General features: G+C 40.8%; 2 non-coding genes across 2 annotated transcripts; both read right to left on the bottom strand.

The window, feature by feature from the left end:
- Window positions 1-1606: 1606 nt before the first annotated feature.
- LOC148297666 (small nucleolar RNA R71) lies at window positions 1607-1713 on the bottom strand. Its single transcript, XR_015833236.1, has one exon. It is a non-coding gene; the product is annotated as a small nucleolar RNA R71 (small nucleolar RNA).
- A 56432-nt stretch (window positions 1714-58145) lies between these two features.
- Window positions 58146-58252, bottom strand: LOC148297665 (small nucleolar RNA R71). Its single transcript, XR_015833201.1, has one exon. It is a non-coding gene; the product is annotated as a small nucleolar RNA R71 (small nucleolar RNA).
- Between the last annotated feature and the right edge of the window lie 13837 nt (window positions 58253-72089).

Genomic DNA, 72089 nt, shown 5'->3' with positions numbered 1-72089 from the left:
AGAAGCACTTGGAGAAGCCTTGGACACCACAAGAACTTCAGAAAAAGGGTTTTTCTACTCTTATTGCATTCATTATGTTTTCTCATTTCTGTTCAAGTCTCTTTTCCATTATGAGTAGCTAAATCCATAACTAGGGCTTCGATGTAACCTAACATGAATATTCTGGGTTTATAAGTTTGGAGTTTCAAGTTTGATTCATGATTCATGTTCTTATTCATTATGCTTATAAGTTAACATGCTTGTTTGAATGATTGATCACCATTAGAACTTGTTTGTTAACTATCTTGGTTTGAATTAAGAGTATACACCATGCTTTAATTCGAATTGAACTATGAATAGGAAGAGTATGTATGGACATTCGACAACAGGGATTAGATACATACTTGGTTGTTTAAAATGTTCTTCTATGCTTAATGGGTTCCTAATGCTTAATTTTAGGTTAGACAACAAATGATCAAATTAGGGAATTAGGAACACAAGGTTAGGACCAAACACCATGGCCTAATCATACTTTAGCTAGAATCAATCTTTGAATCTGAATTAGACTTGTTACTTGAATCTTTATAACCCAGAATTGAATTGTTATGGTGATTCGAATGCCCTAGTCTCAAAATCTGTTTTCCAACTCTTAAAACCACTCTTTCTTACATTTGTTTACTTGTTTTTGTTTGCAATTTCATTTTGCTTCTTTTGTTCAACAATCACAACCACTCTTGTTTTAAATTCTGTTTTAGACATAACCTCCTACTTTCTTGAATTTGGTAATCTAAGTACATAACTAGTTTTAACTTCTCAGTCTTCGTGGGTACGACCTCGTACTTGTCTTGCTATACTACTAATTGCCCCGTACAATTGCGAGTTAACATAATATTAACAACAAATTTTGGCGCCGTTGCCGGGGACTGAACGAAAGTTCTTCCCTGGTTATGTGCCCAAGGTTACCCTATTCTTTTTAGTGTTTCTAATTAATCTAATTTTCTGTTTCAGGTAGTTTATGTCTAAAAATCCATTACTTGAACAAGTGAGGTCTTCGTTCCAACGTTCTAGATCTTTGAACGCAGGACCATCATTGCAACCCAGACGAGTGACCTCTGAAATTCAGAATCGTCTAGAAAGGGAGTTGTCAACTGCAAAAGAGCAAGCTCTTGCTACATTTACAAGTCTTGCTCTCCACACTGAACTTCCCGGTTCTTCACTTTCAAATTCGGAAGCAAGTTCAGACCAAGAAGAAGAAGAAATGATGGCTGCCATTGAGTTCATGGGAGAACTTGATATCCCAACAATTCCAGCATCTCCTTCAAGCATTTTGCTGCCCACTGTAGCTCGAAATTATGAGCTTAAATCTTCTCATCTTAATATGCTGCCTTCCTTTTATGGTTTACCTAATGAAGATCCATTGACTCATATAAAGGATATTTTTAATGTTGTGAGTTCTTTTCCCTTGACAGGTGTGACAGAAGATCAACTTCGAATGAGAGTGTTTCCATACACTTTAAAGGATAAGGCGAAGTATTGGTTGAATTCTTTGAAGCCTGGTTCACTCACTACATGGTCTGCCATTCAAAAGAAGTTCCTGGAAAAATACTTCTCCACGCAAAAGACCGACATGCTTAGGGACAAGATCTTGTTATTTGCACAGCAAGATGATGAATCGTTTTGTGAAGCATGGGAGAAATTCAATGGGTTGCTCAACCAATGTCCTCATCATGGGATTCCATTGAAGCTTTAAATGCGTATGTTTTATAAAGGACTAACCCCTTCTAGTCATAATATAGTCACCAATTTTGCAGGTGGTTCTTTTAAAACCAAAACTCCAGAAGAAACGTACGAACTCTTTGAGGAGATAGCAATGGAGACCCAACATACGGATACAAGAGGTAAACGTGTTATTAGTGGTTCTAATGATGCTTCTAGTGTGCAGATTTCAAAACTGGAACAAAAGCTAGATGCTCTTCTTGCATTAAACTCAAGAAGCCCTCCGAAGGAAGTGTGTAGCATTTGTGAATCTCATGACCATGATACCACAGCTTGTCCACTTGGGGCTGGATATCCAGAATTTGTGCAAGAGCAAGCTAAGTTGGTAAATTCCTACAACCAAGGTCCAAGAAATGATCCATACTCTCAAAGTTATAATCCAGGTTGGAGGAATCATCCAAACTTTTCATGGAGAAATACCCAGAATCAAGCAAATCCCCCTTCATTCCAAAGGCCACAACAATCATCATCATCATTGGAAGATATAGTGAAGCAGATGGCAATCAACCAATCCAATTTTCAGCAAACTACACAAGCTGCCATCTCCAAATTGGAAGTCCAATTAGGCCAAATAGCTGCTGAAATAACTCAAAGAGTGCCTGGGAAATGGCCAAGCCAAACTGAGATCAATCCAAAGAACCCAGAAGCCAAGGCCATTCATGTGCTCAGATCAGGTAAGATCATTGATAATAAAGATGATTCTAATCTTTCAAATGATGTTGTGATTGTAGAAAATGAAGAGGAGGAGACCATGGCCACGGAAGGAGAACAACTCAAAACTTCTCAATCTGCTCCTAAGGCCAAATCAGATTCTCAGAAATCCGATCAATTCCAATTGCATAAAAGGGATGACAAATTTGTGCCACCACATCTTCAAGAAGATAGATACGTGCCAACCGCTCCATATGTTCCACAGATTCCATTTCCAGGCCGTCTTAAGAAAGCAAAGCAAGATAAGGCTTTTAAAGAGATTTATGATATTTTGAGTAAAGTTAATATCAATTTGCCTTTGCTTGATCTTATTGAACAGATTCCTGCATATGGAAAATTCATCAAGGACTTGAAAACTCACAAGCTCAATTTCGCTCCAAATGAAGGAGTAAAGCTCGACCAGAATGTAAGTGCTGTATTGCAAAGGAAGCTTCCACCAAAACTAGATGATCCTGGCAGCTTTGACATTCCCATTAACATTGGAGGCAAGAAGGTTGGAAGAGCCATGTTGGACTTGGGAGCAAGCATCAATGTTTTGCCATATTCAGTTTATCAAGAGCTTGGCTTAGAAGGGATGAAGAAGACTTCAATGCGACTTGAACTAGCTGATCATTCTATAAAATATCCAAAAGGTATTGTAGAAGATATTCTAGTTCAAGTTAATACACTAATTCTCCCTGCTGATTTTGTAGTGATGGACATGGAAGACAATCCAAATGGAGATCGTGTTGATCCCATTCTCCTAGGCAGGCCATTCATGGCCACTGCAGACACAATCATCAAAGTGAAAGATAGCACTCTCTCCATGACTGTTTTGGGTGAAACTGTTGAATTTAAAATGCTTAATGCTCTATCTCAACCTTCTATCTCTCTTGATTCTTGCTTTTCAATTGATGTTGTGGATCATGAGGTTTCTTCCAAAATTTTGCAGAGAAAGTCTAATGATGCTCTAGAAGCTGTCTTAACACAAGAAGAGGAAGATCTTTGTGAACCGGAGTTCCAAGAAGTGGTGGCTGCCTTAGAAGTGTTTCCGCCATACCCACCATCCTTTAGGCCACCAATCGAGCCTCTTGGACCATCATCCACGAAATTGGAGCCATCCATTGTCATCCCACCAAAGCTAGAACTTAAACCTCTTCCCAATAATCTTAAATATACATATTTGGGTGCTAACGAAACTCTCCCTGTTATAATTGCTGCAGGTCTCTCCTCACATGAAGAAGAGAGCTTAATTAAAGTTCTAAAAGAGCATAAAACAGCCATTGGGTGGACCATAGCAGACATCAAAGGAATTAGTCCAAGCATGTGCATGCACCGGATTTTAATGGAAGAAGACAGCAAACCATCTCGTGATGCCCAAAGGAGGCTAAATCCCAACATGAAAGAGGTGGTTAGAGCTGAAGTTTTAAAGCTACTCGATGTAGGAATCATCTACCCAATTTCAGATTCTAAGTGGGTGAGCCCTGTGCAAGTTGTTCCAAAGAAGTCCGGAATCACCGTTGTGAAGAATGAGAAGAATGAGCTAGTTCCTACACGAACTGTCACTGGTTGGAGAGTTTGCATTGATTACAGGAAGTTGAACACATCCACTAGAAAAGATCATTTCCCCTTACCTTTTATTGATCAAATGCTTGAACGTTTATCTGGCCATGCTTACTATTGTTTTCTTGATGGTTTTTCAGGTTATAATCAAATTCCCATTGCTCCGGAAGACCAAGAGAAAACCACATTCACATGCCCATTTGGTACGTTTGCTTATAGAAGGATGCCATTCGGTTTATGCAATGCCCCAGCAACTTTCCAAAGATGCATGATGTCAATCTTTTCAGATATGGTGGAACGATTCATTGAGGTATTTATGGATGATTTTTCAGTTTTTGGTTCCTCTTTTGATAATTGTCTTCACCACTTGTCTCTAGTGCTTAAAAGATGCCAGGAAACAAATCTGATTTTGAATTGGGAGAAGTGTCACTTCATGGTGAGACAAGGCATTGTACTAGGCCATGTGATTTCAAGCAAGGGAATCGAAGTGGATAAAGCCAAGATCGACCTCATCTCAAATCTTCCACCCCCTACCTCTGTTAAAGGAATTAGAAGCTTTCTAGGTCATGCTGGATTCTATAGAAGGTTCATCAAAAATTTCTCAAGCATTACAAGGCCATTGTGTAATCTCCTTGCTAAGGATGCTGTTTTTGAGTTTAATGAAGCTTGCATGGAAGCTTTTTCTACCTTGAAGAGGGAGCTAACTTCAGCCCCTATTATCATAGCTCCGGATTGGTCTTTACCATTTGAAATAATGTGTGATGCCTCTGACTTTGCTATTGGTGCAGTTTTAGGTCAAAAGAAGAACAAGCTGCCCCATGTGATTCATTATGCTAGCCGGACCTTGAATGATGCTCAAATCAACTACTCCACAACAGAGAAGGAGTTGCTTGCTGTGGTTTTTGCTTTAGAAAAATTTCGTTCTTACCTTGTTGGTTCTAAAGTAATTGTTTATTCTGACCATGCAGCCCTTAGATACTTGCTCACTAAGAAGGATGCCAAACCACGCTTGATTAGATGGATTCTCTTGCTGCAAGAATTCGATTTGGAGATTCGAGATAAGAAGGGATGTGAGAATGTGGTAGCTGATCATTTGAGCAGAATTGTGGTTGAAGAAAAAGGAGGAGCTGTGCTACCCTTGAATGAGACTTTCCCTGATGAACAACTATATGCTGCCCAAGTCAAAGAGCCATGGTATGCTGATTTTGTTAATTATCTTGCTTGTGGTGTTCTTAGAAATGATCTAACTTCTCAGGATAAGAAGAAGTTCTTTTCCATGGTGAAACATTATGTATGGGATGAACCTTTCTTATTCAAGCATTGCCCGGATCAACTCATCAGAAGATGTGTTCCAGAAGAAGAGCAAGAAAGCATACTTAGGCATAGCCACGAATTGGCCTGTGGAGGTCACTTTGGAGCTAAGAAAACAGCACTTAAAATTCTGCAATCTGGTTTCTTTTGGCCCACTCTATTTAAAGATGCATTTAATTTTTGTGTTAAGTGTGATAGGTGCCAAAGGATGGGGAACATAAGTCGCAGGAATGAAATGCCATTGAATAACATACTTGTTGTGGAGCTCTTCGATGTGTGGGGTATTGATTTCATGGGACCATTCCCATCTTCCTTTGGTTATACTTACATACTTGTTGCTGTTGATTATGTGTCTAAATGGGTGGAAGCCATAGCCACCAAAACCAATGATTATAAGGTGGTGCTGAAGTTCTTGAAGGATAATATTTTCACAAGGTTTGGTACTCCAAGGGCTGTCATTAGTGATGGAGGCAGCCACTTCTGTAACAAGCCATTCGAAGCACTCATGAAGAAGTACAACATCACCCATCGAGTCTCTACACCATATCATCCGCAAACTTCTGGTCAAGTGGAAATAAGCAATAGAGAAATTAAGCACATCCTGGAGAAGGTGGTGAACAATACAAGGAAAGATTGGGCAGCCAAGCTCAATGATGCATTATGGGCTTATAGGACAGCATATAAGACTCCCATTGGAATGAGCCCTTATCGTCTTGTGTTTGGGAAAGCTTGTCACCTGCCAATGGAGCTTGAACACAATGCTTTTTGGGCCATCAAGAAGTTAAATTTTGATCTAGACAAGGCAGGCCATGCAAGAAAGTTTCAGCTGAATGAATTGGAAGAAATTAGACATGAGTCTTATGAGAATGCAAAGCTTTACAAAGAACGAACCAAGAGTTACCATGACAGAAACATTCAACGGAAAGAGTTCTCCAAAGGTATGTCAGTTCTTTTGTTTAACTCACGTTTGCGTCTCTTTCCAGGAAAATTGAAGTCTAGATGGCAAGGCCCATTCACCGTGGTCAATGTTTCTCCCTATGGAGCTGTGGAGATTCAAAACCCTAAAGATGGCTCGACTTTCAAAGTAAATGGACAACGTTTAAAGCCATTCTATGAGGGAGTTTCAGCTGGCATCCAAACTGGCCATGTGGTAGATCAACTTCCCTTCGTACCATCAACTTAGCTGATTGCACAATGTCTTGCCAAGACAGTAACTAAGGCGCTTCTTGGGAGGCAACCCATGTGTTCAAGAAGAATGTGCTTGGTAGCAATCGACCTAATCGCATCAAGGGGGAGCATTTCAATCCTTTCTCTTTACTTGTTATTATTTTAAATTTCTGTTTTTTTTTTTTTTTATTTATTTATTTTATAAAAATTTAAAAAAAAAAATAAAAAAATATAAAAATTTAAAAAGATTTTTCATATGAGCTAACTTATGGTAACTCCAGTGAGCACTTCCGTCAATACAGTGTCTAGGAGTTCTTTAGGCGACACCTTCGGTGTCTAAGAAGTTTGGGTTTTAAGCGGGACCATTGTGACCCCTCCAACCTTCCCGGATCCCCTGGCTGTGTTTTCTGAGGCCCTTAACTGGTCATCCATGAGTTGCTTATATATTCATTTTTTTTATTTTTTATTTTTCCTAAACCTTCTTCTAAACTTTTCCCTTTATCATTTGTTTGTTCTCAATCATCTTTTGTATGCTTTCACATTGAGGACAATGTTCAATTCAGGTCTGAGGGAAGGTTTTCAATTTCAATTTTCTTATCCATTTGTGTTTTCAATTTTCGTTCTCTTGTCACAATTTTTTTTTATTTTTTTATTTTTTTATTTTTTATTTTTATTTTTTTTAAAGAATGTCATACAATCAATGCTATGGAGCTGCTATTTGAGGTTTTCATATCAGAATTTTGCACTTCACAAAGCTTTTGCTCTTAGAATTCTGGTGGCTAAAGTACCACGCTCAAATTCTTGAAGGAAAATAGTGGAGACTACCCTAGTGAGCTATATCGAGCCTAATTGCTTTCTTGAGAGGGTTTAAAGTGTTCTATTTCTCATCCATACTTATTTTCTTCAATTCACTCTAATTGATCTCATTATTCCATTTTGATTGAATACTAAGGATGATTCTCTTTTGCAGATATCATGTGCTTGCTCTCATTCATGAATGAACTCATTGAAGTGATGCTAGGCTATGTGTGCATAACCATTCTATGTGCTTTCTTTTCACCCTACCTATATGTGTGTTCCATCAACCCTCTTGAAGCCAAACACTTAAAGCCTTTTATTCTATCACCCTCATCATTTCCCTACCTTTGTATCTCAATCTGAGATACTTGACCTATTGTAGCCATACCCTATAGCTTAGAAATATACCAAGGTGTGCCAAGATAAAGTTTGAAGCAAGGAAGTTGCAGCCATGTACCTAAATAAAGATGATGTGAATCTGTGCAATGAAGTTAATGAAGATGCAGATCAAATCAACGAAGATGAAAGTGTTTCGATTTGATCTAAGTGTGAAAAATAAAGTCTATGCCAGGAGATACCATGAAGTTTGCTGCCATGCCAATCTAAATCAATGATGCCTTGCAGATTAATGAAGCATGCAACCTTGGTATGTTCTTAAGTTATTTGTTTTTCCTTCCAATTCTTCCATTTCCCCTAAACCTTAGCCTTTCATTACAACATTGTGAAAGACCTAGCTGATCTTTGAGGATGTATTCATGGGTGCTGGTAAGTATGTGTGTATCTCTATTCTTAGTATTTAATTCCTTTCATGAGATCTAACCAAATTTGTGCTTCTATTTCATACACTCACTTATGCTTTCTTGAGAGAATTAAAACATAGGTTCTGAGTGATTGAGTGTTATCTGTGAGAATTAGAGTCGAAGCATGTTCTCTATTCAAGGTTTGAGTGTGCTTGCTTTGAAACTGTGTGCCTTTGAGCTATAGCTTCCACTTGTACACACTGATTGATGACCTATCTTGGCAACTCTATGGTGTTGGAGGTATGACTAAAACTTTCTTTCATTTTCATTAGTTGATTTCAAAGTTGTTTTTCTAACCATTTTGTTTTGTAGAGTTAGAAAAACGTTTGTGGGTATCGTATCTGTTAAACCCTCAGGAGACACAACTCCTCCTACTAGGGATGCCTAGAGGTTTAAAGGCTTGTTGCATACGCTCAATGCAATCGAGTTACCTACGAAAGTGGTCTAGTTAACTTCTTGTTTTGTTTTTATCTTTGTTTCTCTTTTGTTTTGCTCGAGGACTAGCAAAATCTAAGTTTGGGGGTGTGTTAAGCTCATAATTTCATACATATACATGCCCAATTTACTTACTTCTTTTGCTTAGTTCCTATAATTCTAAGTTATTTCCCTCCCTTTGTGTGTTTTGTAGGCCAATAGAGCAAGAGAGCATAATTCATGCAATTCAAGCATGTTAAGGCCTAATTTGGATGAATGGAAGAAGAGCTTAAAAGACAAACTCATTTTGGCTACAGCCCCCTGCCAGTCCAGTTCCGTAGGTCATATTTCAAGCTTTGTTTCAGCAACCTACACAGCTCGGATGAGGCAGCATTCTTCATGAAAGTTGTTCCAATGGGTGTGTACTATAACATATCCAAAATTCATCCCCATTGGATAAATATGGAGTCTGTTACCTAGCAAACACAGAGCCATGCTCAGGATGGATTTTATCAGCGCGCAAAATGAGTTAGCAATTTGTTTTGGCCTTAACTTCCTCCTCCGACCTTGGATTGGCCCAAATGACATATGGCTGGAAAGAAGACATTCTGAACTTCAATTTCGAGTGCTTAAAGTCCTAATTTGATTAAGAGAAGCCCAAGTTGTAAGCCCTTGAAGTTGCTGGTTATGCTGACCTCAGCATGTGCTGGTTGGATGCTTGGTCATGGTGAGCTAGGTATGAGCTATCATTTCTGGTTGGAAGCTTGGTCATGGTGACATGAAGATGAGCTAGGGCTGCTGGTGGGATCTATTGGTGAAGTGCATCAACCAATTCAGATTTTATAATGCAAGTGTTGTATGCATTAGTGAAGTGCATCAACCAATTCATCTTTTATAATGCAAGTGTTGTATGCATTAGCCATATTGAATTCAGATTTGTCACTCCCCTCTCCCTATAAATACCACATCCATTCCACATTCAAGACACAACAAATCCTGAGATTCACAACCCCCACAATTCACTCCAACCATCCTCAAACACTCTCAAAATCCCAAACACTCCAACAATCACCAAAACAACTCCAGCAAACCTCTCTTCCATTTCCCTACGAATTTCATCTTCCTTAGCCATCACCACTCACTCAAACTCATCCCAAATCACCTCCATATCCTTCATACATCTTTCTAGAAGTGGGGAAGCTCTTGGAGAAGCATTAGAAGTGGAGAAGCACTTGGAGAAGCCTTGGACACCACAAGAACTTCAGAAAAAGGGTTTTTCTACTCTTATTGCATTCATTATGTTTTCTCATTTCTGTTCAAGTCTCTTTTCCATTATGAGTAGCTAAATCCATAACTAGGGCTTCGATGTAACCTAACATGAATATTCTGGGTTTATAAGTTTGGAGTTTCAAGTTTGATTCATGATTCATGTTCTTATTCATTATGCTTATAAGTTAACATGCTTGTTTGAATGATTGATCACCATTAGAACTTGTTTGTTAACTATCTTGGTTTGAATTAAGAGTATACACCATGCTTTAATTCGAATTGAACTATGAATAGGAAGAGTATGTATGGACATTCGACAACAGGGATTAGATACATACTTGGTTGTTTAAAATGTTCTTCTATGCTTAATGGGTTCCTAATGCTTAATTTTAGGTTAGACAACAAATGATCAAATTAGGGAATTAGGAACACAAGGTTAGGACCAAACACCATGGCCTAATCATACTTTAGCTAGAATCAATCTTTGAATCTGAATTAGACTTGTTACTTGAATCTTTATAACCCAGAATTGAATTGTTATGGTGATTCGAATGCCCTAGTCTCAAAATCTGTTTTCCAACTCTTAAAACCACTCTTTCTTACATTTGTTTACTTGTTTTTGTTTGCAATTTCATTTTGCTTCTTTTGTTCAACAATCACAACCACTCTTGTTTTAAATTCTGTTTTAGACATAACCTCCTACTTTCTTGAATTTGGTAATCTAAGTACATAACTAGTTTTAACTTCTCAGTCTTCGTGGGTACGACCTCGTACTTGTCTTGCTATACTACTAATTGCCCCGTACAATTGCGAGTTAACATAATATTAACAACATATCTACCCATTCATTCACTAATCAGTCCAAGAGTCATATGGTGTTTATGTAAACTTGAACAAGATATTTAATTAAGAGCAAGTGAATGAAACCATAAACTAGAAATAATCAACATGCTACTTGAACCTTTTTTTTGTGTTGTGTAAGCTGGGACTCAAACCCAGTTCTCTTGCTTGTCAGGCAATTGTCCTTGTCCGTTGGACTACAAACACAACTTATCAATTAACATCATTAACTTTAAAACATGAAACTGTCCAGTTAAGAAAAAGATAAAAATAAATAAAAAGTAGGAAAACCAAATAGAATCAAACAATGTTACCGATCCCCGGCAACGGCGCCAAAAACTTGTTGCGTAGATTCAGCTGCACCAAAATGGGTTCAACTGCATCCTCAACTTGTGATACTCGCAAGTGCACGAACCGTTGATAGTTTAGCGTATGTAAGTGCGAGGTCGATTCCACAGGGATTGGTGATTGAATGATCCAATTCAGTTTTCCTACACAAAACATAAATAAAAACAAAAGAAACAAAACAAGAAGAAAGAATGTACATTACAAGAAAAATAAATTACAACTACGAAAACATTAAGGAAATTAAGAGAACTTTGAGGAAGAGAAGAAAGTGTTGAGAACTTTGAGAGGGAGAAGAAAGTATTGAGAACTTGGAGGATTTTGGAAGAACATGTGTTTGAGAGCTTTGAGGATTTTGGAAAGGTTGAGACATGTGTTTAAGAGATTTGGAGACTTTTGGAAGAGAGGAGAGATGTGTTTGAGAAAGAGAAGGGAGGAGTGTTTGGGAACATTGAGAATTTGATGAAGGAATGGGAGAAGTGTTTGGAGAGTGTTTGAGAATATGTAGGCTTTTTGGAGAAGAAAGGAAAGTGGTGTTTGGGAACTTTGTGGATTTTGGAAACTTGGAAAATTTGAGAACGTAGAGACGGGAGGAGAAAGTGTTTGAGAAGTTTGGAGAATGTTTATGAACTTGGAGAATTTGAGAACTTAGGGAAGGGAGAGAAGGGTGTTTGAGAAGTTTAGAGAATTTGATGAAGGAATGGGAGAAGTGTTTGAGAACATGGGGAATTTGGAAGAGAATGGGAATTGTGTTTGGGAACTTTGTGGATTTTGGAAGAGAGAGTGTTTGGAAAATTGGAGAACTTTGAGAACTTTGGAAGGGAAGAGACATGTGTTTGAGGAATTGGAGAATGCTTGGAAGAGAATAGAGAAGTGTTTGGGAAGTGTTTGAAGATTTAGTAAAAGGATCATATTACAACAATTGAGAACTACAAAGGGAAATTAAGAGAATTTGAGGGAGATAAGGGAAGGGAGCTCTAGAGAAGTGCTTGAGAGCTCCCCCCCCTTGGGGTGTTATTACAAGCTTAGAGAACTTCCCTATTTATAGGCCTAGGGGAAGTGAAAATCAGAATTCAATAAGACTAATGCATACAACACTTGAATTATAAAATCTGAAATGGTTGATGCACTTGTATTAGAAAATCTGAAATGGGTGATGCACTTGTATTAGAAAATCTTGAATTGGTTGATGCACTTCACCACTAAATCCCACCAGCAGCCCTAGCTCATCTTCATGTCACCATGACCAAGCTTCCAACCAGAAATGATAGCTCATACCTAGCTCACCATGACCAAGCATCCAACCAGCACATGCTGAGGTCAGCATGACCAGCAACTTCAAGGGCTTACAACTTGGGCTTCTATTAATCAAATTAGGACTTTAAGCACTCTAAATTGAAGTTCAGAATGTCTTCTTTCCAGCCATATGTTATTTGGGCCAATCCAAGGTCGGAGGAAGAAGTTAAGGCCGAAACAAATTGCTAACTCATTTTCCGCGCTGATAAGATCCATCCTGAGCATGGTTCTGTGTTTGCTAGGTAACGGACTCCGGATTTATCCAATGGGGCTGAACTTTGGATATGTTATAGTACACACCAATTGGAGCAACTTTCATGAAGAATGTGGCCTCATCCGAGCTATGTAGATTGCTGAAACAAAGCTTGCAATATGACCTACGGAATTGGACTGGCAGGGGGCTGTAGCCATAATGAATTTGTCTTTAAGCTCTTCATCAATTCATCCAAATTAGGCCTTAACATGCTTGAATTGCATGAATTATATACAATTATGAACCGATCAGGAGTCATTTGGTGAGTTTTGAGTGAAATCCAATTGTTTGAAGTATGGAATACACCAACCACTCCAATTAGGAACGAACTGCCGTTGAACTTGAATTGTCCAATTTCTCACACCTATTGATTTCAGATCGAGCCCAAAACTTGGGCAACATCATAATATGGTGGGAGAAGTCATTTCGTTAGTTTTGAGTGAAATCCAATCACTAGAAGGATGGAATACACTAACCACTCCAATTAGGAACGAACTGCCGTTGAACTTGAATTGTCCAATTTGGAACACCTATTGATTTCGGATCGAGCCCAAAACTTGGGCAACATCATAATATGGTGGGAGGAGTCATTTGGTGAACTTTGAGTGAAATCCAATCGCTAGAAGTATGGAATACACCAACCACTCCAATTAGGAACAAACTGCCGTTGAACTTGAATTGTCCAATTTCTCACACCTATTGATTTCAGATCGAGCCTAGAACTTGGGCAACATCATAATATGGTGGGAGTAGTCATTTGGTTAGTTTTCAGTGAAATCCAATCGCAAGAAGTATGGAATACCCCAATCACTCCAATTAGGAACGAACTGCCGTTGAACTTGAATTGTCCAATTTCTCACACCTATTGATTTCAGATCGAGCCCAAAACTTGGGCAACATCATAATATGGTGGGAGAAGTCATTTCGTTAGTTTTGAGTGAAATCCAATCACTAGAAGGATGGAATACACCAACCACTCCAATTAGGAACGAACTGCCGTTCAACTTCAATTGCTCAATTTGGAACACCTATTGGTTTCGGATCGAGCCCAAAACTTGGGCAACATCATATTATGGCGGGAGGAGTCATTTGGTGAGTTTTTAGTGAAATCCAATCGCAAGAAGTATGGAATACCCCAATCACTCCAATTAGGAACGAACTGCCGTTGAACTTAAATTGTCCAATTTGGAACACCTATTGATTTCGGATCGAGCCCAAAACTTGGGTAACGTCATAATATGGTGGGAGGAGTCATTTGGTGAGTTTTGAGTGAAATCCAATCGCTAGAAGTATGGAATTCACCAACCACTCCAATTAGGAACGAACTGCCGTTGAACTTGAATTGCCCGATTTTGAACACCTATTGATTTCGGATCGAGCCCAAAACGTGGGCAACAACATAATATCGTGGGAGGAATCATTTGGTGAGTTTTGAGTGAAATCCAATCGCTAGAAGTATGGAATACACCAACCACTCCAATTAGGAACGAACTGCCGTTGAACTTGAATTGTCCAATTTCTCACACCTATTGATTTCGGATCGAGCCCCAAACTTGGGCAACATCATAATATGGTGGGAGAAGTCATTTGGTTAGTTTTGAGTGAAATCCAAACGCTAGAAGTATGGAATACACCAACCACTCCAATTAGGAACGAACTGCTGTTGAACTTGAATTGTCCAATTTGGAACACCTATTGATTTCGGATCGAGCCCAAAACCTGGGTAACGTCATAATATGGTGGGAGGAGTAATTAGGTGAGTTTTGAGTGAAATCCAATCGCTAGAAGTATGGAATACACCAACCACTCCAATTAGGAACGAACTGCCGTTGAACTTGAATTGTCCAATTTCTCAAACCTATTGATTTCGGATCGAGCCCCAAACTTGGGCAACATCATAATATGGTGGGAGGAGTCATTTGGTGAGTTTTGAGTGAAATCCAATCGCTAGAAGTATGGAATACAACAACCACTCCAATTAGGAACGAACTGCCGTTGAACTGGAATTGTCCAATTTCTCACACCTATTGATTTCAGTTCGAACCCAAAGTTATGGCAACATCATAATATGGTGGGAGGAGTCATTTCGTTAGTTTTGAGTGAAATCCAATCAGTAGAAGGATGGAATACACCAACCATTCCAATTAGGAACGAACTGCCGTTGAACTTGAATTGCCCAATTTGGAACACCTATTGATTTCGGATCGAGCCCAAAACTTGGGCAACATGATAATATGGTGGGAGGAGTCATTTGGTGAGTTTTGAGTGAAATCCAATCGCTAGAAGTTTGGAATACACCAACCACTCCAATTAGAAACGAACAGCCGTTGAACTTGAATTGTCCAATTTGGAACACCTATTGATTTCGGTTCGAGCCCAAAACTTGGGCAACATCATTATATGGTGGGAGGAGTCATTTGGTGGGTTTTTAGTGAAATCCAATCGCTAGAAGTATGGAATACACCAACCACTCCAATTAGGAACGACATGCCGTTGAACTTGAATTGTCCAATTTGGAACACCTATTGATTTCGGATCGAGCCCAAATCTTGGGCAACATCATAATATGGTGGGAGGAATCTTTTGGTGAGTTTTGAGTGAAATCCAAACGCTAGAAGTATGTAATACACCAACCACTCCAATTAGGAACGAACTGCCGTTGAACTTGAATTGTCCAATTTCGCACACCTATTGATTTCGGATCGAGACCAAAACATGGGCAACGTCATAATATGGTGGGAGGAGTCATTTGGTGAGTCTTCAGTGAAATCCAATCGCTAGAAGTATGGAATTCACCAACCACTCCAATTAGGAACGAACTGTCGTTGAACTTGAATTGTCCAATTTTGTAGACCTATTGATTTCGGATCGAGCCCAAAACTTGGGCAACATCATAATATGGTGGGAGGAGTCATTTGGTGAGTTTTGAGTGAAATCCAATAGCTAGAAGTATGGAATACACCAACAACTCCAATTAGGAACGAATTGCCGTTGAACTTGAATTGTCCAATTTGGAACACCTATTGATTTCGGATCGAGCCCAAAACTTGGGCAACATCATGATATGGTGGGAGGAGTCATTTGGTGAGTTTTGAGTGAAATCCAATCGCTAGAAGTATGGAATACACCAACCACTCCAATTAGGAACGAACTGCCGTTGAACTTGAATTGTCCAATTTGGAACACCTATTGATTTCGGATCGAGCCCAAAACTTGGGCAACAACATAATATGGTGGGAGGAGTCATTTGGTGAGTTTTGAGTGAAATCCAATCGCTAGAAGTATGGATTACACCAACCACTCCAATTAGGAACGAACTGCCGTTGAACTGGAATTGTCCAATTTCCCACACCTATTGATTTCAGATCGAGCCCAAAACTTGGGCAACATCATAATATGGTGGGAGGAGTCATTTCGTTAGTTTTGAGTGAAATCCAATCACTAGAAGGATGGAATACACCAACCACTCCAATTAGGAACGAACTGCCGTTGAACTTGAATTGCCCAATTTGGAACAACTATTGATTTCGGATCGAGCCCAAAACTTGGGCAGCATCATAATATGGTGGGAGTAGTCATTTGGTGAGTTTTGAGTGAAATCCAATCGCTAGAAGTATGGAATACACCAACCACTCCAATTAGGAACGAACTGCCATTGAACTTGAATTGTCCAATTTCCCACACCTATTGATTTCGGCTCGAGCCCAAAAGTTGGGCAACATGATAATATGGTGGGAGGAGTCATTTGGTGAGTTTTGAGTGAAATCCAATCGCTAGAAGTATGGAATACACCAACCACTCCAATTAGGAACGAACAGCCGTTGAACTTGAATTGTCCAATTTGGAACACCTATTGATTTCGGTTCGAGCCCAAAACTTGGGCAACATGATAATATGGTGGGAGGAGTCATTTGGTGAGTTTTGGGTGAAATCGAATCGCTAGAAGTATGGAATACACCAACCACTCCAATGAGGAACGAACTGCCGTTGAACTTGAATTGTCCAATTTGAAACACCTATTGATTTCGGATCGAGCCCAAATCTTGGGCAACATCATAATATGGAGGGAGGAATCATTTGGTGAGTTTTGAGTGAAATCCAATCGCTCGAAGTATGGAATACACCAACCACTCCAATTAGGAATAAACTGCCATTGAACTTGAATTGTCCAATTTCTCACACCTATTGATTTCGGCTCGAGCCCAAAAGTTGGGCAACATGATAATATAGTGGGAGGAGTCATTTGGTGAGTTTTGAGTGAAATCCAATCGGTAGAAGTATGGAATACACCAACCACTCCAATTAGGAACGAACTGCCGTCGAACTTGAGTTGTCGAATTTCTCACACGTATTGATTTCGGATCGAGCCCAAATCTTGGGCAACATCATAATATGGTGGGAGGAATCATTTGGTGAGTTTTGAGTGAAATCCAATCGCTAGAATTATGGAATACACCAACCACTCCAATTAGGAACGAACTGCCGTTCAACTTGAATTGTCCAATTTCTCACACCTATTGATTTCAGATCGAGCCCAAAACTTGGGCAACTTAATAATATGGTGGGAGGAGTCATTTGGTTAGTTTTGAGTGAAATCCAATCACTAGAAGTATGGAATACACCAACCAATCCAATTAGAAACGAACTGCCGTTGAACTTGAATTGCCCAATTTGGAACCCCTATTGATTTCGGATCGAGCCCAAAACTTGGGCAACACAATAATATGGTGGGAGGAGTCATTTGGTGAGTTTTGAGTGCAATTCAATCGCTAGAAGTATGGAATACGCCAACCACTCCAATTATGAACGAACTGCCGTTGAACTTGAATTGTCCAATTTCTTTCACCTATTGATTTCGGATCGAGCCCAAAACTTGGGCAACATCATAATATGGTGGGAGGAGTCATTTGGTGTGTTTTGAGTGAAATCCAATCGCTAGAAGTATGGAATACACCAACCACTCCAATTAGGAACGAACTGCCGTTGAACTTGAATTGTCCAATTTCTTTCACCTATTGATTTCGGATTGAGCCCAAAACTTGGGCAACATCATAATATAGTGTTAGGAGTCATTTGGTGAGTTTTGAGTAAAATCCAATCGCCAGAAGTATGGAATACACCAACCACTCCAATTAGGAACGAACTGCCGTTGAACTTGAATTGTCCAATTTCTCACACCTATTGATTTCGGATCGAGCCCAAAACTTGGGCAACGTGATAATATGGTGGGAGGAGTCATTTGGTGAGTTTTGGGGGAAATCCAATCGCTAGAAGTATGAAATACACCAAAAACTCCAATTAGGAACGAACTGCCGTTGAACTTGAATTGTCCAATTTCTTTCACCTATTGAATTCGGATCGAGCCCAAAACTTGGGCAACATCATAATATGGTGGGAGGAGTCATTTGGTGAGTTTTGAGTGAAATCCAATCGCTAGAATTATGGAATACACCAACCACTCCAATTAGGAACGAACTGCCGTTCAACTTGAATTGTCCAATTTCTCACACCTATTGATTTCAGATCGAGCCCAAAACTTGGGCAACTTAATAATATGGTGGGAGGAGTCATTTGGTTAGTTTTGAGTGAAATCCAATCACTAGAAGTATGGAATACACCAACCAATCCAATTAGAAACGAACTGCCGTTGAACTTGAATTGCCCAATTTGGAACCCCTATTGATTTCGGATCGAGCCCAAAACTTGGGCAACACAATAATATGGTGGGAGGAGTCATTTGGTGAGTTTTGAGTGCAATCCAATCGCTAGAAGTATGGAATACGCCAACCACTCCAATTAGGAACGAACTGCCGTTGAACTTGAATTGTCCAATTTCTTTCACCTATTGATTTCGGATCGAGCCCAAAACTTGGGCAACATCATAATATGGTGGGAGGAGTCATTTGGTGTGTTTTGAGTGAAATCCAATCGCTAGAAGTATGGAATACACCAACCACTCCAATTAGGAACGAACTGCCGTTGAACTTGAATTGTCCAATTTCTTTCACCTATTGATTTCGGATTGAGCCCAAAACTTGGGCAACATCATAATATAGTGTTAGGAGTCGTTTGGTGAGTTTTGAGTAAAATCCAATCGCCAGAAGTATGGAATACACCAACCACTCCAATTAGGAACGAACTGCCGTTGAACTTGAATTGTCCAATTTCTCACACCTATTGATTTCGGATCGAGCCCAAAACTTGGGCAACGTGATAATATGGTGGGAGGAGTCATTTGGTGAGTTTTGGGGGAAATCCAATCGCTAGAAGTATGAAATACACCAACAACTCCAATTAGGAACGAACTGCCGTTGAACTTGAATTGTCCAATTTCTTTCACCTATTGAATTCGGATCGAGCCCAAAACTTGGGCAACATCATAATATGGTGGGAGGAGTCATTTGGTGAGTTTTGAGTGAAATCCAATCGCTAGAAGTATGGAATACACCAACCACTACAATTAGGTACGAACTGCCGTTGAACTTCAATTGTCCAATTTCTCACACCTATTGATTTCGGATCGAGCCCAAAACTTGGGCAACACCATAATATGTTGGGAGGAGTCATTTGGTGTGTTTTGAGTGAAATCCAATCGCTCGAAGTATGGAATACACGAACCACTCCAATTAGGAACGAACTGCCGTTGAACTTGAATTGTCCAATTTCTCACACCTATTGATTTCGGATCGAGCCCAAAACTTGGGCAACATGATAATATGGTGTTAGGAGTCGTTTGGTGAGTTTTGAGTGAAATCCAATCGCTAGAAGTATAGAATACAGCAACCACTCCAATTTGGAATGAACTGCCGTTGAACTTGAATTGTCCAATTTCTCACACCTATTTATTTCAGATCGAGCCCAAAACTTGGGCAACATCACAATAGGGTGGGAGGAGTCATTTGGTGAGTTTTGAGTGCAATCCAATCGCTAGAAGTATGGAATACGCCAACCACTCCAATTAGGAACGAACTGCCGTTGAACTTGAATTGTCCAATTTCTTTCACCTATTGATTTCGGATTGAGCCCAAAACTTGGGCAACATCATAATATTGTGGGAGGAGTCATTTGGTGAGTTTTGAGTGAAATCCAATCGCTAGAAGTATGGAATACACCAACCACTCTAATTAGGAACGAACTGCCGTTGAACTTGAATTGTCCAGTTTCTTTCTCCTATTGATTTCGGATCGAGCCCAAAACTTGGGCAACATCATAATATAGTGTGAGGAGTCATTTGGTGAGCTTTGAGTAAAATCCAATCGCCAGAAGTATGGAATACACCAACCACTCCAATTAGGAACGAACTGCCGTTGAACTTGAATTGTCCAATTTCTCACACCTATGGATTTCGGATCGAGCCCAAAACTTGGGCAACGTGATAATATGGTGTTAGGAGTCATTTGGTGAGTTTTGAGTGAAATCCAATCGCTAGAAGTATAGAATACACTCCAATTAGGAACGAACTGCCGTTGAACTTGAATTGTCCAATTTCTCACACCTATTGATTTTGGATCGAGCCCAAAACTTGGGAAACATGATAATATGGTGGGAGGAGTCATTTGGTGAGTTTTGAGGGAAATCCAATCGCTAGAAGTATGGAATACACCAACAACTCCAATTAGGAACGAACTGCCGTTGAACTTGAATTGTGCAATTTGGAACACCTATTGATTTCGGATCGAGCCCAAAACTTGGGCAACACCATAATATGTTGGGAGGAGTCATTTGGGATGTTTTGAGAACGAACTGCCGTTGAACTTGAATTGTCCAATTTCTCACACCTATTGATTTCGGATCGAGCCCAAAACTTGGGCAACATGATGATATGGTGTTAGGAGTCGTTTGGTGAGTTTTGAGTGAAATCCAATCTCTAGAAGTATAGAATACAACAACCACTCCAATTAGGAACGAACTGCCGTTGAACTTGAATTGTCCAATTTCTCACACCTATCGATTTCGGATCGAGCCCAAAAGTTGGGCAACATGATAATCTGGTGTTAGTAGTCAGTTGGTGAGTTTTGAGTGAAATCCAATCGCTAGATGTATGGAATACACCAACCACTCCAATTAGCAACGAACTGTCGTTCAACTTGAATTGTCCAATTTCTCACACCAATTGATTTCGGATCGAGCCCAAAACTTGGGCAACATGGTAATCTGGTGTTACGAGTCATTTGGTGAGCTTTGAGTGAAATCCAATCGCTAGAAGTATGGAATACACCAACCACTCCAATTAGGAACGAACAGCCGTTGTACTTGAATTGTCCAATTTCTCACACCTATTGATTTCGGATCGAGCCCAAAACTTGGGCAACATGATAATCTGGTGTTAGGAGTCAGTTGGTGAGTTTTGAGTGAAATCCAATCGCTAGATGTATGGAATACACCAACCACTCCAATTAGGAACGAACTGCCGTTGAACTTGAATTGTCCAATTTCTCACACCTATTGATTTCGGATTGAGCCCAAAACTTGGGCAACACGATAATGTGGTGGGAGGAGTCATTTGGTGAGTTTTGAGTGAAATCCAATTGCTAGATGTATGGAATACACCAACCACTCCAATTAGGAACGAACCGCTTTTGAACTTGAATTGTCCAATTTCTCACACCAATTGAATTCGGATCGAGCCCAAAACTTGGGCAACAAGGTAATATGGTGGGAGGAGTAATTTGGTGAGTTTTGGGTGAAATCCAATCACTAGAAGTATGGAATACACCAACCACTCCAATTAGGAACGAACTGCCGTTGAACTTGAATTGTCCAATATCTCACACCTATTGATTTCAGATCGAGCAAAAACTTGGGTAACTTGATAATCTGGTGTTAGGAGTCAGTTGGTGTGTTTTGAATGAAATCCAATCGCTAGATGTATGGAATACACCAACCACTCCAATTAGGAACGAACTGCCGTCGAACTTGAATTGTCCAATTTCTCACACCTATTGATTTCGGATCGAGCCCAAAACTAGGGCAACATCATAATCTGGTGTTAGGAATCATTTGGTGAGTTTTGAGTGAAATCCAAACGCTAGAGGTATGGAACACACCAACCACTCCAATTAGGAAAGAACTTCTGTTGAACTTGAATTGTCCAATTTCTCACACCTATTGATTTCGCATCGAGCCCAAAACTTGGGCAAAAAGATAATATGGTGGGAGGAGTCATTTGGTGAGTTTTGAGGGAAATCCAATCGCTAGATGTATGGAATAAACCAACCACCCCAAGTAGGAAAGAACTGCCGTTGAACTTGAATTGTCCAATTTCTCACACTTATTGATTTCGGATCGAGCCCAAAACTTGGGCAACATCATAATATGGTGGGAGGAGTCATTTGGTGAGTTTTGAGTGAAATCCAATTGCTAGAAGTATGGAATACACCAACCACTCCAGTTAGGAACGAACTGCCGTTGAACTTCAATTGTCCAATTTCTCACACCTAATGATTTCAGATCGAGCCCAAAACTTGGGCAACATCATAATATGGTGGGATGACTCATTTGGTGAGTTTTGAGTGAAATCCAGTCGCTAGAAGTATGGAATACACAAACCATTCCCATTAGGAACGAATTGCCGTTGAACTTGAATTGTCCAATTTCTCACACCTATTGATTTCGGATCGAGCCCAAAACTTGGGCAACAGGATAATATGGTGGGAGGAGTAATTAGGTGAGTTTTGAGTGAAATCCAATCACTAGAAGTATGGAATACACCAACCACTCCAATTAGCAACGAACTGCCGTTGAACTTGAATTGTCCAATTTCTCACACCTATTGATTTCGGATCGAGCCCAAAACAAGGGCAACATGATAATCTGGTGTTAGGAGTCATTTGGTGAGTTTTGAGTGAAATCCAAACGCTAGAGGTATGGAATACACCAACCACTCCAATTAGGAAAGAACTTCTGTTGAACTTGAATTGTCCAATTTCTCATACCTATTGATTTCGGATCTAGCCCCAAACTTGGGCTACATCATAATATGGTGGGAGGAGTCATTTGGTGAGTTTTGAGTGAAATCCAATCGCTAGAAGTATGGAATACACCAACCACTCCAATTAGGAACGAAGTGCCGTTGAACTTGAATTGTCCAATTTCTCACACCAATTGATTTCGTATCGAGCCCAAAACTTGGGCAACATGGTAATATGGTGGGAGGAGTCATTTGGTGAGTTTTGAGTGAAATCCAGTCGCTAGAAGTATGGAATACACAAACCATTCCCATTAGGAACGAATTGCCGTTGAACTTGAATTGTCCAATTTCTCACACCTATTGATTTCGGATCGAGCCCAAAACTTGGGCAACAGGATAATATGGTGGGAGGAGTAATTAGGTGAGTTTTGAGTGAAATCCAATCACTAGAAGTATGGAATACACCAACCACTCCAATTAGGAACGAACTGCCGTTGAACTTGAATTGTCCAATTTCTCACACCTATTGATTTCGGATCGAGCCCAAAACTAGGGCAACATGATAATCTGGGGTTAGGAGTCATTTGGTTAGTTTTGTGTGAAATCCAAACACTAGAGGTATGGAATACACCAACCACTCCAATTAGGAAAGAACTTCTGTTGAACTTGAATTGTCCAATTTCTCACACCTATTGATTTCGGATCGAGCCCCAAACTTGAGCTACATCATAATATGGTGGGAGGAGTCATTTGGTGAGTTTTGAGTGAAATCCAATCGCTAGAAGTATGGAATACCCCAACCACTCCAATTAGGAACGAAGTGCCGTTGAACTTGAATTGTCCAATTTCTCACACCAATTGATTTCGTATCGAGCCCAAAACTTGGGCAACATGGTAATATGGTGGGAGGAGTAATTTGGTGAGCTTTGAGTGAAATCCAATCACCAGAAGTATGGAATACACCAACCACTCCAACTTGGAACGAACTGCCATCGAACTTGGATTGTCCAATTTCTCGCACCTATTGATTTCGGATCGAGCCCAAATCTTGGGTAACATGATAATATGGTGGGAGGAGTAATTTGGTGAGTTTTGAGTGAAATCCAAATGCTAGAAGTATGGAATACACCAACCACTCCAATTGGGAACGAACTGCCGTTGAACTTGAATTGTCCAATTTCTAACACCTATTGATTTCGGATCGAGCCCAAAACTTGGGCAACATGATAATATGGTGGGAGGAGTCATTTGGTGAGTTTTGAGGTAAATCCAATCGCTAGAAGTAAGGAATACACCAACCACTCCAATTAGGAAAGAACTTCCGTTCAACTTGAATTGTCCAATTTCTCACACCTATTGATTTCGGATCGAGCCCAAAACTTGGGCAACATGATAATATGGTGGGAGGAGTCATTTGGTGAGTTTTAAGGGAAATCCAATCGCTAGATGTTTGGAATACACCAACCACCCCAATTAGGAACGAACTGCCGTTGAACTTGAATTGTCCAATTTCTCACACTTATTGATTTCGGATCAAGCCCAAAACTTGGGCAACATCATAATATGGTGGGAGGAGTCATTTGGTGAGTTTTGAGTGAAATCCAATCGCTCGAAGTATGGAATACACCAACCATTCCAATTAGGAACGAATTGCCGTTGAACTTGAATTGTCCAATTTCTCACACTTATTGATTTCGGATCGAGCCCAAATCTTGGGTAACATGATAATATGGTGGGAGGAGTAATTTGTTGAGTTTTGAGTGAAATCCAATCGCTAGAAGTATGGAATACACCAACCACTCCAATTAGGAACGAATTGCCGTTGAACTTGAATTGTCCAATTTCTCACACCTATTGATTTCGGATCGATCCCAAATCTTGGGTAACATGATAATATGGTGGGAGGAGTAATTTGGAGAGTTTTGAGTGAAATCCAATCGCTAGAAGTATGGAATACACCAACCACTCCAATTAGGAACGAATTGCCGTTGAACTTGAATTGTCCAATTTATCACACCTATTGATTTCGGATCGAGCCCCAAACTTGGGCAACATCGTAATATGGCTGGAGGAGTCATTTGGTGAGTTTTGATTGAAATCCAATCGCTAGAAGTGTGGAATACACCAACCACTCCAATTAGGAACGAACTGCCGTTGTACTTGAATTGTCTAATTTCTCACACCTATTGATTTCGGATCGAGCCCAAAACTTGGGCAACAAGATAATCTGGTGTTAGGAGTCAGTTGGTGAGTTTTCAGTGAAATCCAATCGCTAGATGTATGGAATACACCAACCACTCCAATTAGGAACGAATTGCCGTTGAACTTGAATTGTCCAATTTATCACACCTATTGATTTCGGATCGAGCCCCAAACTTGGGCAACAACATAATATGGCGGGAGGAGTCATTTGGTGAGTTTTGATTGAAGTCCAATCGCTAGAAGTATGGAATACACCAACCACTCCAATTAGGAACGAACTGCCGTTGAACTTGAATTGTCCAATTTCCCACACCTATTGATTTCAGATCGAGCCCAAAACTTGGGCAACATCATAATACGGTGGGAGGAGTCATTTGGTGAGTTTTGAGTGAAATCCAATCGCTAGAAGTGTGGCATACGCCAACCACTCCAATTAGGAACGAACTGTCGTTGAACTTGAATTGTCCAATTTGGAACACCTATTGATTTCGGATCGAGCCCCAAACTTGGGCAACATGATAATATGGCGGGAGGAGTCATTAGGTGAGTTTTGAGTGAAATCCAATCGCTAGAAGTATGGAATACACCATCCACTCCAATTTGGAACGAACTGCCGTTGAACTTGCATTAGCCATATTGAATTCAGATTTTTCACTTCCTTAGGCCTATAAATAGGGAGGTTCTCTAAGCTTGTAAACACACCGCAAAGTAAGGGTGGGCACGGTCCGGTTCGGCCCGGTTCTCCCCTAAACTCGAAACCGGAATCGGTACTGTTCATCCGGTCCGGTTCGGTCCGATTTTTCAGTTAAGCACCTAAGAGAATCGGACCAACCCGAACCGGTTTATATCCGGTTCGGTTTCCGGTTTTACAATTTGGACCGGCCCTTGGGCCCAATTGATTTTTTTGTTATAAATTTTTAGAGATTTAAGCCCAATTGAAGTTTTTAAACAAAATTTGGGCCTACAAATTCACAATTAGCCCAATTCCCACCCAATCATCCCAAACATTAAATTTAAAATTACATGCCAATAACAAAACAAATACACTTAATTGCAAACAAAATTACTAAAAAAATTATAGAAATAACATTTAAACTACTCCATTTTCCACTGAAAAAAAAAGAAAAAAAAAGCTCCATCTTCCCCTTGTTCTTTCTCGGAGGCAAGGGCAACACAAAGAGGCATCTTCTTCAAACCTTCTCTATTAAGCTCTCCCAGCCCCCGGATTTCCTGTGCAAAGATATACTGCTTCTTTTGTTATCTGCTGCTGTGAAGCCATATGAGTTGACTGCAGGTGAGAAAGTATGTCCTCCATGATATGATTGCACAAAAGTCTTGTCCAATGAATTAATAAACTTTGGAGAATCGGAAACTACATACATGTCATTGTTATGTGTTCTCATGTCACCATTGCTAAGCCGCACAACTGCCGCCAAGCCACTCTCAGACACATCAAGCCTAGTCCAAAAAAAAAAATACAGAGAGAGAGAGAGAGAGAGAGAGAAAATTGGGGTTTTACTTCGAGCTTGAAATTTTCATTTTCATTATCTCCAAACAGCAATTAGGGTTTTACTTCGAGCTTGAAATTTTTACAGTAGAAAAAACAACGAGAATGAAACGAAGGAATACTGAACGTTTGCGTTTGATAGAACCCTAAATCAATCATACCCACATCTTCGATCGTGAATCAAATAAAACAAAAAATGAGAGAACGAGGCAACACAATAAGCAATGAAGAATTAGAAAGAGAGTAACTAGCTCACCTGGTTTCGTGACGCCGCCGAGTCAGAGAGAATGAGAGAGAGAGAAAATTGGAATTAGAAAGAGGAAGAAGAAAGAGAGAGAGAGAGAGAAAAAATAAAAGAGAGAAGCTGCGGCGGATTGAAAAGATAAAGGAGAGAGGAAGGAAAGAAAAGGTGGTTTTAGGGTTAGGTGATGGTTGATGGGCTTTTGTTGTTGGGCTTGGCTAAGGTTAGATGTTAGTAGTTGGGTTTGGGAAGTGAGAAAAATTCTGGGCTTAGTGGTTGGGCCACCAAAAAATATATATTAAATACTGGACCGGTCCGGTCCGGTGCTATTTTGTGTAAAACAAGAACTGGAACCGGTTTGAACCGGTCCGGTCCGATTTTGTTGACTTTTTAGTCAACTCGGTTTTTTCCGGTTTTTTTTCATCCGGTTTGGTTCGGTTTTCCGGTTTTCCGGTTTATATGCCCACCCCTACCCCAAGGGGGGGAGCTCTCAAATACTTCTCTAGAGAATTTGAGGGAGAGAAGGGAAGGGAGCTCTAGAGAAGTGTTTGAGAGCTCCCCCCCTTGGGGTGTGTTTACAAGCTTAGAGAACCTCCCTATTTATAGGCCTAAGGAAGTGAAAAATCTGAATTCAATATGGCTAATGCATACAACACTTGTTTTATAAAATCTGAAATGGTTGATGCACTTCACCAATAAATCCCACCAGCAGCCCTAGCTCATCTTCATGTCACCATGACCAAGCTTCCAACCAGCTCAATAGCTCATGCCTAGCTCACCATGACCAAGCTTCCACCCAGAAACAATAGCTCATCCTGAGGTCAGCATGACCAGCAACTTCAAGGGCTTACGAATTGGGCTTCCCTTAAGCAAATTAAGACTTTAAGCACTCAAACTTGAAGTTCAGAATGTCTTCTTTCCAGCCATATATCATTTGGGCCAATCCAAGGTCGGAGGACGAAGTTAAGGCCAAAACAAACTGCTAACTCATTTTGCGCGCTGATAAAATCCATCCTGAGCATGGCTCTGTGTTTGCTAGGTAATAGACTCCATATTTATCCAATGGGCCTGACTTTTGGATATGTTATAGTACACACTCATTGGAACAACTTTCATGAAGAATTCGGCCTCATCCGAGCTGTGTAGGTTGCTGAAACAAAGCTTGCAATATGACCTACGGAACTGGACTGGCAGGGGGCTGTAGCCAAAATGAGTTTGTCTTTTAAGCTCTTCATCCATTCATCCAAATTAGGCCTTAACATGCTTGAATTGCATGAATTATGCTCTCTTGCTCTATTTGCCTACAAAACACACAAAGGGAGGCAAATAACATAGAAATCTAGGAAACTAAGCAAAAGAAGTAAGTAAATTTGGGCATGTATACGTATGAAATTATGAGCTTAACAACCATCCACTCCAATTTGGAACGAACTGTCGTTGAACTTGAATTGTCCAATTTCTCACACCTATTGATTTCGGATCGAGCCCCAAACTTGGGCAACATCATAATATGGTGGGAGGAGTCATTTGGTGAGTTGTGAGTGAAATCCAATCGCTAGAAGTATGGAATACACCAACCACTCCAATTAGGAACGAACTGCCGTTGAACTTGAATTGTCCAATTTCTCACACCTATTGATTTCATATCGAGCCCAAAACTTGGGCAACATCATAATATGGTGGGAGTAGTCATTTGGTGAATTTTGAGTGAAATCCAATCGCTAGAAGTATGGAATACACCAAGCACTCCAATTAGGAACGAACTGCCGTTGAACTTGAATTGTCCAATTTCTCACATCTATTGATTTCGGGTTGAGCCCAAAACTATGGCAACTTCATAATATGGAGGGAGGAGTCATTTGGTGAGTTTTGAGTGAAATCGAATCGCTAGAAGTATGGAATACAGCAACCACTCCAATTAGGAAGGAACTGCCTTTGAACTTGAATTGTCCAATTTCTCACACCTATTGATTTCGGATCGAGCCCAAAACTTGGGCAACATGATAATATGGTGTTAGGAGTCGTTTGGTGAGTTTTGAGTGAAATCCGATCGCTAGAAGTATAGAATACAGCAACCACTCCAATTTGGAATGAACTGCCGTTGAACTTGAATTGTCCAATTTCTCACACCTATTGATTTCAGATCGAGCCCAAAACTTGGGCAACATCATAATAGGGTGGGAGGAGTCATTTGGTGAGTTTTGAGTGAAATCGAATCGCTAGAAGTAGGGAATGCAGCAACCACTCCGATTAGGAACGAACAACCATCGAACTTGAATTGTCCTATTTCTCACACCTAATGATTTCGGATCGAGCCCAAAACGTGGGCAACATCATAATATTGTGGGAGGAGTCATTTGGTGAGTTTTGAGTGAAATCCAATCGCTAGAAGTATGGAATACACCAACCACTCCAATTAGGAACGAACTGCCGTTGAACTTGAATTGTCCAGTTTCTTTCACCTATTGATTTCGGATCGAGCCCAAAACTTGGACAACATCGTAATATAGTGTTAGGAGTCATTTGGTGAGTTTTAAGTAAAATCCAATCGCCAGAAGTATGGAATACACCAACCACTCCAATTAGGAACGAACTGCCGTTGAACTTGAATTGTCCAATTTCTCACACCTATTGATTTCGGATCGAGCCCAAAACTTGGGCAACGTGATAATATGGTGTTAGGAGTCATTTGGTGAGTTTTGAGTGAAATCCAATCGCTAGAAGTATAGAATACACTCCAATTAGGAACGAACTGCCGTTGAACTTGAATTGTCCAATTTCTCACACCTATTGATTTCGGATCGAGCCCAAAACTTGGGCAACACCATAATATGTTGGGAGGAGTCATTTGGTGTGTTTTGAGTGAAATCCAATCGCTCGAAGTATGGAATACTCCAACCACTCCAATTAGGAACGAACTGCCTTTGAACATGAATTGTCCAATTTCTCACACCTATTGATTTCGGATTGAGCCCAAAACTTGGGCCACATGATAATATGGTGTTAGGAGTCGTTTGGGGAGTTTTGAGTGAAATCCAATCGCTAGAAGTATAGAATACAGCAACCACACCAATTTGGAATGAACTGCCGTTGAACTTGAATTGTCCAATTTCCCACACCTATTGATTTCAGATCGAGCCCAAAACTTGAGCAACATCATAATATTGTGGGAGGAGTCATTTGGTGAGTTTTGAGTGAAATCCAATCGCTAGAAGTATGGAATACACCAACCACTCCAATTAGGAACGAACTGCCGTTGAACTTGAATTGTCCAGTTTCTTTCTCCTATTGATTTCGGATCGAGCCCAAAACTTGGGCAACATCATAATATAGTGTTAGGAGTCATTTGGTGAGTTTTGAGTAAAATCCAATCGCCAGAAGTATGTAATACACCAACCACTCCAATTAGGAACGAACTGCCGTTGAACTTGAATTGTCCAATTTCTCACACCTATTGATTTCGGATCGAGCCCAAAACTTGGGCAACGTGATAATATGGTGTTAGGAGTCATTTGGTGAGTTTTGAGTGAAATCCAATCGCTAGAAGTATAGAATACACTCCAATTAGGAACGAACTGACGTTGAACTTGAATTGTCCAATTTCTCACACCTATTGATTTCGGATCGAGCCCAAAACTTGGGCAACATGATAATATGGTAGGAGGAGTCATTTGGTGAGTTTTGAGGGAAATCCAATCGCTAGAAGTATGGAATACACCAACAACTCCAATTAGGAACGAACAGACGTTGAACTTAAATTGTGCAATTTGGAACACCTATTGAATTCGGATCGAGCCCAAAACTTGGGCAACATCATAATATGGTGGGAGGAGTCATTTGGTGAGTTTTGAGTGAAATCCAATCGCTAGAAGTATGGAATACACCAAACACTACAATTACGTACGAACTGCCGTTGAAATTGAATTGTCCAATTTCTCACACCTATTGATTTCGGATCGAGCCCAAAACTTGGGCAACACCATAATATGTTGGGAGGAGTCATTTGGTGTGTTTTGAGTGAAATCCAATCGCTCGAAGTATGGAATACACCAACCACTCCAATTAGGAACGAACTGACGTTGAACTTGAATTGTCCAATTTCTCACACCTATTGATTTCGGATCGAGCCCAAAACTTGGGCAACATGATAATCTGGTGTTAGGAGTCAGTTGGTGAGTTTTGAGTGAAATCCAATCGCTAGATGTAAGGAATACACCAACCACTCCAATTAGGAACGAATTGCCGTTGAACTTGAATTGTCCAATTTCTCACACCTATTGATTTCGGATCGAGCCCAAGACTTGGGCAACAGGATAATATGGTGGGAGGAGTAATTAGGTGAGTTTTGAGTGAAATCCAATCGCTAGAAGTATGGAATACACCAACCACTCCAATTAGGAACTAAGTGCCGTTAAACTTGAATTGTCCAATTTCTCACACCAATTGATTTCGTATCGAGCCCAAAACTTGGGCAACATGGTAATATGGTGGGAGGAGTAATTTGGTGAGCTTTGAGTGAAATCCAATCACTAGAAGTATGGAATACACCAACCACTCCAACTAGGAACGAACTGCCATCGAACTTGAATTGTCCAATTTCTCGCACCTATTGATTTCGGATAGAGCCCCAAACATGGGCAACATCATAATATGGTGGGAGGAGTCATTTGGTGAGTTTTGAGTGAAATCCAATCGTTAGAAGTATGGAATACACCAACCACTCCAATTAGGAACGAACTGCCGTTGAACTTGAATTGTCCAATTTCTCACACCTATTGCTTTCGGATCGAGCCCAAAAGTTGGGCAACATGATAATCTGGTGTTAGGAGTCAGTTGGTGAGTTTTGAGTGAAATCCAATCGCTAGATGTATGGAATACACCAACCACTCCAATTAGGAACGAACTGCTGTTGAACTTGAATTGTCCAATTTCCCACAGCTATTGATTTCGGATCTAGCCCAAATCTTGGGCAACATGATAATATCGTGGGAGGAGTAATTTGGTGAGTTTTGAGTGAAATCCAATCGCTAGAAGTATGGAATACACCAACCACTCCAATTGGGAACGAACTGCTGTTGAACTTGAATTGTCCAATTTCCCACACCTATTGATTTCGGATCGAGCCCAAAACTTGGGCAACATGATAATATGGTGGGCGGAGTCATTTGGTGAGTTTTGAGGGAAATCCAATCGCTAGAAGTATGGAATACACCAACCACTCCAAGTAGGAACGAATTGCCGTTGAACTTGAATTGTCCAATTTATCACACCTATTGATTTCGGATCGACCCCCAAACTTGGGCAACATCATAATATGGCGGGAGGAGTCATTTGGTGAGTTTTGATTGAAATCCAATCGCTAGAAGTATGGAATACACCAACCACTCCAATTAGGAACGAACTGCCGTTGTACTTGAATTGTCTAATTTCTCACACCTATTGATTTCGGATCGAGCCCAAAACTTGGGCAACAAGATAATCTGGTGTTAGGAGTCAGTTGGTGAGTTTTGAGTGAAATCCAATTGCTAGATGTATGGAATACACCAACCACTCCAATTAGGAACGAATTGCCGTTGAACTTGAATTGTCCAATTTATCACACCTATTGATTTCGGATCCTCAAACACTTCTCTAGAGAATTTGAGGGAGAGAAGGGAAGGGAGCTCTAGAGAAGTGTTTGAGAGCTCCCCCCCTTGGGGTGTGTTTACAAGCTTAGAGAACCTCCCTATTTATGGGCCTAAGGAAGTGAAAAATCTGAATTCAATATGGCTAATGCATACAACACTTGTTTTATAAAATCTGAAATGGTTGATGCACTTCACCAATAAATCCCACCAGCAGCCCTAGCTCATCTTCATGTCACCGTGACCAAGCTTCCAACCAGCTCAATAGCTCATGCCTAGCTCACCATGACCAAGCTTCCAACCAGAAACAATAGCTCATCCTGAGGTCAGCATGACCAGCAACTTCAAGGGCTTACGAATTGGGCTTCCCTTAAACAAATTAAGACTTTAAGCACTCAAACTTGAACTTCAGAATGTCTTCTTTCCAGCCATATATCATTTGGGCCAATCCAAGGTCGGAGGTGGAAGTTAAGGCCAAAACAAACTTCTAACTCATTTTGCGCGCTGATATAATCCATCCTGAGCATGGCTCTGTGTTTGCTAGGTAATAGACTCCATATTTATCTAATGGGGCTGAATTTTGGATATGTTATAGTACACACCCATTGGAACAACTTTCATGAAGAATTCTGCCTCATCCGAGCTGTGTAGGTTGCTGAAACAAAGTTTGCAATATGACCTACGGAACTGGACTGGCAGGGGGATGTAGCCAAAATGAGTTTGTCTTTTAAGCTCTTCATCCATTCATCCAAATGAGGCCTTAACATGCTTGAATTGCATGAATTATGCTCTCATGCTCTATTTGCCTACAAAACACACAAAGGGAGGCAAATAACATAGAAATCTAGGAAAATAAGCAAAAGAAGTAAGTAAATTTGGGCATGTATATGTATGAAATTATGAGCATAACAACCATCCACTCCAATTTGGAACGAACTGTCGTTGAACTTGAATTGTCCAATTTCTCACACCTATTGATTTCGGATCGAGCCCCAAACTTGGGCAACATCATAATATGGTGGGAGGAGTCATTTGGTGAGTTGTGAGTGAAATCCAATCGCTAGAAGTATGGAATACACCAACCACTCCAATTAGGAACGAACTGCCGTTGAACTTGAATTGTCCAATTCCTCACACATATTGATTTCAGATCGAGCCCAAAACTTGGGCAACATCATAATAGGGTGGGAGGAGTCATTTGGTGAGTTTTGGGTGAAATCGAATCGCTAGAAGTAGGGAATGCACCAACCACTCCAATTAGGAACGAACTGCCATCGAACTTGAATTGTCCAATTTCTCACACCTAATGATTTCGGATCGAGCCCAAAACGTGGGCAACATCATAATATTGTGGGAGGAGTCATTTGGTGAGTTTTGAGTGAAATCCAAACGCTAGAAGTATGGAATACACCAACCACTCCAATTAGGAACGAACTGCCGTTGAACTTGAATTGTCCAATTTGGAACACCTATTGATTTCAGATCGAGCCCAAAACATGGGCAACATCATAATAGGGTGGGAGGAGTCATTTGGTGAGTTTTGGGTGAAATCGAATCGCTAGAAGTAGGGAATGCACCAACCACTCCAATTAGGAACGAACTGCCATCGAACTTGAATTGTCCAATTTCTCACACCTAATGATTTCGGATCGAGCCCAAAACGTGGGCAACATCATAATATTGTGGGAGGAGTCATTTGGTGAGTTTTGAGTGAAATCCAAACGCTAGAAGTATGGAATACACCAACCACTCCAATTAGGAACGAACTGCCGTTGAACTTGAATTGTCCAGTTTCTTTCACCTATTGATTTCGGATCGAGCCCAAAACTTGGGCAACATCATAATATAGTGTTCGGAGTCATTTGGTGAGTTTTGAGTAAAATCCAATCGCCAAAAGTATGGAATACACCAACCACTCCAATTAGGAACGAACTGCCGTTGAACTTGAATTGTCCAATTTCTCACACCTATTGATTTCGGATCGAGCCCAAAACTTGGGCAACGTAATCATATGGTGTTAGGAGTCATTTGGTGAGTTTTGAGTGAAATCCAATCGCTAGAAGTATGGAATACACCAACCACTCCAATTAGGAACGAACTGCCTTTGTACTTGAACTGTGCAATTTCTCACACCTATTGATTTCGGATTGAGCCCAAAACTTGGGCCACATGATAATATGGTGTTAGGAGTCGTTTGGTGAGTTTTGAGTGAAATCCAATCTTTAGAAGTATAGAATACAGCAACCACTCCAATTTGGAATGAACTGCCGTTGAACTTGAATTGTCCAATTTCCCACACCTATTGATTTCAGATCGAGCCCAAAACTTGGGCAACATCATAATATGGTGGGAGGAGTCATTTGGTGAGTTTTGAGTGAAATCGAATCGCTAGAAGTATGGAGTACACCATCCACTCCAATTAGGAACGAACCGCCGTTGAACTTGAATTGTCCAATTTCTCACACCTATTGATTTCGGATCGAGCCCAAAACTTGGGCAACATGATAATATTGTGGGAGGAGTCATTTGTTGAGTTTTGAGGGAAATCCAATCGCTAGAAGTATGGAATACACCAACAACTCCAATTAGGAACGAACTGTCGTTGAACTTGAATTGTGCAATTTGGAACACCTATTGATTTCGGATCGAGCCCAAAACTTGGGCAACATGATAATATGGTGGGAGGAGTCATTTGGTGAGTTTTGAGTGAAATCCAATCGCAAGAAGTATGGAATACACCAACCACTACAATTAGGTACGAACTGCCGTTGAAAATGAATTGTCCAATTTCTCACACCTATTGATTTCGGATCGAGCCCAAAACTTGGGCAACACCATAATATGTTGGGAGGAGTCATTTGGTGTGTTTTGAGTGAAATCCAATCGCTCGAAGTATGGAATACCCCAACCACTCCAATTAGGAACGAACTGCCGTTGAACTTGAATTGTCCAATTTCTCACACCTATTGATTTCGGATCGAGCCCAAAACTGGGGCAACATGATAATATGGTGTTAGGAGTCGTTTGGTGAGTTTTGAGTGAAATCCAATCGCTAGAAGTATAGAATACAGCAACCACTCCAATTATGAACGAACTGCCGTTGAACTTGAATTGTCCAATTTCTCACACCTATTGATTTCGGATTGATCCCAAAACTTGGGCAACACGATAATATGGTGGGAGGAGTCATTTGGTGAGTTTTGAGTGAAATCCAATCGCTAGAAGTATGGAATACACCAACCACTCCAATTAGGAACGAACTGTCGTTCAACTTGAATTGTCCAATTTCTCACACCAATTGATTTCGGATCGACCCCAAAACTTGGGCAACATGATAATCTGGTGTTAGGTGTCAGTTGGTGAGTTTTGAGTGAAATCCAATCGCTAGATGTATGGAATACACCAACCACTCCAATTGGGAACGAACTGCCGTTGAACTTGAATTGTCCAATTTCTCACACCTATTGATTTCGGATGGAGCCCAAAACTTGGGCAACACGATAATATGGTGGGAGGAGTCATTTGGTGAGTTTTGAGTGAAATCCAATCGCCAGATGTATGGAATACACCAACCACTCCAATTAGGAACGAACCGCTTTTGAACTTGAATTGTCCAATTTCTCACACCAATTGAATTCGGATCGAGCCCAAAACTTGGGCAACATGGTAATATGGTGGGAGGAGTAATTTGGTGAGTTTTGAGTGAAATCCAATCATTAGAAGTATGGAATACACCAACGACTCCAATTAGGAACGAACTGCCGTTGAACTTGAATTGTCCAATTTGGAACACCTATTGAAGTCGGATCGAGCCCAAAACTTGGGCAACATCAAAATATGGTGGGAGAAATCATTTGGTGAGTTTTGAGTGAAATCCAATCGCTAGAAGTATGGAATACACCAACCACTCCAATTAGGAACGAACTGCCGTTGAACTTGAATTGTCCAATTTCTCACACCTATTGATTTCGGATCGAGTCCTAAACTTGGGCAACATCATAATATGGTGTGAGGAGTCATTTGGTGAGTTTTGAGTGAAATCCAATCGCTAGAAGTATGGCATACACCAACCACTCCAATTAGGAACGAACTGCAGTTGAACTTCAATTGTCCAATTTGGAACACCTATTGATTTCGGATCGATCCCCAAACTTGGGCAATGTCATAATATGGTCGGAGGAGTCATTTGGTGAGTCTTGAGTGAAATCCAATCGCTAGAAGTGTGGAATACCACTCCAATTAGGAACGAACTGCCGTTGAACTTGAATTGTCCAATTTGGAACACCTATTGATTTCGGATCGAGCCCAAAACTTGGGCAACATCATAATATGGTGGGAGGAGTCATTTGGGGAGTTTTGAGTGAAATCCAATCGCTAGAAGTATGGAATGCACCAACCACTCCAATTAGGAACGAACTGCCGTTGAACTTGAATTGTCCAATTTCTGACACCTATTGATTTCGGTTCGAGCCCCAAACTTGGGCAACATCATAATATGGTGGGAGGAGTCATTTGGTGAGTTTTGAGTGAAATCCAATCGCAAGAAGTATGGAATACACCAACCACTCCAATTAGGAACGAACTGCAGTTGAACTTGAATTGTCCAATTTGGAACACCTATTGATTTCGGATCGAGCCCCAAACTTGGGCAACATCATAATATGGTCGGAGGAGTCATTTGGTGAGTCTTGAGTGAAATCCAATCGCTAGAAGTGTGGAATACCACTCCAATTAGGAACGAACTGCCGTTGAACTTGAATTGTCCAATTTGGAACACCTATTGATTTCGGATCGAGCCCCAAACTTGGGCAACATCATAATATGGTGGGAGGAGTCATTTGGTGAGTTTTGAGTGAAATCCAATCGCTAGAAGTATGGAATACCACTCCAATTAGGAACGAACTGCCGTTGAACTTGAATTGTCCAATTTGGAACACCTATTGATTTCGGCTAGAACCCAAAACTTGGGCAACATCATAATATGGTGGGAGGAGTCATTTGGTTAGTTTTGAGTGAAATCCAATCGCTAGAAGTATGGAATACACCAACCACTCCAATTCGGAACGAACTGCCGTTCAACTTGAATTGTCCAATTTCTCACACCTATTGATTTCGGATCGAGCCCCAAACTTGGGCAACATCATAATGTGGTGGGAGGAGTCATTTGGTGAGTTTTGAGTGAAATCCAATCGCTAGAAGTATGGAATACACCAACCGCTCCAATTAGGAACGAACTGTCGTTGAACTTGAATTGTCCAATTTCTCACACCTATTGATTTCGAATCGAGCCGCAAACTTGGGCAACATCATAATATGGTGGGAGGAGTCATTTGGTGAATTTTGAGTGAAATCGAATCGCTAGAAGTATGGAAGACACCAACGACTCCAATTAGGAACGAACTGCCGTTGAACTTGAATTGTCCAATTTGGAACACGTATTGATTTCGGATCGAGCCCAAAACATGGGCAACATCATAATATGGTGGGAGGAGTCATTTGGTGAGTTTTGAGTGAAATCCAATTGCTAGAAGTATGGAATACGCCAACCACACCAATTAGGAACGAACTGCCGTTGAACATGAATTGTCCAATTTCTCACACCTATTGATTTCAGATCGAGCCCAAAACTTGGGCAACATCATAATATGGTGGGAGGAGTCATTTGGTTAGTTTTGAGTGAAATCCAATCACTAGAAGTATGGAATACACCAACCACTCCAATTCGGAACGAACTGCCGTTCAACTTGAATTGTCCAATTTCTCACACCTATTGATTTCGGATCGAGCCCCAAACTTGGGCAACATCATAATGTGGTGGGAGGAGTCATTTGGTGAGTTTTGAGTGAAATCCAATCGCTAGAAGTATGGAATACACCAACCGCTCCAATTAGGAACGAACTGTCGTTGAACTTGAATTGTCCAATTTCTCACACCTATTGATTTCGAATCGAGCCGCAAACTTGGGCAACATCATAATATGGTGGGAGGAGTCATTTGGTGAGTTTTGGGTGAAATCCAATCGCTAGAAGTGTGGAATACACCAACCACTCTAATTAGGAACGAACTGCCGTTGAACTTGAATTGCCCAATTTCTCACACCTATTGATTTTGGAGCTAGCCCAAAACTTGGGCAACATCATAATATGGTGGGAGGAGTCATTTGGTGAATTTTGAGTGAAATCCAATCGCTAGAAGTATGGAATACACCAACGACTCCAATTAGGAACGAACTGCCGTTGAACTTGAATTGTCCAATTTGGAACACCTATTTATTTCGGATCGAGCCCAAAACATGGGCAACATCATAATATGGTGGGAGGAGTCATTTGGTGAGTTTTGAGTGAAATCCAATTGCAAGAAGTATGGAATACACCAACCACTCCAATTAGGAACGAACTGCCGTTGAACTTGGATTGTCCAATTTCTCATACCTATTGATTTCGGATCGAGCCCAAAACTTGGGGAACATCATAATATGGTGGGAGGAGTCATTTGGTTAGTTTTGAGTGAAATCCCATCGCTAGAAGTATGGAATACACCAACTACTCCAATTAGGAACGAAATGCCGTTGAACTTGAATTATCCAATTTGGAACACCTATTGATTTCGGCTCGAACCCAAAACTTGGGCAACATCATAATATGGTGGGAGGAGTCATTTGGTGAGTTTGGAGTGAAATCCAATCGCTAGAAGTGTGGAATACACCAACCACTCCAATTAGGAACGAACTGCCGTTGAACTTGAATTGTCCAATTTCTCACACCTATTGATTTCGGGTTGAGCCCAAAACTATGGCAACTTCATAATATGGTGGGAGGAGTCATTTGGTGAGTTTTGAGTGAAATCCAATCGCTAGAAGTATGGAATACCACTCCAATTAGGAACGAACTGCCGTTGAACTTGAATTGTCCAATTTGGAACACCTATTGATTTTGGATCGATCCCAAAACATGGGCAACATCATAATATGGTGGGAGGAGTCATTTGGTGAGTTTTGAGTGAAATCCAATTGCAAGAAGTATGGAATACACCAACCACTCCAATTAGGAACGAACTGCCGTTGAACTTGAATTGTCCAATTTCTCACACCTATTGATTTCAGATCGAGCCCAAAACTTGGGCAACATCATAATATGGTGGGAGGAGTCATTTGGTTAGTTTTGAGTGAAATCCAATCGCTAGAAGTATGGAATACACCAACCACTCGAATTAGGAACCAACTGCCGTTGAACTTGAATTGTCCAATTTCTCACACCTATTGATTTCGGATCGAGCCCCAAACTTGGGCAACATCATAATATGGTGGGAGGAGTCATTTGGTGAGTTTTGAGTGAAATCCAATCGCTAGAAGTATGGAATACACCAACGACTCCAATTAGGAACGAACTGCCGTTGAACTTGAATTGTCCAATTTGGAACACCTATTGATTTCGGATCGAGCCCAAAACATGGGCAACATCATAATATCGTGGGAGGAGTCATTTGGTGAGTTTTGAGTGAAATCCAATTGCTAGAAGTATGGAATACGCCAACCACACCAATTAGGAACGAACTGCCGTTGAACATGAATTGTCCAATTTCTCACACCTATTGATTTCAGATCGAGCCCAAAACTTGGGCAACATCATAATATGGTGGGAGGAGTCATTTGGTTAGTTTTGAGTGAAATCCAATCGCTAGAAGTATGGAATACACCAACCACTCCAATTCGGAACGAACTGCCGTTCAACTTGAATTGTCCAATTTCTCACACCTATTGATTTCGGATCGAGCCCCAAACTTGGGCAACATCATAATGTGGTGGGAGGAGTCATTTGGTGAGTTTTGAGTGAAATCCAATCGCTAGAAGTATGGAATACACCAACCGCTCCAATTAGGAACGAACTGTCGTTGAACTTGAATTGTCCAATTTCTCACACCTATTGATTTCGAATCGAGCCGCAAACTTGGGCAACATCATAATATGGTGGGAGGAGTCAGTTGGTGAGTTTTGGGGGAAATCCAATCGCTAGAAGTGTGGAATACACCAACCACTCCAATTAGGAACGAACTGCCGTTGAACTTGAATTGTCCAATTTCTCACACCTATTGATTTCAGATCGAGCCCAAAACTTGGGCAACATCATAATATGGTGGGAGGAGTCATTTGGTGAATTTTGAGTGAAATCGAATCGCTAGAAGTATGGAATACACCAACGACTCCAATTAGGAACGAACTGCCGTTGAACTTGAATTGTACAATTTGGAACACCTATTGATTTCGGATCGAGCCCAAAACTTGGGGAATATCATAATATGGTGGGAGGAGTCATTTGGTGAGTTTTGAGTGAAATCCAATTGCTAGAAGTACGGAATACACCAACCACTCCAATTTGGAACGAACTGCCGTTGAACTTGAATTGTCCAATTTCTCACAACTATTGATTTCGGATTAAGCCCAAAACTTGGGCAACACCATAATACAGTGGGAGGAGTCATTTGGTTAGTTTTGAGTGAAATCCAGTCGCTCGAAGTATGGAATACACCGACCACTCCAAATAGGAATGAACTGCCGTTGAACTTGAATTGTCCAATTTCTCACACCTATTGATTTCGGATCGAGCCCCAAACTTGGGCAACATCATAATATGGTGGGAGGAGTCATTTGGTGAGTTTTGGGTGAAATCCAATCGCTAGAAGTGTGGAATACACCAACCACTCCAATTTGGAACGAACTGCCGTTGAACTTGAATTGTCCAATTTCTCACACCTATTGATTTCGGGTTGAGCCCAAAACTATGGCAACTTCATAATATGGTGGGAGGAGTCATTTGGTGAGTTTTGAGTGAAATCCAATCGCTAGAAGTATGGAATACAGCAACCACTCCAATTAGGAAGGAACTGCCTTTGAACACGAATTGTCCAATTTCTCACACCTATTGATTTCGGATCGAGCCCAACACTTGGGCAACAGCATAATATGGTGGGAGGAGTCATTTGGTGAATTTTGAGTGAAATCCAATCGCTAGAAGTATGGAATACACCAACGACTCCAATTAGGAACGAACTGCCGTTGAACTTGAATTGTCCAATTTGGAACACCTATTGATTTCGGATCGAGCCCAAAACTGGGGCAATATCATAATATGGTGGGAGGAGTCATTTGGTGAGTTTTGAGTGAAATCCAATTGCTAGAAGTACGGAATACACCAACCACTCCAATTAGGAACGAACTGCCGTTGAACTTGAATTGTCCAATTTGGAACACCTATTGATTTCGGATCTAGCCCAAAACTTGGGCAACATCATAATATCGTGGGAGGAGTCATTTGGTGAGTTTTGGGTGAAATCCAACCGCTAGAAGTCTGGAATACACCAACCACTCCAATTAGGAACGAACTGCCGTTGAACTTGAATTGTCCAATTTCTCACACCTATTGATTTCGGATTGAGCCCAAAACTTGGGCAACATCATAATACGGTGGGAGGAGTCATTTGGTTAGTTTTTAGTGAAATCCAATCGCTAGAAGTTTGGAATACACCAACCACTCCAATTAGGAACGAACTGCCGTTGAACTTGAATTGTCCAATTTCTCACACCTATTGATTTCGGATCGAGCCCCAAACTTGGGCTACATCATAATATGGTGGGAGGAGTCATTTGGTGAGTTTTGAGTGAAATCCAATCGCTAGAAGTATGGAATACACCAACCACTCCAATTAGGAACGACCTGCCGTTGAACTTGAATTGTCCAATTTCTCACACCTATTGATTTCGGTTCGAGCCCCAAACTTGGGCAACATCATAATATGGTGGGAGGAGTCATTTGGTGAGTTTTGAGTGAAATCCAATCGCTAGAAGTATGGAATACCACTCCAATTAGGAACGAACTGCCGTTGAACTGGAATTGTCCAATTTGGAACACCTATTGATTTCGGATCGAGCCCCAAACTTGGGCGACATCATAATATGGTGGGAGGAGTCATTTGGTGATTTTTGAGTGAAATCCAATCGCTAGAAGTATGGAATACCACTCCAATTAGGAACGAACTGCCGTTGATCTTGAATTGTCCAATTTGGAACACGTATTGATTTCGGATCGAGCCCAAAACTTGGGCAACATCATAATACGGTGGGAGGAATCTTTTGGTGAATTTTGATTGAAATCCAATCGCTAGAAGTATGGAATACACCAACGACTCCAATTAGGAACGAACTGCCGTTGAACTTGAATTGTCCAATTTGGAACACCTATTGATTTCGGATCGAGCCCAAAACTTGGGAAAAATCATAATATGGTGGGAGGAGTCATCTGGTGAGTTTTGAGTGAAATCCAATCACTAGAAGTATGGAATACACCAACCACTCCAATTAGGAACGAACTGCCGTTGAACTTGAATTGTCCAATTTCTCACACCTATTGACTTCGGATCGAGCCAAAAAGTTGGGAAAAATCATAATATGGTGGGAGGAGTCATCTGGTGAGTTTTGAGTGAAATCCAATCGCTAGAAGTATGGAATACAACAACTACTCCGATTTGGAACGAACTGTCGTTGAAATTGAATTGACCAATTTCTCACACCTATTGATTTCGGATCGAGCCCAAAACTTGGGCAACATCATAATATGGTGGGAGGACTCATTTGGTGAGTTTTGAGTGAAATCCAATCGCTAGAAGTATGGAATACAGCAACCACTCCAATTAGGAAGGAACTGCCTTTGAACACGAATTGTCCAATTTCTCACACCTATTGATTTCGGATCGAGCCCAAAACTTGGGCAACAGCATAATATGGTGGGAGGAGTCATTTGGTGAATTTTGAGTGAAATCCAATCGCTAGAAGTATGGAATACACCAACGACTCCAATTAGGAACGAACTGCCGTTGAACTTGAATTGTCCAATTTGGAACACCTATTGATTTCGGATCGAGCCCAAAACTTGGGCAATATCATAATATGGTGGGAGGAGTCATTTGGTGAGTTTTGAGTGAAATCCAATTGCTAGAAGTACGGAATACACCAACCACTCCAATTAGGAACGAACTGCCGTTGAACTTGAATTGTCCAATTTCTCACACCTATTGATTTCGGATTGAGCCCAAAACTTGGGCAACATCATAATACGGTGGGAGGAGTCATTTGGTTAGTTTTTAGTGAAATCCAATCGCTAGAAGTATGGAATACACCAACCACTCCAATTAGGAACGAACTGCCGTTGAACTTCAATTGTCCAATTTCTCACACCTATTGATTTCGGATCGAGCCCCAAACTTGGGCAACATCATAATATGGTGGGAGGAGTCATTTGGTGAGTTTTGAGTGAAATCCAATCGCTAGAAGTAGGGAATACACCAACCACTCCAATTAGGAACGAACTGCCGTTGAACTTGAATTGTCCAATTTGGAACACCTATTGATTTCAGATCGAGCCCAAAACTTGGGCAACATCATAATATGGTGGGAGGAGTCATTTGGTGAGTTTTGAGTGAAATCCATTCGCTAGAGGTATGGAATACACCAACCACTCCAATTCGGAACGAACTGCCGTTGAACTTGAATTGTCCAATTACTCAAACCTATTGATTTCGGATCGAGACCCAAACTTGGGCAACATCATAATATGGTGGGAGGAGTCATTTGGTGAGTTTTGAGTGAAATCGAATCTCTAGAAGTATGGAATACACCAACCACTCCAATTAGGAACAAACTGCCGTTGAACTTGAATTGTCCAATTTCTCACACCTATTGATTACGGATCGAGCCCAAAACTTGGGCAACATCATAATATGGTGGGGGGAGTCCTTTGGTGAATTTTGAGTGAAATCCAATCACTAGAAGTATGGAATACACCAACCACTCCAATTAGGAACGAACTGCCGTTGAACATGAATTGTCCAATTAGGAACGAACTGCCGGTGAACTTGAATTGTCCAATTTCTCACACGTATTGATTTCGGATCGAGCCCAAAACTTGGGCAACATCATAATATGGTGGGAGGAGTCATTTGGTGAGTTTTGAGTGAAATCCAATCGCTAGAAGTATGGAATACACCAACCACTCCAAGTAGGAACGAACTGCTGTCGAACTTGAATTGTCCAATTTCTCACACCTATCGATTTCGGATCGACCCCAAAACTTGGGCAACATCATAATATGGTGGGTGGAGTCATTTGTTGAGTTTCGAGTGAAATCAAATCGCTAGAAGTATGGAATACACCAACCACTCCAATTAGGTACGAACTGCCGTTGAACTTCAATTGTCCAATTTCTCACACCTATTGATTTCGGATCGAGCCCCAAACTTGGGCAACATCATAAAATGGTGGCAAGAGTCATTTGGTGAGTTTTGAGTGAAATCCAATCGCTAGAAGTATGGAATACACCAACCACTCCAATTAGGAACGAACTGCCGTTGCACTCGACTTGTCCAATTTGGAACACCTATTGATTTCGGATCGAGCCCAAAACTTGGGCAACATCATAATATGGTGGGGGGAGTCATTTGGTGAGTTTTGAGTGAAATCCAATCGTTAGAAGTATGGAATACACCAACCACTCCAATTAGGAACGAGCTGCCGTTGAACTTGAATTGACCAATTTCTCACACCTATTGATTTCGGGTCGACCCCAAACTTGGGCAACATCATAATATGGTGGGAGGAGTCATTTGGTGAGTTTTTAGTGAAATCCAATCGCTAGAAGTATGGAATACACCAACCACTCCAATTAGGAAAGATCTGCCGTTGAACTCGAATTGTCCAATTTCTCACACCTATTGATTTCGGATCGAGCCCAAAACTTGGGCAACATCATTATATGGTGGGAGGAGTCATTTGGTGTGTTTTGAGTGAAATCCAATCGCTAGAAGTATGGAATACACCAACCACTCCAATTTGGAACGAACTGTCGTTGAACTTGAATTGTCCAATTTCTCACACCTATTGATTTCGGATCGAGCCCCAAACTTGGGCAACATCATAATATGGTGGGAGGAGTCATTTGGTGAGTTATGAGTGAAATCCAATTGCTAGAAGTCTGGAATACACCAACCACTCCAATTAAAAACGAACTGCCGTTGAACTTGAATTGTCCAATTTCTCACACCTATTGATTTCGGATCGAGGCCAAAACTTGGGCAACATCATAACACGGCGGGAGGAGTCATTTGGTGAGTTTTGAGTGAAATCCAATCGCTACAAGTATGGAATACACCAACCACTCCAATTAGGAATGAACTGCCGTTGAACTTGAATTGTCAAATTTCTCACACCTATTGATTTCGGATCGAGCCCAAAACTTGGGCAACATCGTAATATGGTGGGAGGAGTGATTTAGTGAGTTTTGAGTGAAATCCAATCGCCACCAACCACTGCAAATAGGAACGAACTGCTGTCGAACTTGAATTGTCCAATTTGTCACACCTATTGATTTCGGATCGAGCCCAAAACTTGGGCAACATCATAATATGGTGGTTGGATTCATTTGGTGAGTTTTGAGTGAAATCCAATCGCTAGAAGTATGGAATACACCAACCACTCCAATTAGGAACGAACTGCCGTTGAACTTGAATTGTCCAATTTGGAACACCTATTGATTTCGGATCGAGCCCAAAACTTGGGCAACATCATAATATGGTGTGAGGAGTCATTTGGTGAGTTTTGAGTGAAATCCAATCGCTACAAGTATGGAATACACCAACCACTCCAATTAGGAACGAACTGCCGTTGAACTTGAATTGTCCAATTTCTCACACCAATTGATTTCGGATCGAGCCCAAAACTTGGGCAACATCATAATATGGTGGGAGGAGTCATTTGGTGAGTTTTGAGTGAAATCCAATCGCTAGAAGTATGGAATACACCAACCACTCCAATTAGGAACGAACTGCCGTTGAACTTGAATTGTCCAATTTGGAACACCTATTGATTTCGGATTGAGCCCAAAACTTGGGCAACATCATAATATGGTGGGAGGAGTGATTTGGTGAGTTTTGAGTGAAATCCAATCGCCACCAACCACTGCAATTAGGAACGAACTGCCGTTGAACTTGAATTGTCCAATGTCTCATACCTATTGATTTCGGATCGAGCCCAAAACTTGGGCAACATCATAATATGGTGGGAGGAGTCATTTGGTGAGTTTTGAGTGAAATCCAATCGCTAGAAGTTTGGAATACACCAACCACTCCCATTAGGAACGAACTGCCGTTCAACTTGAATTGTCCAATTTGTCACACCTATTGATTTCTGATCGAACCCCACACTTGTGCAACATCATAATATGGTGGGAGGAGTCATTTGGTGAGTTTTGAGTGAAATCCAATCGCTAGAAGTATGGAATACACCAACCACTCCAATTAGGAACGAACTGCCGTTAAACTTGAATTCTCCAATTTCTCACACCTATTGATTTCGGATCGAGCCCAAAACTTGGGCAACATCATAATATGGTGGGAGGAGTCATTTGGTGAGTTTTGAGTGAAATCCAATCGCTAGAAGTATGGAATACACCAACCACTGCTAGGAACGAACTGCCGTTGAACTTGAATTGTCCAATTTGGAACACCTATTGATTTCGGATCGAGCCCAAAACTTGTGCAACATCATAATATGGTGGGAGGAGTCATTTGGTGAGTTTTGAGTGAAATCCAATAGCTAGAAGTATGGAATACACCAACCACTCCAATTAGGAACGAACTGCCGTTAAACTTGAATTGTCCAATTTCTCAAACCTATTGATTTTGGATTGAGCCGAAAACTTGGGCAACATCATAATATGGTGGGAGTAGTCATTTGGTTAGTTTTGAGTGAAATCCAATCGCTAGATGTATGGAATACACCAACCACTCCAATTAGGAACGAACTGCCCTTAAACTTGAATTCTCCAATTTCTCACACCTATTGATTTCGGATCGAGCCCAAAACTTGGGCAACATCATAATATGGTGGGAGGAGTCACTTGGTGAGTTTTGAGTGAAATCCAATCGCTAGAAGTATGGAATACACCAACCACTCCAATTAGGAACGAACTGCCATTGAACTTGAATTGTCCAATTTGGAACACCTATTGATTGGGGATCGAGCCCAAAACTTGGGCAACACCATAATATGGTGGGAGGAGTCATTTGGTGAGTTTTGAGTGAAATCCAATCGCTAGAAGTATGGAAGACACCAACCACTCGAATTAGGAACGAACTGCCGTTGAACTTGGATTGTCCAATTTCTCACACCTATTGATTTCGGATCGAGCCCCAAACTTGGGCCACATGATAATATGGTGGGAGGAGTCATTTGGTGAGTTTTGAGTGAAATCCAATCGCTAGAAGTATGGAATACACCAACCACTCCAATTAGGAACGAACTGCCGTTGAACTTGACTTGTCCAATTTGGAACACCTATTGATTTTGGATCGAGCCCAAAACTTGGGCAATATCATAATATGGTGGGAGGAGTCATTTGGTGAGTTTTGACTGAAATCCAATCGCTAGAAGTATGGAATACACCAACCACTCCAATTAGGAACGAACTGCCGTTGAACTTGAATTCTCCAATTTGGAACACCTATTGATTTCGGATCGAGCCCAAAACTTGGGCAACATCATAATATGGTGGGAGGAGTCAGTTGGTGAGTTTTGAGTGAAATCCAATCGCTAGAAGTATGGAAGACACCAACCACTCCAATTAGGAACGAACTGCCGTTGAACTTGAATTGTCCAATTTCTCACACCTGTTGATTTCGGATCGAGCCCCGAACTTGGGCAACAACATAATATGGTGCGAGGAGTCATTTGGTGAGTTTTGAGTGAAATCCAATCGCTAGAAGTATGGAATACACCAACCACTCCAATTAGGAACGAACTGCCGTTGAACTTGAATTGTCCAATTTGGAACACCTATTGATTTCGGATCGAGCCCAAAACTTGGGCAACATCTTAATATGGTGGGAGGAGTCATTTGGAGAGTTTTGAGTGAAATCCAATCGCTAGAAGTATGGAATACACCAACCAATCCAATTAGGAACGAACTTCCGTTGAACTTGAATTGTCCAATTTGTCACACCTATTGATTTCGGATCGAGCCCAAAACTTGGGAAACATCATAATATGGTGGGCGGGGTCATTTGGTGAGTTTTGAGTGAAATCCAATCGCTAGAAGTATGGAATACATCAACCACTCCAATTAGGAACGAACTTCCGTTGAACTTGAATTGTCCAATTTGTCACACCTATTGATTTCGGATCGAGCCCAAAACTTGGGCAACATCATAATATGGTGGGAGGAGTTATTTAGTGAGTTTTGAGTGAAATCCAATCGCTAGAAGTATGGAATACACCAACCACAGCAATTAGGAACGAACTGCCGTTGAACTTGAATTGCCCAATTTGGAAAACCTATTGATTTCGGATCGTGCCCAAAACTTGGGCAACATCATAATATGGTGCGAGGAGTCATTTGGTTAGTTTTGAGTGAAATCCAATCACTAGAAGTATGGAATACACCAACCACTCGAATTAGGAACGAACTGCCGTTGAACTTGAATTGTCCAATTTCTCACACCTATTGATTTCGAATCGAGCCCAAAACTTGGGCAACAACATAATATGGTGGGAGGAGTCATTTGGTGAGTTTTGAGTGAAATCCAATCGCTAGAAGTATGGAATACAGCAACCACTCCAATTAGGAACGAACTGCCGTTGAACTTGAATTGTCCAATTTGGAACACCTATTGATTTCGAATCGAGCCCAAAACTTGGGCAACAACATAATATGGTGCGAGGAGTCATTTGGTTAGTTTTGAGTGAAATCCAATCGCTAGAAGTATGGAATACACCAACCACTCCAATTAGGAACGAACTGTTAGAAATGTGCCCTAAGTGCCAATACATTTGATGTAATCTCCTTAGAATACATTTCGTATATGATATATAAAGGGCAAACTTATTTGTTATCTTTTACATCGTGTAAAGAAACAAATGTCCCGGGTATGCTAAATAAGAGATAAAGTAATCTAAAGAAGATTAGATTCGGGAGACCTTTAATCTCTAACTGTAGCATCCCAAAATGTTCCTAATCATAGGTTATCAAGTGGGCCTTGATAAACCGTCAAGATTAGCACATATTATGTATGCTCAATTGGGAGGATGGTTAGTCTCAAACCATTTGTGTAGTTGACACTAATACAAGTATGTGGGTGCTCATTAGTGAATGAGTACACTGAACGCGATCAACCGTAGTTCTCATATGGAGTATTTATCTATATGTCAAATGAGAACTCATAGTTGCAATAATGCAAATTAGTCCTTAGACCCGAGGCATCATGGTTGTCCTGTGATGCGTTATTGATCTTTGATAGCTCTTAAAGGCAAGCCATAAAAGATTTGTCTTAAGTGTTGTTGGGATCTCTTAATTCATCATAGGGGCATGTGAATGTACAATAAGGAATCTCTACTTTCGATAAAGAAGGAGAATGTTTCAAGATGTGATTCAGTAAATCTTTGGCCAAAGTATTTTGAGCTTGATTTAGAAAGTTGTTCTTAATCATGTTCTTTTGAATCACATGAGGTTATAAATCATATTAGGGGTTTGACATAAACAATCCGTACCCTAATAATATGATTTGAAACATTGTATAAGAGAAGGATCGTATTGCATTGCAATTCCAACTGAATAGGTTCTTCATCTATTCTGGTTAGCTTGGGTAGCCTTGATATATTGCTAGATGTCACTCTTGGCTTGTGGAAGTCCTAGGATTGATTGTGATCGATCCAAATAAAGGAAGAATTAAAAAGGGGTTTTAATTCCAGTTGGTTAGAAAGAGTTCTAATATTTTCCCACTTCCTTGCTAATTAGAACCTAATGGATCGCACACCTTAAATGGTTAACTTTGAGTAATACAAATGAGAATGAGGAAATCAATTTGATTGATTTGATGTGGATGATTTACTACGTGTAAAAACGTATTTGGGCCTCGATAATAGTTAGAGGGAAGTCCAAATGGTTGGGTATCAAGCCCAAGGGCTTAAGACACCTATAAATTATGGTTTAAGTGTCATAAGGCCCAATTTTGGAAGCCCAATGGGATTTGGCCGAAAATGGTTAAGTGAATGTGTATGGGAATTGTTTCCATAAGCTCATTAACACACAAACACAATCCAAAATCAACCAAATAGGTTTGGGAGATCAAAGAGAGAAAAAGGAGAGTTTTCAAGAGTGAAATACTTTCATTTTTCAAAGTGGTTTAGATTGAAACCAATCTTGAGAATCTTGCACTAGCATCCAAGTATTCTCAAGATACTTCTTCTCATCTCAAGGTTCCATTGGTCTGGAGACTTAGAGGCCATATACTTTTGTGGCTCACATGGAGGAGAAAGATTAAGGAGCAAAGATCAAAGAGGAGATCAACAAAGAGGAAATCATCAAGAGAAGACCAAACACAAATTGGTTCATATAATTGCTTCAAGGGTAATTAGATCTTATCCTTTCTCTTGAATTTTCATTTATGAAAAACATATCAATGTTCATGGCTTAAGATACTTGGAAGAAGTTTTGTTTTTTGAATTTAAACAACCACCTTAGACTTCCGCTGCGATTAATTTGATTAAATGCATGTTTAATATTCAAATGAACTTTGAAAAAATGTTTTGAAAATCCTACACGAACTGCCGTTGAACTTGAATTGTCCAATTTGGAACACCTATTGATTTCGAATCGAGCCCAAAACTTGGGCAACAACATAATATGGTGCGAGGAGTCATTTGGTTAGTTTTGAGTGAAATCCAATCGCTAGAAGTATGGAATACACCAACCACTCCAATTAGGAACGAACTGCCGTTGAACTTGAATTGTCCAATTTGGAACACCTATTGATTTCGGATCGAGCCCAAAACTTGGGCAATATCATAATATGGTGGGAGGAGTCATTTGGTGAGTTTTGAGTGAAATCCAATCGCTAGAAGTATGGAATACTCCAACCACTCCAATTAGGAACGAACTGCCGTTGAACTTGAATTGTCCAATTTGGAACACCTATTGATTTCGGATCGAGCCCAAAACTTGGGCAACAACATAATATGGTGCGAGGAGTCATTTGGTTAGTTTTGAGTGAAATCCAATCGCTAGAAGTATGGAATACACCAACCACTCCAATTAGGAACGAACTGCCGTTGAACTTGAATTGTCCAATTTCTAACACCTATTGATTTTGGATCGAACCCCAAACTCGTGCAACATCATAATATGGTGGGAGGAGTCATTTGGTTAGTTTTGAGTGAAATCCAATCGCTAGAAGTATGGAATACACCAACCACTCCAATTAGGAACGAACTGCCGTTGAACTTGAATTGTCCAATTTCTAACACCTATTTATTTCGGATCGAACCCCAAACTTGTGCAACATCATAATATGGTGGGAGGAGTCATTTGTTTAGTTTTGAGTGAAATCCAATCGCTAGAAGTGTGGAATACACCAACCACTCCAATTAGGATCGAACTGCCGTTGAACTTGAATTGTCCAATTTCCCACACCTATTGATTTCGGATCGAGCCCAAAACTTGGGCAACATCATAATATGGTGGGAGGAGTCATTTGGTGAGTTTTGAGTGAAATCCAATCGCTAGAAGTATGGAATACACCAACCACTCCAATTAGGAACGAACTGCCGTTGAACTTGAATTGTCCAATTTGGAACACCTATTGATTTCAGATCGAGCCCAAAACTTGGGCAACATCTTAATATGGTGGGAGGAGTCATTTGGTGAGTTTTGAGTGAAATCCAATCGCTAGAAGTACGGAATACACCAACCAATCCAATTAGGAACGAACTTCCGTTGAACTTGAATTGTCCAATTTCTAACACCTATTGATTTTGGATCGAACCCCAAACTCGTGCAACATCATAATATGGTGGGAGGAGTCATTTGGTTAGTTTTGAGTGAAATCCAATCGCTAGAAGTATGGAATACACCAACCACTCCAATTAGGAACGAACTGCCGTTGAACTTGAATTGTCCAATTTGGAACACCTATTGATTTCGGATCGAGCCCAAAACTTGGGCAACAACATAATATGGTGCGAGGAGTCATTTGGTTAGTTTTGAGTGAAATCCAATCGCTAGAAGTATGGAATACACCAACCACTCCAATTAGGAACGAACTGCCGTAGAACTTGAATTGTCCATTTTGGAACACCTATTGATTTCGGATCGAGCCCAAAACTTGGGCAACATCATAATACGGTGGGAGGAGTCGTTTGGTGAGTTTTGAGTGAAATCCAATCGCTAGAAGTACGGAATACACCAACCATTCCAATTAGGAACGAACTGCCGTTGAACTTGAATTGTCCAATTTCTAACACCTATTGATTTCGGATCGAACCCCAAACTTGTGCAACATCATAATATGGTGGGAGGAGTCATTTGGTGAGTTTTGAGTGAAATCCAATCGCTAGAAGTATGGAATACACCAACCACTCCAATCAGGAACGAACTGCCGTTGAACTTGAATTGTCCAATTTCTAACACCTATTGATTTCGGATCGAACCCCAAACTTGTGCAACATGATAATACGGTGGGAGGAGTCATTTGGTTAGTTTTGAGTGAAATCCAATCGCTAGAAGTGTGGAATACAACAACCACTCCAATTAGGAACGAACTGCCGTTGAACTTGAATTGTCCAATTTCTCACACCTATTGATTTTGGATCGAGCCCAAAACTTGGGCAACATCATAATATGGTGGGAGTAGTCATTTGGTTAGTTTTGAGTGAAATCCAATCGCTAGAAGTATGGAATACACCAACCACTCCAATTAGGAACGAACTGCCGTTGAACTTGAATTGTCCAATTTCCCACACCTATTGATTTCGGATTGAGCCCAAAACTTGGGCAACATCATAATATGGTGGGTGGAGTCATTTGGTGAGTTTTGAGTGAAATCCAATCGCTAGAAGTATGGAATACACCAACCACTCCAATTAGGAACGAACTGCCGTTGAACTTGAATTGTCCAATTTGGAACACCTATTGATTTCGGATCGAGCCCAAAACTTGGGCAACATCTTAATATGGTGGGAGGAGTCATTTGGTTAGTTTTGAGTGAAATCCAATCGCTAGAAGTGTGGAATACACCAACCACTCCAATTAGGAACGAACTGCCGTTGAACTTGAATTGTCCAATTTGGAACACCTATTGATTTTGGATCGAGCCCCAAACTTGGGCAACATCGTAATACGGTGGGAGGAGTCATTTGCTGAGTTTTGAGTGAAATCCAATCGCTAGAAGTGTGGAATACACCAACCACTCCAGTTAGGATCGAACTGCCGTTGAACTTGAATTGTCCAATTTCTCACACCTATTGATTTCGGATCGAGCCCAAAACTTGGGCAACTTCATAACATGGTGGGAGGAGTCATTTGGTGAGTTTTGATTGAAATCCAATCGCTAGAAGTATGGAATACACCAACCACTCCAATTAGGAACGAACTGCCGTTGAACTTGAGTTGTCCTATTTCTCACACCTATTGATTTCGGATCGAGCCCCAAACTTGGGCAACATCATAATATGGTGGGAGGAGTCATTTGGTGAGTTTTGAGTGAAATCCAATCGCTAGAAGTATGGAATACACCAACCACTCCAATTAGGAACGAACTGCCGTTGAACTTGAATTGTCCAATTTCTCACACCTATTGATTTCGGATCGAGCCCAAAACTTGGGCAACTTCATAACATGTTGGGAGGAGTCATTTGGTGAGTTTTGAGTGAAATCCAATTTTCAAATTTCATTCATTTGTGTTTTCAATTTTCATTCATTTGTCACTAATTTTTTTTTTTTTAATGTCATACAATCAATGCTATGGAGCTGCCATTGAGGTTTTCATATCAGATTTTTGCACTTCACAAAGCTTTGGCTCCTAGAATTCTGGTGGCTAAAGTACCATGCTCAAATTCTCGAAGGAGAATAGTGGAGACTACCCTAGTGAGCTATATTGAGCCCAATTGCTTTCTTGAGAGGGTTTAAAGTGTTTCTACTTCTCATCCCAATTTATTTTCTTCATTTCACTCTAAATGATCTCATTATTCCATTTTGATTGAATACTAAGGATGATTCTCTTTTGCAGATATCATGTGCTTGCTCTCATTCATGAATGAACTCATTGAAGTGATGCTAGGCTATGTGTGCATAACCATTCGATGTGCTTTCTTTTCACCCTACCTATATGTGTGTTCCATCAACCCTCTTGAAGCCAAACACTTAAAGCCTTTTCTTCTATCACCCTCATCATTTCCCTACCTTTGTATCTCAATCTGAGATACTTCACCTATTGTAGCCATACCCTATAGCTTAGAAATATACCAAGGTGTGCCAAGATAAAGTTTGAAGCAAGGAAGTTGCTGCCATGTGCCTAAATGAAAGATGGTGTGATTCTGTGCAATGAAGTTAATGAAGATGCAGATCAAATCAACGAAGATGAAAGTGTTTCGATTTGATCTAAGTGTAAAAAAAAATATAAATAAATAAATAAATAAAGTCTATGCCAGGTGGTTCCATGAAGTTTGCAGCCATGCCATTATAAGTCAATGCTACCTTGCAGATCAATGAAGAATGCAACCTTGGTATGTTCTTAAGTTACCTGTTTTTTCTTCCAATTCTTCCATTTCCCCTAACCTTACCTTTCATTACAAACCTTGTGAAAGACCTAGCTGATCTTTGAGGATGTATTCATGGGTGCTGGTAGGTATGTGTGTATCTCTATTCTTAGTATTTGATTCCCTTCATGAGATCTAACCAAATATTGTGCTTCTATTTCATATACTCACTTTAGCTTGTTTGAGAGAATAAAACCATTGGTTCTGAGTGATTGAGTGTTATCTGTGAGAATTAGAGTCGAAGCATGTTCTTTATTCAAGGTTTGAGTGTGCTTGCTTTGAAACCGTGTGCCTTTGAGCTATAGCTTCCACATTACACACTGATTGATCACCTATCTTGGCAACTCTACGGTGTTGGAGGTATGACTAAAGTTTTCTTTCGTTCTCATTAGTTGATTTCAAGTTTTACTAACCACTTTGTTTTGTAGAGTTAGTAATGCGTTTGTGGGTATCGTTTCTGTTAAACCCTCAGGAGACACAACTCCTCCTACTAGGGATGCCTAGAGGTTTAAAGGCTTGTTGCATACGCTCAATGCAATCGAGTTACCTACGAAAGTGGTTTAGTTAACTTTTTGTTTTTAACTTTGTTTTGTGTTGTTTTGCTCGAGGACTAGCAAAATCTAGGTTTGGGGGTATTTGATCGGTTCATAATTGTATATCATTTTGTACCCTTCTAGCTTATGATTTGGCTATGTGTTTGAGTTAAACTTGTGCTTTTAATCCTTTTTGTGTTTATCTTTCAGTTAATTGACATTTAGGTAACAATGATGACTTTGGATAGGAAATGATGCAATCCATGCATGTTAAGGCTTGATTTGGGTGAATGGAAGAAGGGCTTAAAGACAAACACATTTTGGCTACAACTCCTTTCCAGCCCAATTTCGTAGGTCAGCTTCTTGGCCTTGGATCAGCATGCTATGGGGCTTGGATGAGGTGAAGATCTTCATGAAACTTGTTCCAATGGGTGTCTAGTACAACATATCCAAATTTCAGCCCAATTGGACATTTGTGGAGTGCTCAGCCCGCCCAACACTCAACCCTGCTCAGGAGGATTTGCAGCTGCCAGCTTTGTCATGTGCCTCCATGTGCCTCACCCATGCTGCAACTGACTTTGGATCCAACATAATGAGTGAAGTGGGGAGGCATTCCAGCTATGAAATTTTAAAGCATCAAGTTGGTACATGCTGGAGTTATTATAGAGAAAGCATGTGCATGCATGTAAAGCATAAATGAAATGAAGTCAATTCCAGTCTCTGTTCGGCAGCCAAATTGCAAGGCCCAAAACGCATACTTCTACTGCTCCGATGGGAATACTTTCTTCATAGAAGTTGTTCCAATGGGTGTCTACTACAACATATCCAGATTTGAGCCCTATTGGATAAGTTTTGAAACCTCTGGCCTTCCTACACCAAGTCTGGTTCAGAAGACTCGTTTTTGTTCAACAACCAAAAGAAGACCACATGGGTTGGCAGCAAAAGGCAGCCACAATTGATCACCTTTGATCCCATGTGAAGAAAGCTTGAGGTGCAGCAAAAGAAGTATGGGATGGGATTGATTCCAACCACACTAACATAGACAAGATGAAGTGGGAGTTATGGGTTGTATTAAATGAGGAATGGTGGTGTTGGATTTCATCATGATGTTCCTCCCTCTTAGCCCTATAAATAGAGGAGTCTTCAAGCTACAAAATTCACTTCAGCCATCCTCCACACTTCCATCATCCAGAAATCATCCTCATACATTCCCACAACCCCAAACACTCAAGCAATCAACCCAATACTCTAAACTGCCCCAAAATCACCAAAACAGCTCCAGAAAATCTCCCTTCCATTTCCCTACGAATTTCCTCTTTCTCAGCCATCACCACTCACTCAAGCTCATCTCAAATCACCTCCATATCCTTCATACATCCTTCTAGACGTGGAGAAGCTCTTGGAGAAGCATTGGACACTACAAGAACTTCATAAAAGGGTTTTTCTACTCTTATGGCATTCATTATGTTTTCCCATTTCTATTTTAGTTTCTTTTCCATTATGAGTAGCTAAATCCATAACTAGGGCTTCGATGTAACCTAACGTGAATATTCTGGGTTTATAAGTTTGGAGTTTCAAGTTTGATTCATGATTCATGTTCTTATTCATTATGCTTATAAGTTAACATGCTTGTTTGAATGATTGATCACCATTAGAACTTGTTTGTTAACTATCTTGGTTTGAATTAAGAGTAGACACCATGCTTTAATTCGAATTGAACTATGAATAGGAAGAGTATGTATGGACATTCGACAACAGGGATTAGATACATGCTTGGTTGTTTAAATTGTTCTTCTATGCTTAATGGGTTCCTAATGCTTAATTTTAGGTTAGACAACAAATGATCAAATTAGGGAATTAGGAACACAAGGTTAGGACCAAACACCATGGCCTAATCATACTTTAGCTAGAATCAATCTTTGAATCTGAATTAAACTTGTTACTTGACTCCATATAACCCAGAATTGAATTGTTATGGTGATTCGAATGCCCAAGTCTCCAAATCTGTTTTCCAACTCTTAAAACCACTCTTTGTTACACTTGTTTATTTGCTTTCATTTGCAATTTCAGTTTGCTCACTTCCTTTCACAATCACAATCACTCTCACTTTAATTTCTGTTTTAGACTTAACTTCCTAACTTCTTGAATTCGGTAATCTACGTACATAACTAATTTGAACTTCTCAGTCTTCGTGGGTACGACCTCGTACTTGTCTTGCTATATTACTAATTGCCCCGTACAATTGCGAGTTAACATAATAATTAACAACAAATTTTGGCGCCGTTGCCGGGGACTGAACGAAAGTTCTTCCCTGGTTATGTGCCCAAGGTTACCGTATTCTTTTTAGTGTTTCTAATTAATCTAATTTTCTGTTTCAGGTAGTTTATGTCTAAAAGACCGTTCCTTGAACAAGTGAGGTCTTCGTTCCAACGCTCCAGATCTTTGAACGCAGGACCATCGTTGCAACCCAACCGGGTGATCTCTGAAGTTCATAATCGTCTAGAAAGAGAGTTGTCAACTGCAAAAGAGCAAGCTCTTGCCACATTTACAAGTATTGCTCTCCACACTGAACTTCCTGGTTCTTCACCTTCAAATTCGGAAGCAAGTTCAGACCAAGAAGAAGAAGAAGAGATGGCTGCCAATGAGTTCATGGGAGAACTTGATATCCCAACAATTCCAGCATCTCCTTCAAGCATTTTGCTGCCCACTGTAGCTCGAAATTATGAGCTTAAATCTTCTCATCTTAATATGCTGCCTTTCTTTTATGGTTTACCTAATGAAGATCCATTAACTCATATAAAGGATATTTTTAATGTTGTGAGTTCTTTTCCCTTGACAGGTGTGACAGAAGATCAACTTCGAATGAGAGTGTTTCCATACACTTTGAAGGATAAGGCGAAATATTGGTTGAATTCTTTGAAGCCTGGTTCACTCACTACATGGGCTGCCATTCAAAAGAAGTTCTTGGAGAAATACTTCTCCACGCAAAAGACCGACATGCTTAGGGATAAGATCTTGTTATTTGCACAGCAAGATGATGAATCGTTTTGTGAAGCATGGGAGAGATTCAATGGGCTGCTCAACCAATGTCCTCATCATGGGATTCCATTGAAGCTTCAAATGCGTATGTTTTATAAAGGACTAACCCCTTCTAGTCATAATATAGTCACCAATTTTCCAAGGAATACACCAACCACTCCAATTAGGAACGAACTGACGCTGAACTTGAATTGTCCAATTTCTCACACCTATTGATTTCGGATCAGGCCCAAAACTTGGGCAACATCATAATATGGTGGGAGGAGTCATTTGGTAAGTTTTGAGTGAAATCCAATCGCTAGAAATATGGAATACACAAACCACTCCCATTAGGAACAAACAGACGTTGAACTTGAATTGTGCAATTTCTAACACCTATTGATTACGGATCGAACCCCAAACTTGTGCAACATCATAATATGGTGGGAGGAGTCATTTGGTGAGTTTTGAGTGAAATCCAATCGCTAGAAGTATGGAATACACCAACGACTCCAATTAGGAACGAACTGCCGTTAAACTTGAATTGTCCAATTTCTCAAACCTATTGATTTCGTATCAAGCCCCAAACTTGGGCAACATCATAATATGGTGGGAGGAGTCATTTGGTGAGTTTTGAGTGAAATCCAATCGCTAGAAGTATGGAATACACCAACCACTCCAATTAGGAACGAACTGCCGTTGAACTTGAATTGTCCAATTTGGAACACCTATTAATTTCCGATCGAGCCCAAAACTTGGGCAACATCATAATTTGGTGGGAGGAAACATTTGGTGAGTTTTGAGCGAAATCCGATCGCTAGAAGTATGGAATACACCAATCACTCCAATTAGGAACGAACTGCCATTGAACTTGAATTGTCCAATTTGGAACACCTATTGATTTCGGATCGAGCCCAAAACTTGGGCAACAACATAATATAGTGGGAGGAGTCATTTGGTGAGTTTTGAGTGAAATCCAATCGCTAGAAGTATGGAATACACCAACCACTCCAATTAGGAACGAACTGCCGTTGAACTTGAATTGTCCAATTTGGAACACCTATTGATTTCGGATCAAGCCCAAAACTTGGGCAACATCATAATATGGTGGGAGGAGTCATTTGGTTAGTTTTGAGTGAAATCCAATCGCTAGAAGTATGGAATACACCAACCACTCCAATTTGAAACGAACTACCGATGAACTTGAATTGTCCAATTTCTCACACCTATTGAGTTCGGATCGAGCCCCAAACTTGGGCAACATCATAATATGGTGGGAGGAGTCATTTGGTGAGTTTTGAGTGAAATCCAATCGCTAGAAGTATGGAATACACCAACCACTCCAATTAGGAACGAACTGCCGTTGAACTTGAATTGTCCAATTTCTAACACCTATTGATTTCGGATCGAACCCCAAACTTGTGCAACATCATAATATGGTGGGTGGAGTCATTTGGTGAGTTTGGAGTGAAATCCAATCGCTAGAAGTATGGAATACACCAACCACTCCAATTAGGAATGAACTGCCGTTGAACTTGAATTGTCCAATTTCTCACACCTATTGATTTCCGATCGAGCCCCAAACTTGGGCAACATCATAATATGGTGGGAGGAGTCATTTGGTGAGTTTTGAGTGAAATCCAATCGCTAGAAGTATGGAATACACCAACCACTCCAATTAGGAACGAACTGCCGTTGAACTTGAATTGTCCAATTTCTCACACCTATTGATTTCGGATCGAGGCCAAAACATGGGCAACATCATAATATGGTGGGAGGAGTCATTTGGTGAGTTTTGAGTGAAATCCAATCGCTAGAAGTATGGAATACACCGACCACTCCAATTTGAAACGAACTGCCGTTGAACTGGAATTGTCCAATTTGGAACACCTATTAATTTCGGATCGAGCCAAAACTTGGGCAACATCGTAATTTGGTGGGAGGAGTCATTTGGTGAGTTTTGAATGAAATCCAATCGCTAGAAGTGTGGAATACACCAACCACTCCAATTAGAAACGAACTGCCGTTGAACTTGAATTGTCCAATTTCTCACACCTATTGATTTCGGATCGGTCCCCAAACTTGGGCAACATCATAATATGGTGGGAGTAGTCATTTGGTGAGTTTTGAGTGAAATCCAATCGCTAGAAGTATGGAATACACCAACCACTCCAATTAGGAACGAACTGCCGTGGAACTCGAATTGTCCAATTTGGAACACCTATTGATTTCGGATCAAGCCCAAAACTTGGGCAACATCATAATATGGTGGGATGAGTCATTTGGTGAGTTTTGAGAGAAATCCAATCCCTAGAAGTATGAAAGACACCAACCACTCGAATTAGGAAAGAACTGCCGTTGAACTTGAATTGTCCAATTTCTCACACCTATTGATTTCGGATCGAGGCCCAAACTTGGGCAACATCATAATATGGTGGGAAGAGTCATTTGGTGAGTTTTGAGTGAAATCCATTCGCTAGAAGTATGGAATACACCAACCGCTCGAATTAGGAACGAACTGCCGTTGAACTTGAATTGTCCAATTTCTCACACCTATTGATTTCGGATCGGTCCGCAAACTTTGGCAACATCATAATATGGTGGGAGGAGTCATTTGGTGAGTTTTGAGTGAAATCCAATCGCTAGAAGTATGGAATACGCCAACCACTCCAATTAGGAACGAACTGCCGTGGAACTTGAATTGTCCAATTTCGAACACCTATTGATTTCGGATCAACCCCAAAACTTGGGCAACATCATAATATGGTGGGAGGAGTCATTTGGTGAGTTTTGAGTGAAATCCAATTCCTAGAAGTATGAAAGACACCAACCACTCGAATTAGGAAAGAACTGCCGTTGAACTTGAATTGTCCAATTTCTCACACCTATTGATTTCGGATCGAGCCCCAAACTTGGGCAACATCATAATATGGTGGGATGAGTCATTTGGTGAGTTTTGAGTGAAATCCATTCGCTAGAAGTATGGAATACACCAACCACTCCAATTAGGAACGAAATGCCGTTGAACTTGAATTGTCCAATTTCTCACACCTATTGATTTCGGATCGAGCCCAAAACTTGGGCAACATCATAATTTGGTGTTAGGAGTCATTTGGTGAGTTTTGAGTGAAATCCAATCGCTAGAAGTATGGAATACACCAACCACTCCAATTAGGAACGAACTGCCGTTGAACTTGAATTGTCCAATTTCTCACACCTATTGATTTCGGATCGAGCCACAAACTTCGGCAACATCATAATATGGTGTCAGGAGTCATTTAGTGAGTTTTGAGTGAAATCCAATCGCTAGAAGTATGGAATACACCAACCACACCAATTAGGAACCAACTGTCGTTGAACTTAAATTGTCCAATTTCTCACACCTATTGATTTCGGATCAAGCCCCAAACTTGGGCAACATCATAATATGGTGGGAAGACTCATTTGGTGAGTTTTGAGTGAAATCCATTCGCTAGAAGTATGGAATACACCAACAACTCCAATTAGGAACGAACTGCCGTTGAACTTGAATTGTCCAATTTCGAACACCTATTGATTTCGGATCAACCCCAAAACTTGGGCAACATCATAATATGGTGGGAGGAGTCATTTGGTGAGTTTTGAGTGAAATCCAATCGCTAGAAGTATGGAATACACCAACCACTCCAATTAGGAACGAACTGCCGTTGAACTTGAATTGTCCAATTTCTCACACCTATTGATTTCGGATCGAGGCCAAAACATGGGCAACATCATAATATGGTGGGAGGAGTCATTTGGTGGGTTTTGAGTGAAATCCAATCGCTAGAAGTATGGAATACACCGACCACTCCAATTTGGAACGAACTGCCGTTGAACTGGAATTGTCCAATTTGGAACACCTATTAATTTCGGATCGAGCCAAAACTTGGGCAACATCGTAATTTGGCGGGAGGAGTCATTTGGTGAGTTTTGAATGAAATCCAATCGCTAGAAGTATGGAATACACCAACCACTCCAATTAGAAACGAACTGCCGTTGAACTTGAATTGTCCAATTTCTCACACCTATTGATTTCGGATCGGTCCCCAAACTTGGGCAACATCATAATATGGTGGGAGTAGTCATTTGGTGAGTTTTGAGTGAAATCCAATCGCTAGAAGTATGGAATACACCAACCACTCCAATTAGGAACGAACTGCCGTGGAACTTGAATTGTCCAATTTCGAACACCTATTGATTTCGGATCAAGCCCAAAACTTGGGCAACATCATAATATGGTGGGAGGAGTCATTTGGTGAGTTTTGAGTGAAATCCAATCCCTAGAAGTATGAAAGACACCAACCACTCGAATTAGGAAAGAACTGCCGTGGAACTTGAATGTCCAATTTCTCACACCTATTGATTTCCGATCGATCCCCAAACTTGGGCAACAACATAATATGGTGGGAGGACTCATTTGGTGAGTTTGGAGTGAAATCCAATCGCTAGAAGTATGGAAGACACCAACCACTCCAATTAGGAACGAACTGCCGTTGAACTTGAATTGTCCAATTTCTCACACCTATTGATTTCGGATCGAGCCCCAAACTTGGGCAACATCAAAATATGGTGGGAGGAGTCATTTGGTGAGTTTTGAGTGAAATACATTCGCTAGAAGTATGGAATACACCAACCACTCCAATTAGGAACGAACTGCCGTTGAACTTGAATTGTCCAATTTCTCACACCTATTGATTTCGGATCGAGCCAAAAACTTGGGCAACATCATAATATGGTGGGAGGAGTCAGTTGGTGAGTTTTGAGCGAAATCCGATCGCTAGAAGTATGGAATACACCAACCACTCCAATTAGGAACGAACTGCCGTTGAACTTGAATTGTCCAATTTCGAACACCAATTGATTTCGGATCGAGCCCAAAACTTGGGCAACATCATAATATGGTGGGAGGAGTCATTTGGTGAGTTTTGAGTGAAATCCAATCGCTAGAAGTATGGAATACACCAACCACTCCAATTAGGAACGAACTGCCGTTGAACTTGAATTGTCCAATTTGGAACACCTATTGATTTCGGATCGAGCCCAAAACATGGGCAACATCATAATATGGTGGGAGGAGTCATTTGGTGAGTTTTGAGTGAAATCCAATCGCTAGAAGCATGGAAGACACGAACCACTCCAATGAGGAACGAACTGCCGTTGAACTTGAATTGTCCAATTTCGAACACCAATTGATTTCGGATCGAGGCCAAAACTTGGGCAACATCATAATATTGTGGGAGGAGTGATTTGGTGAGTTTTGAGTGAAATCCAATCGCTTGAAGTAAGGAATACACCAACCACTCCAATTAGGAGAGAACTGCCGTTGAACGTGAATTGTCCAATTTCGAACACCAATTGATTTCGGATCGAGCCCAAAACTTGGGCAACATCATAATATGGTGGGAGGAGTCATTTCGGGAGATTTGAGTGAAATCCAATCGCTAGAAGTATGGAATACACCAACCATTCCAATTAGGAACGAACTGACGTTGAACTTGAATTGTCCAATTTCGAACGCCAATTGATTTCGGATCGAGCCCAAAACTTGGGCAACATCGTAATATGGTGGGAGGAGTCATTTGGTGAGTTTTGAGTGAAATCCAATCGCTAGAAGTATGGAATACACCAACCACTCCAATTAGGAACGACCTGCCATTGAACTTGAATTGTCCAATTTCTAACACCTATTGATTTCGGATTGAGCCCCAAACTTGGGCAACATCAAAATATGGTGGGAGGAGTCATTTGGTGAGTTTTGCGTGAAATCCATTCGCTAGAAGTATGGAATACACTAACCACTCCAATTAGGAACGAACTGCCGTTGAACTTGAATTGTCCAACTTCTCACACCTATTGATTTCGGATCGATCCCAAAACTTGGGCAACATCATAATATGGTGGGAGGAGTCCTTTGGTGAGTTTTGAGAGAAATCCAATCGCTAGAAGTATGGAATACACCAACCACTCCAATTAGGAACGAACTGCCGTTGAACTTGAATTGTCCAATTTCTCACACCTATTGATTTCGGATCGAGCCCCAAACTTGGGAAATGTCATAATATGGTGGGAGGAGTCATTTGGTGAGTTTTGTGTGAAATCCAATCGCTAGAAGTATGGAATACACCAACCACTCCAATTAGGAACGAACTGCCGTTGAACTTGAATTGTCCAATTTGGAACACCTATTGATTTCGGATCGAGCCCAAAACATGGGCAACATCATAATATGGTGGGAGGAGTCATTTGGTGAGTTTTGAGTGAAATCCAATCGCTAGAAGTATGGAAGACACCAACCACTCCAATGAGGAACGAACTGCCGTTGAACTTGAATTGTCAAATTTCGAACACCAATTGATTTCGGATCGAGGCCAAAACTTGGGCAACATCATAATATGGTGGGAGGAGTCATTTGGTGAGTTTTGAGTGAAATCCAATCGCTTGAAGTACGGAATACACCAACCACTCCAATTAGGAACGAACTGCCGTTGAACGTGAATTGTCCAATTTCGCACACCAATTGATTTCGGATGGAGCCCAAAACTTGGGCAACATCATAATATGGTGGGAGGAGTCATTTCGGGAGTTTTGAGTGAAATCCAATCGCTAGAAGTATGGAATACACCAACCACTCCAATTAGGAACGAACTGACGTTGAACTTGAATTGTCCAATTTCGAACACCAATTGATTTCGGATCGAGCCCAAAACTTGGGCAACATCGTAATATGGTGGGAGGAGTCATTTGGTGAGTTTTGAGTGAAATCCAATCGCTAGAAGTATGGAATACACCAACCACTCCAATTAGGAACGACCTGCCATTGAACTTGAATTGTCCAATTTCTAACACCTATTGATTTCGGATCGAGCCCCAAACTTGGGCAACATCAAAATATGGTGGGAGGAGTCATTTGGGGAGTTTTAAGTGAAATCCATTCGCTAGAAGTATGGAATACACTAACCACTCCAATTAGGAACGAACTGCCGTTGAACTTGAATTGTCCAATTTCTCACACCTTTTGATTTCGGATCGAGCCCAAAACTTGGGCAACATCATAATATGGTGGGAGGAGTCATTTGGTGAGTTTTGAGTGAAATCCAATCGCTAGAAGTATGGAATACACCAACCACTCCAATTAGGAACGAACTGCCGTTGAACTTGAATTGTCCAATTCCTCACACCTATTGATTTCGGATCGAGCCCAAAACTTGGGCAACATCATAATATGGTGGGAGGAGTCCTTTGGTGAGTTTTGAGAGAAATCCAATCCCTAGAAGTATGGAATACACCAACCACTCCAATTAGGAACGACCTGCCATTGAACTTGAATTGTCCAATTTCTAACACCTATTGATTTCGGATCGAGCCCCAAACTTGGGCAACATCAAAATATGGTGGGAGGAGTCATTTGGGGAGTTTTAAGTGAAATCCATTCGCTAGAAGTATGGAATACACTAACCACTCCAATTAGGAACGAACTGCCGTTGAACTTGAATTGTCCAATTTCTCACACCTTTTGATTTCGGATCGAGCCCAAAACTTGGGCAACATCATAATATGGTGGGAGGAGTCATTTGGTGAGTTTTGAGTGAAATCCAATCGCTAGAAGTATGGAATACACCAACCACTCCAATTAGGAACGAACTGCCGTTGAACTTGAATTGTCCAATTCCTCACACCTATTGATTTCGGATCGAGCCCAAAACTTGGGCAACATCATAATATGGTGGGAGGAGTCCTTTGGTGAGTTTTGAGAGAAATCCAATCCTTAGAAGTATGGAATACACCAACCACTCCAATTAGGAACGAACTGCCGTTGAACTTGAATTGTCCAATTTCTCACACCTATTGATTTCGGATCGAACCCCACACTTGTGCAACATCGTAATATGGTGGGAGGAGTCATTTGGTGAGTTTTGAGTGAAATCCAATCGCTAGAAGTATGGAATACACCAACCACTCCAATTAGGAAAGAACTGTCGTTGAAGTTGAAATGTCCAATTTAGAACACCTATTGATTTCGGATCGAGCCCAAAACATGGGCAACATCATAATATGGTGGGAGGAGTCATTTGGTGAGTTTTGAGTGAAATCCAATCGCTAGAAGTATGGAAGACACCAACCACTCCAATGAGGAACGAACTGCCGTTGAACTTGAATTGTCAAATTTCGAACACCAATTGATTTCGGATCGAGGCCAAAACTTGGGCAACATCATAATATGGTGGGAGGAGTCATTTGGTGAGTTTTGAGTGAAATCCAATCGCTTGAAGTACGGAATACACCAACCACTCCAATTAGGAACGAACTGCCGTTGAACGTGAATTGTCCAATTTCGCACACCAATTGATTTCGGATGGAGCCCAAAACTTGGGCAACATCATAATATGGTGGGAGGAGTCATTTCGGGAGTTTTGAGTGAAATCCAATCGCTAGAAGTATGGAATACACCAACCACTCCAATTAGGAACGAACTGACGTTGAACTTGAATTGTCCAATTTCGAACACCAATTGATTTCGGATCGAGCCCAAAACTTGGGCAACATCGTAATATGGTGGGAGGAGTCATTTGGTGAGTTTTGAGTGAAATCCAATCGCTAGAAGTATGGAATACACCAACCACTCCAATTAGGAACGACCTGCCATTGAACTTGAATTGTCCAATTTCTAACACCTATTGATTTCGGATCGAGCCCCAAACTTGGGCAACATCAAAATATGGTGGGAGGAGTCATTTGGGGAGTTTTAAGTGAAATCCATTCGCTAGAAGTATGGAATACACTAACCACTCCAATTAGGAACGAACTGCCGTTGAACTTGAATTGTCCAATTTCTCACACCTTTTGATTTCGGATCGAGCCCAAAACTTGGGCAACATCATAATATGGTGGGAGGAGTCATTTGGTGAGTTTTGAGTGAAATCCAATCGCTAGAAGTATGGAATACACCAACCACTCCAATTAGGAACGAACTGCCGTTGAACTTGAATTGTCCAATTCCTCACACCTATTGATTTCGGATCGAGCCCAAAACTTGGGCAACATCATAATATGGTGGGAGGAGTCCTTTGGTGAGTTTTGAGAGAAATCCAATCCCTAGAAGTATGGAATACACCAACCACTCCAATTAGGAACGACCTGCCATTGAACTTGAATTGTCCAATTTCTAACACCTATTGATTTCGGATCGAGCCCCAAACTTGGGCAACATCAAAATATGGTGGGAGGAGTCATTTGGGGAGTTTTAAGTGAAATCCATTCGCTAGAAGTATGGAATACACTAACCACTCCAATTAGGAACGAACTGCCGTTGAACTTGAATTGTCCAATTTCTCACACCTTTTGATTTCGGATCGAGCCCAAAACTTGGGCAACATCATAATATGGTGGGAGGAGTCATTTGGTGAGTTTTGAGTGAAATCCAATCGCTAGAAGTATGGAATACACCAACCACTCCAATTAGGAACGAACTGCCGTTGAACTTGAATTGTCCAATTCCTCACACCTATTGATTTCGGATCGAGCCCAAAACTTGGGCAACATCATAATATGGTGGGAGGAGTCCTTTGGTGAGTTTTGAGAGAAATCCAATCCTTAGAAGTATGGAATACACCAACCACTCCAATTAGGAACGAACTGCCGTTGAACTTGAATTGTCCAATTTCTCACACCTATTGATTTCGGATCGAACCCCACACTTGTGCAACATCGTAATATGGTGGGAGGAGTCATTTGGTGAGTTTTGAGTGAAATCCAATCGCTAGAAGTATGGAATACACCAACCACTCCAATTAGGAAAGAACTGTCGTTGAAGTTGAAATGTCCAATTTAGAACACCTATTGATTTCGGATCGAGCCCAAAACTTGGGCAACATCAAAATATGGTGGGAGGAGTCCTTTGGTGAGTTTTGAGTGAAATCCAATCGCTAGAAGTATGGAATACACCAACCACTCCAATTAGGAACGAACTGCCGTTGAACTTGAATTGTCCAATTCCTCACACCTATTGATTTCGGATCGAGCCCAAAACTTGGGCAACATCATAATATGGTGGGAGGAGTCCTTTGGTGAGTTTTGAGAGAAATCCAATCGCTAGAAGTATGGAATACACCAACCACTCCAATTAGGAACAAACTGCCGTTGAACTTGAATTGTCCAATTTCTCACACCTATTGATTTCGGATCGAGCCCAAAACTTGGGCAACATCATAATACCGTGGGAGGATTCATTTGGTGAGTTTTGAGTTAAATCCAATCGCTAGAAGTGTGGAATACACCAACCACCCCAATTAGGAACGAACTGCCGTTGAACTTGAATTGTCCAATTTCTCACACCTATTGATTTCGAGTCGAGCCCAAAACTGGGGCGACATCATAATATGGTGGGAGGAGTCCTTTGGTGAGTTTTGAGTGAAATCCAATCGCTAGAAGTGTGGAATACACCAACCACTCCAATTAGGAACGAACTGCCGTTGAACTTGAATTGTCCAATTTCTCACACCTATTGATTTCGGATCGAGCCCAAAACTTGGGCAACATCATAATACCGTGGGAGGATTCATTTGGTGAGTTTTGAGTGAAATCCAATCGCTAGAAGTGTGGAATACACCAACCACTCCAATTAGGAACAAACTGCCGTTGAACTTGAATTCTCGAATTTCTCACACCTATTGATTTCGGATCGAGCCCAAAACCTGGGCAACATCATAATATGGTGGGAGGAGTCATTTGGGGAGTTTTGAGTGAAATCCAATCGCTAGAAGTGTGGAATACACCAACCACTCCAATTAGGAACGAACTGCCGTTGAACTTGAATTGTCCAATTTCTCACACCTATTGATTTCGGATCGAGCCCAAAACTTGGGCAACATCATAATATGGTGGGAGGAGTCATTTGGGGAGTTTTGAGGGAAATCCAATCGCTAGAAGTCTGGAATACACCAACCACTCCAATTAGGAACAAACTGCCGTTGAACTTGAATTCTCCAATTTCTCACACCTATTGATTTCGGATCGAGCCCAAAACTTGGGCAACATCATAATATGGTGGGAGGAGTCATTTGGTGAGTTTTGAGTGAAATCCAATCGCTAGAAGTATGGAATACAACAACTACTCCAATTAGGAACGAACTGTCGTTGAAATTGAATTGACCAATTTCTGACACCTATTGATTTCGGATCGAGCCCCAAACTTGGGCAACATCATAATATGGTGGGAGGAGTCAGTTGGTGAGTTTTGAGTGAAATCCAATCGCTAGAAGTATGAAATACACCAACCACACCAATTAGGAACGAACTTCCGTTGAACTTGAGTTGTCAAATTTCTCACACCTATTGATTTCGGATCGAGCCCAAAACTTGGGCAACATCATAATATGGTGGGAGGAGTCATTTGGTGACTTTGGAGTGAAATCCAATAGCTAGAAGTATGGAATACACCAACCACTCCAATTAGGAACGAACTGCCGTTGAACTTGAATTGTCCAATTTCTCACACCTATTGATTTCTGATTGAGCCCAAGACTTGGGCAACATGACAATATAGTGGGAGGAGTCATTTGGCGAGTTTTGAGAGAAATCCAATCACTAGAAGTATGGAATACACCAACCACTCCAATTAGGAACGAACTGCCGTTGAACTTGAATTGTCCAATTTGGAACACCTATTGATTTCGGATCGAGCCCAAAACTTGGGCAACATCATAATATGGTGGGAGGAGTCCTTTGGTGAGTTTTGTGTGAAATCCAATCGCTAGAAGTATGGAATACACCAACCACTCCAATTAGGAACGAACTGCCGTTGAACTTGAATTGTCCAATTTCTCACACCTATTGATTTCGGATCTAACCCCACACTTGTGCAACATCGTAATATGGTGGGAGGAGTCATTTGGTGAGTTTTGAGAGAAATCCAATCGCTAGAAGCATCGAATACACCAACCACTCCAATTAGGAACGAACTGCCGTTGAACTTGAATTGTCCAATTTTGAACAGCTATTGATTTCGGATCGAGCCCAAAACTTGGGCAACACCATAATATGGTGGGTGGAGTCATTTGGGGAGTTTTGAGTGAAATCCAATCGCTAGAAGTGTGGAATACAGAAACCACTCCAATTAGGAACGACCTTCCGTTGAACTTGAATTGTCCAATTTCTCACACCTATTGATCTCGTATCGAGCCCAAAACTTAGGCAACATCATAATATGGTGGGAGGAGTCATTTGGTGAGTTTTGAGTTAAATCCAATCGCTAGAAGTATGGAATACAACAACTACTCCAATTTGGAACGAACTGTCGTTGAAAGTGAATTGACCAATTTCTCACACATATTGATTTCGGATCGAGCCCCAAACGTGGGCAACATCATAATATGGTGGGAGGAGTCATTTGGTGAGTTTTGAGTGAAATCCAATCGCTAGAAGTATGGAATACAGCAACCACACCAATTAGGAACGAAATTCCGTTGAACTTGAGTTGTCCAATTTCTCACACCTATTGATTTCGGATCGAGCCCAAAACTTGGGCAACATCATCATATGGTGGGAGGAGTCATTTGGTGAGTTTTGAGTGAAATCAAATCGCTTGAAGTATGGAATACACCAACCACTGCAATTAGGAATGAACTGCCGTTGAACTTGAACTCTCCAATTTCTCACACCTATTGATTTCGGATCGAGCCCCAAACTTGGGCAACATCATAATATGGTGGGAGGAGTCATTTGGTTAGTTTTGAGTGAAATCCAATCGCTAGAAGTATGGAATACACCAACCACTCCAATTAGGAACGAACTGCCGTTGAACTTGAATTGTCCAATTTGGAACACCTATTGATTTCGGATCAAGCCCAAAACTTGGGCAACATCATAATATGGTGGGAGGAGTCATTTGGTGAGTTTTGAGTGAAATCCAATCGCTAGAAGTATGGAATACTCCAACCACTGCAATTAGGAACGAACTGCCATTGAACTTGAACTCTCCAATTTCTCACACCTATTGATTTTGGATCGAGCCCCAAACTTGGGCAACAACATAATATGGTGGGAGGAGTCATTTGATGAGTTTTGAGTGAAATCCAATAGCTAGAAGTGTGGAATACACCAACCACTCCAATTTGGAACGAACTGCCGTTGAACTTGAATTGTCCAATTTGGAACACCTATTGATTTCGGATCGATCCCAAAACTTGCGCAACATCTTAATGTGGTGGGAGGATTCTTGTGGTGAGTTTTGAGTGAAATCCAATAGCTAGAAGTATGGAATACACCAACCACTCCAATTAGGAACGAAATGCCGTTGAAATTGATTTGACCAATTTCTCACACCAATTGATTTCGGATCGATCCCAAAACTTGGGCAACATCATAACATGGTGGGAGGAGTCATTTGGTGAGTTTTGAGTGAAATCCAAGCGCTAGAAGTATGGAATACACCAACCACTCCAATTAGGAACGAACTGCCGTTGAACTTGAATTGTCAAATTTGGAACACCTATTGATTTCGGATCGAGCCCAAAACTTGGGCAACATCATAATATGGTGGGAGGAGTCATTTGGTGAGTTTTGAGTGAAATCCAATCGCTAGAAGTATGGAATACACCAACCACTCCAATTAGGAACGAACTGCCGTTGACCTTGAATTGTCCAATTTGGAACACCTATTGATTTCGGATCGAGCCCAAAACTTGAGCAACATCATAATATGGTGGGAGGTGATATTTGGTGAGTTTTGAGTGAAATCCAATCGCTAGAAGTATGGAATACACCAACCACTCCAGTTAGGAACGAACTGCCGTTGAACTTGAATTGTCCAATTTGGAACACCTATTGATTTTGGATCGAGCCCAATACTTAGGCAACATCATCATATGGTGGGAGGAGTCATTTGGTGAGTTTTAAGTGAAATCC

The sequence above is a fragment of the Prunus avium genome, chromosome 1, assembly GCF_965620075.1.
Source record: "Prunus avium chromosome 1, drPruAviu1.hap1.1, whole genome shotgun sequence".
In the NCBI taxonomy this organism is placed as follows: Eukaryota; Viridiplantae; Streptophyta; class Magnoliopsida; order Rosales; family Rosaceae; genus Prunus; species Prunus avium.
Note: the sequence above shows the minus strand (reverse complement) of the source record. Positions and strands in the feature narration are given on the sequence as shown.